This window comes from Silene latifolia, chromosome 9 (genome assembly GCF_048544455.1).
Source record: "Silene latifolia isolate original U9 population chromosome 9, ASM4854445v1, whole genome shotgun sequence".
NCBI classification, from domain to species: domain Eukaryota; kingdom Viridiplantae; phylum Streptophyta; class Magnoliopsida; order Caryophyllales; family Caryophyllaceae; genus Silene; species Silene latifolia.
In genome coordinates this window covers 61,099,173-61,171,261 of record NC_133534.1, presented here as the reverse complement: position 1 = coordinate 61,171,261, position 72,089 = coordinate 61,099,173, and the positions used below count along the sequence as shown (strand labels likewise).

The following is a 72,089-nucleotide window of genomic DNA, read 5'->3' as shown; positions in this document are numbered from 1 at the left end:
TGACTGGGTTGTACCACCTCCGTAAGCACTCCTATGCCTTTTTGACTCTTGAGTTCATGAGCTCGTTTAAATAAGAGGCGGTGGAACAAACTGTGGAGTTCTGCCTCATGAACACCAGCTTTGTCTTGACCACGGACTTGTTTGCTTCTCACCTTGGCCTTGCTAAACCCGCCAAGGGAGCTCTTCGGGACATACCATCGGAGTGTGGGGTTAGTAGTCTTATGCCTTGTCTTACTGGGAAACCAGCTCCTACTTCAAGTAACATGTTGATTAATGATCTTCAACATGTCACTTTGAAGATTTTCCTTCGTGCTTTAACATGTCTTCTTTACGAGAGAAAAGTGTAGATACCTCATTTCCGCACCTCCCGCAAACCACCCGGTGATGATTGGGCCGTATGTTTGGTACGCGGAACGATTTGTGACAGTTCATAAGTTTATCGTCAAGTGATTGCTCAAACACTGATGTCTACCTCTTAATTGTCATCTACGCGCTGATACGGTCGTTTTGACAGTAATTAGAGTACATTTGGAGTCCGGGCCTAAAACCGTCTTCATTTTCTGATAAACGCTAAAACCCGAGTCAAAATGTTCTGGAATGTTCCGGATATTTCTATTCCATATTTCACAATCTTTTAATATTTGCTAAAGGATTTCCCGTAATATTCATAAAAAATATTAAGGAAAATAAGATTAATCCGTTATTCCATAAATTAAACACGTAAATCTATCTTCCGCAGGAGGAAACCACCTAGGAACAAACGCAGCAGGTGCTGCGCCTCTTCCAAGGGACGCAGTGACTGCTACGCCTCTTCCCAAGTCCTTTTCTGCGTATTTTTCGTATCTTTTCATATCTTTTCGAGATTCACTTCCAAAGTTTCTCCGAAAACCCTAATTCCTTCAAGTGATTAGTATAAATAGGAGTCTTCGCTCCTCATTTTTCTCACGCGAGTGTCCGCCCTTCTCTTCTCTCTTTGCATTCTAGACCACGTTCTTTCTTTTTGGCGTCTACGTGCTTGAACTTTCGATCACGTAAGCTCGGATCCTTCTCAGTACCAGCCTCGTTTGCATGACCGACCAATTTGACCAATTCCACCATAATCAACTTAATTAATCTTAATCGTTTTCCTCTTACGAGGGCACTTTCGCTACATTCGAGTCGAGCATCGCTAAACATAAACTTAGTTCATCTTGTTTCGTCAAACATGTAACTCTGAGGGTGTAAATCCTTCTTTATTTATTGTTATTTACTTTTGTATCATTAATGCAAGATTTATGTCGAAAGTATTCTTAAAGCCGATTTATAAAACCATGTTTAAAACCCTTTTTACGGATTATCAGAAGACAGACGTCGAGAAAGGACGTAGCAACCGTTGTGCCTCTTCTAAGGGACGCAGCACCTGCTACGCCTCTTCGTGAGGCTGCCGCAGTTCCTGCTTTCTTTCTCCTTTCTTCGTCTTGTGTTAATTCGTTTGTTTTTATTTTGTTTTCATTCGTTCTTCGATTCTTTGATATAACGATTTAAACATAACAATTTAACATATTATTTATCATCATTAGTATTTAATTCATCATTAAATCCCGACTTAAATCCCTTATAACCAATATTTGCGGGTTTTTCGTCATTAAAATCAATCCGGGTTGTAGTGATTCGATTCTTTCATATTGAGTCTCTGGAGTTCGATCTTTGATATATTCCCATCTGTTTATCCATCATTAGTTCTTCATTAATTCGTCATATTTAACTTATTTAGTTCACCCATGTCACTAATCAATCTTTCATTCATGTAATTAATTCATCTACATTCGTTTCATCGATGTTTTATCGTTCTTATGACTCATTCGCATGTAATTAATGTATTAAATCACTTTCATCCGAGTCGAATATCATAATCAATCATTAAATTCACCCAAGAATATTAACGATTTGGAGTTCCGGCTTCACAGCCAGAACTCAGCCTTGGAACAGACGCAGCAACTGCTGCGCCTCTTCCAGAGGGCGCAGCTCTGCTGCGCCTCTTCCAGGTTGATTTCTGTCTCTGAACTTCCGTTCTGCCTTGACCTAGTTTAATTAGTTTACGTATGTAATTAACTATTAATCGTATTATCGCCTAATTCCTGTTCGTTAATTCGTTTATTCATTCTTTCTCAAATTATCCGTTTTGAAAGTATTTTCGACATAAATCATCGAATCCGATGTAATTATTGTAATTTTTTATTGCATTATTGTATTTCTTTTATTGTACCATTTGTATGCCTTCACATGTAATTGAACTTAAATTCCTACTTCGGCCTAATTGTTTGCTAAATTAATTGTTCACCGACTTAGTCTAATTCTCACATGCTAGGATTAAAACGTTGGATGTTGCATTGCATGCATATAATCGATAATATATCGAGTATAGATAACTTCCCTAATAATTAGTAGAGGCCGCTATCGAGGCGGGCGGGATTAGGTTTTCGATCAAAAGAGCTTCCTAATACGTACCCTCACCCCTTACTCCAGATCTCTGTGAACATCCGTGTTCATTGGCATCCACGAGAGTCATTCTAGACATAGAATGCTAAGGGTAACGAGTTCTTGGTGTTCATGTCATTACTTTGTGTCTTGACATGGCACGAGGTATTCGAACGGTTTCCAATTTTCCACAATAAATTGGTGGCGACTCCACAAATGCAAACGCTTTTTGTCCCTCCCAAGCGCCCCCGTGGGCCCGCGTCCATAGTTTGGCGACTCCGCTGGGGATAATACACTTACGTGTAGCCAAGGGTGAAAGTTGAACAAGGTTAGGGAATAGTTTGTACAAGACAATTGTCGGTTTTCATAACTCGGTCTTCCTAGATCGTTTCATTCGGCCTTCCTAGGCCCAACCCAATCCATCCGACCAATCGTCCCGTCTAAACGGTCCTAATTCTTATTTGGGCCTAAGGATGGATAGCGATTGACGTTATCCATACCATGGTACTTACTCTTGTTTGTATCAAGGACTTTCACTACTTGAAGAAATGGACTAGGAATCGGCCTTACTCTTGTTTGGTAGAGTCTATCCACAGACTTCGGGTTTGATCGTTCGGTATGGCAACCCACCCTTTAAACCAAAACCTTTTAAATGCACTCAGCATCCCGTTATAATGCTTGTATAAATGTTTGTACCTTACGTGATCACCATTTCTAAACGAAACCATGACGATTTTTGTAAAATCAAAATCCTTTTAAAGTGTAAATTTCGAAAAAAAGGCCAATGATTAGCGTAAAACCGAGTCAAAACTTTGCCCATTTGTCGAGTCAAATTTAGGGCCCAAGCCCATTTCAAAACCTCACTTCGAGTCCACTCCTACAACTACACTAAAGTTGACTAGGACCAACATTTTTCAAACTTTGTCATTTCTTCAAAACCTCACTGACACAAGTGGCACACACCCACTTCACGAGTCAAAACATTTCTTAGTAAGTGTGTTAGAATGGTCGATCGTGTTTTGATTCGTCGTCGATCTCTTATCCAGTTTCCAAGATGCCTGAAACAAGCGATGTGAACTTCAATCAACTCCAGGATGGTAATGATCGAATCCTAACCGCGCTAGCTCAGCTCCAAGTTACTCAAGACCAAGTGTATGATCGCCTTGACACCATCGAAGGCCGGATCTATGCCGTAGAAACGAGGTTGCCTCCTCGGGAAAGTGAAATCGTTGATGACTTCGTGAATGACTTCAGGGACGAAAACCCTCCCATGGGTATGACTGCAGCTGAGAAATGACTCCAATACTTAGAGGAGCAATTGATGTATCTTAAAGGGGATGACATTTATAGGGAGAATAATCGCAAGTATGAGGCCGTGAGTTCCAAGTTGCCAACCAACTTCAACATGACGGATATCCCTAGGTTTAAGGGGCACGAAAACCCTTTGAATCACATCCGTGCTTTCAAGGACTACATGTCTATCAAAGGCATCAAACCCGAGATGTTCTTAAGGATCTTTCCTTCATCTCTTGACACCATCCCAAAGCAATGGTTCTACTCTCTAGAACATAAGAAGATCGCTACTTGGGAAGATGCCGCGATCGAATTTGCTAAGCAATACGCGGATAATGTTGAGATCCAAGTTAACATGCGCACTTTAGAGGTTCTTACCCAAAATGACAAAGAAGGTTTCACCGACTTCCTAAGTAGGTGGAGGAAGACTAGTACCCAACTAGTTGAATGCCCGGATGAGGCTACCCTCGTGGAGAAATTCGTGGACAGCCTAAAGCCCATCTATGCTAATCATTTGAGATACCAAAACATCAAAACTTTCAAAGACTTAACCGTACTAGGAACGAGGATCGAAGATGACATCCGTAAAGGGCTCTTGTCCAAAACGGTAGGCCGAGGATATCAAGGCTCAACAATTCGTTCTTACGGCTCCACTAGCAAGACCGATGAAGTTAACCTCCTCGAGCCATCCAAGAAGAGTACCCCACCAAGGAAATTTACAAATCTATGGGACACTTATTCCAATGCTCTAAAAAGATTAATGAAACAAGGCAAACTCCAACCCATAGGCCCTACACCCGAACCGGAAAAGAAATCCAAGTTCTGGGACGAGAACTCATACTGCGAATATCATAGGGGTAAGAGGCATGACACCGAAAAATGCTACAAATTGAAGAATGTGCTTCAAGACATGATTGAGGATGGTCGACTACCAATATCGCCGGGAGGTAAGCCCATCAACACTCAGAATCCTCTTGGAATTCTAGTGATCACAAGTGAAGAATCTACCTTAGATTGTTCACACCTCATTTCTCCAATCGAAGATGAGATCCACGCGATCGAGAATGAAGGGTTCTACTCTACCATCTCCCCTACCATTACTGACTTCATCGCATGGGCAAGGAGTGTGGATAGGCAATTTTCGGAATTGGAAAATGTGGTGACAACTTTACATGACCCCAACGCGACACCTAAAGAACATGCGCCATTAATCTTTTCCCAAAATGCTACTATGCAAGAAATAGTCGTCGTGGTTGATAAACTAGTCGACCAAATCACACAATTAGAGGACGAGATCATGAGAATGAGGGAACTAGCTACAGTATGGGCCGATGATGATGAAGACGAGTATCTCATTGAACACTCCCTAGTCAAGGAAATAGTCCAAAATGGTGAAGACCAAGATGTGGACCACCTAACTCGTTCGGGGCGTCCATATCAAAGTACTACTCAAAATGGTCCAACCAACGTTATCACACCAAATGATAACACGAAGATGACTCTACTGATCATTTGCTCAAGCAATTAGAAAAGACAAAGGCTGATCTTTCAGTCTGGAAATTAGTAGCAAGCTCATTCCCACATCGCCAAGCTTTACTGCAAGCTTTGGCCAAATTAAATGTAGCACATGACTCCACACCCGACGATGTAGTCAATTTGGTCTTCCAAGAATCACCGAAGCTAAGTAATCCTATTACTTTCTCAAATGAAGATTTGCCGCCCTTTGGCGCTAGTCATAACTTGGCTCTTTACATCACTGTCATTTTCTTAAAGAAGAACGTGCCAATGACCTTGGTGGATGATGGATCCGCGGTCAACGTCATACCCCTAAAAACGGCATACAAACTAGGCATGAAAGAGTCGTATTGGACCCCTACCAATCAAGGTGTCCGTGCATATGATGGTACATGACGAAAGGTAGTAGGACTCGTTAACCTAACCATAGCCACAGGGCCGATTGAGCGAAAGGTTAACTTCCAAATAGTGGACATTGAAGCTTCCTTCAACATACTTATGGGAAGACCTTGGATTCACGCTTCCAAAGCAGTAACATCCACCCTTCACCAAAAGATCAAAATCCCACTAAATGGCAAAGTGGTGACGATCACTTCATCGCCCATCAAGGCAATAATCGAAAAGAAGTCAAATAATCAAGTCCTTACAGATCCAGTATATGAACTTGGGGGCTTTCAAAGCATAAGTGTCATAGAAAGCGAGTTGGCACCCGTATACTACGATCCCCACTCCAACTTGGTGGTCAACCACATACTCAAATCCCAGGGATACTTCCCGGGAATACCTTTGAACCCTGCCCGAAGAAACACCTTCGCACCCTACAAGGAAGGCAACTAAAAAAGAATACCACTTGGACTAGGATACAAACCCACTAAAGAGGAAGTTCTCGAGATGCTCGCTCAAGTTCAAAGCCGTAAGCACGTAGGAGTCCAAATGCGACCATATCTCCCTACCCTAAATGGATAATTTGTTAGGGAAGGAAGTCAAGAACTCTTTCACGGATTTCCCGAACCTTGGCACTACCTCGGAAGGAAGCTAGCCGGAAACGAGATCTTTCACGATTGCTACTTCATTCCTCCAAAAACGGTTCCTACCGTCAAAGCACGTCGAGCACCTTGCTTAGACGAACAAGCTGTTAGTCTACTATTTGGAGAAGATCGATTTGTTAGAGCCGCGCAGGATGAGATCATTACCATGATACTTCAAGACAACCACTTCAACCCTACCGTGTTAATCACAGAAACAAACACGAACCAGGAGAAAGGATGGAGAAAATCAATCAAGTGGACCAACAATCAAGGAAGAATCTTCAAGCTCACCACTGGAGAAGGAGAGATGTTCAAAGGAGAACCAGAAGACGATGAATTCGAGTCAGAGTCAGAGTCGGAGTCAGAGTCGGAGTCTAGAGAAGTCACTAAGGAATCTCCTTCTGTCGTCATCCCCATTCCCTTAGTATCTCCCAGCTTAGCCTCAAATAGTAACAGTAGTTCGGGAAATGTCCCAACAACTGTCCCTTTACCGCCGCTGACCACAGATCAGATGGCTTCTTTGTTTCAACTATTCTTAAACTTTAATATGAATAAATCAGGTTCTGCTTACTCTTTGTGTTATCTTGAATGCAATTCTGTTTACGATGTGACACTGTTGAGTGGGGTTTTGTGGAGCAATTATTTCAGAAAATGGAATTCCCTGAAAATTTTACTCAAAGGGTCATGGCTTGTGTGCAATCTACATCTTTCTCCCTATGTCTAAATGGTAGTTCTTTTGGATACTTCAAAGGTAAGAGAAGACTCAGACAAGGAGACCCTATATCTCCTCTTATATTCACAATGTGCATGGAGTACCTCACTAGAATGATAAACTATGCTACTGCCAGATGGCCTTTCCAATACCACCCTCTATGCAAAGGCATCAAGTTGAATCACTTAATGTTTGCAGATGACTTACTAATGTTTTGTAAGGGCAATACTCACTCTATTATGCTGATGATTAGAGCTTTTTCCTCATTCTCTAAGGCTTCTGGATTGGTCATGAATAATACTAAATCAGAAGTGTACTTCAATGGAGTTACACAAGAGCTTAAAAATGACATCCAGCAAGTTACTGGGTTTGTTGAGGGTAGCATGCCTTTCAGATATCTTGGAGTACCTATACAGGCTGGGAAACTCACCAAAAAAGAATGCAACTGACTGAGAAGATGGTCAATAGAATTCGAATTTTGGGGGCAAAAAAGTTATCCTATGCAAGGAGAATTGTGCTTATCAACTCAGTCTTGAATACTCTTTATTCATATTGGGCTGGTATATTCCTTATCCCTAAAGCTGTGATCAAAAGAATTGAAGCTATATGTAGAAATTTCCTTTGGGATAGGAGCTCTGACTACCATAGGGTACCCTTGATTGCTTGGGACACAGTTACTCTACCAAAGGAGGAGGGAGGCCTAGGGATCAAAAAGGCAGAAACCTGGAATGTAGCTATTATAGCTAAATTAGTGGACTGGATTTATGGGAAGGCTGACAGGCTCTGGATCAGATGGATCAACCAAATTTATCTGAAAAATGGGGACTGGCATAACTATAAACCATCTGCTGATGCTGCTTGGGCTTGGAAACAAATTTGCAAAGTGAAAGAATTGATGAAGAGTGCATATATAGACAGTCAATGGACGCATGACATAACTGGTTACACAGTTAGGCAGGGTTATGAATGGCTTAGACATTCACAACCTAAGAAAGACTGGTCTATTGCAGTTTGGAACAAATGGAATATAGCAAAACATGCCATTATTACCTGGCTCTATATGAATAAGGGTCTGAATGTCAGAGAAAAGCTGCATAGAATTGGATACTGTCAGGAGAAGACTTGCTGCATTTGTGAAGATGCTGATGAAACTGTGGAGCATCTGTTCTTTAACTGTAACTACAGTAGACAGCTGCTGCAGTGTATAGAAACCTGGTGCGGGTTCAAAATTGATGTCAATATGAATGTTACAGGGAGAATGGGAGTGAAATCTCAGGCTCATGCTATGATATGGTCTGCTTGCTGCTACTATATCTGGCAGCAGAGGAACAATGCACGAATGAATGGAGTGTTGATAAGGCCAGCTACCCTTGCTGAACGTATGGTAAAGGAAGCTAAGCATATAATCAGGAGCATGGTTGGTAGGAATATGCAGAGAGGAGACCGAGATTGGCTTAATAAATGGGGGTGTGTACACTCTATTGTTGGGCAGCAGTCTGGATAGGCTGAGTTTCTTTGCATACATGTTGGTTTGCTTGAGCTATTTGAGTATTAACGGCTTCTGTTAATACTTTTTATAGTTTTGCCAGTTGTAAATTTGATATTTTTTGTCCTTTGATATATATATACTCTCACATTTCACCAAAAAAAAAAATCTGTTTACGATGATACTGAGGATGACCCAGACCCAGACCCAGACTCAATTGAGATACCTCCCTACATAGCCAAGGAAATACTACAAGAGGGGGAAGGGGGATAAGTAATAGAGAACACCGAACCCATCAATGTAGGAACCGAACTAGAACCCCAAGAACTTAGGATAGGGACAACCCTGAGCCCCACCGAAAGGGCCAGTTTCATAGACCTCCTACACGAGTTCAAAGACGTTTTCGCTTGGTCCTACAAAGACATGCCAGGGATCGACAGGGATATCGCAGAACATAGAATCTCAATTAAGCCAGGTTTCAAGCCCGTGAAACAAAGGCTTCGTCGAATGAGAATAGAATGGGCTCTCAAGATTAAGGAAGAAGTCGATAAACAATTCAAAGCCGGGTTCATCAAAGTTTCCGAGTACTCTGACTGGGTAGCCAACATAGTACCCGTACCCAAAAAGGATGAGAGAATCCGTGTTTGTGTTGATTTTAGAGACTTAAACAAAGCAAGTCCTAAAGATGACTTTCCTCTACCACATATCGACATATTGGTGGACAATACCGCAGATCACGCGTTACTGTCCTCCATGGATGGGTACGCAGGTTACAACCAAATCAAGATGGCCATAGAAGACATGCATAAGACCGCCTTTGTCACTCAATGAGGAACCAAATGCTATACGGTCATGCCGTTTGGGTTAATCAACGCCGGAGCTACATGTCAAGTCCAAGGATAGAGAGGGGCATATTGCGAACCTTCGCAAATTTTTCTCAAGGCTACGAAAGTACAACATGAGGCTCAATCCTCAAAAGCGCGCATTCGGAGTAACATCTGGCAAACTCCTGGGATACGTCGTTAGCCAACGAGGTATAGAAATAGACCCTTCCAAGATCAAAGCTCTGATCGAAATGCCACAACCTCAAATGGAAAAAGAAGTCAGAGGATTCCTGGGAAAAGTGCAATATATAAGTCGATTCATATCGAAACTCACCATGATCTGTGAACCTATCTTCAAAAAGCTCAAGAAAACAGATCACACCATGTGGGATGATGACTGTCAGAAGGCATTCGACCGAATCAAGGAGATATTAGATAAACCACCCGTGCTCATGCCACCTCAACGAGATCAACCTCTTGGGCACCATGCTAGCTCAAACCGTAGGAAAGGAAGAAAGGGCTATCTACTACCTTAGTAAGAAGTTCTTGGAGTACGAGTGCAAATACTCACAACACGAAAAGACATGCCTCGCTCTTATGTGGGCAACGAAGAAGCTACGTCATTACATGCTTAGCTACTCCGTCAAAATATACTCCAAAATGGATCCTGTTAAATACCTCTTCGAGAAACCCGTCCTCAACGGACGACTAGCAAGTTGGACTTTGATGCTCTCGGAGTTCGATCTCAAATACGTGCCCCTGAAAGTTATAAAAGGGCGCGCCGTTGCCGAATTCTTTGCAGAAAATCCCATCAATGATGCACAAACAATAGATACTTGGTCATTTCCAGACGAGAATATACTCCAAACCGGTGTAGACTCCTGGGACCTTTACTTTGATGGAGCATCAAACTTAAGAGGATTTGGAATAGGAGTGTTGCTCATTTCTCCTGAAGGCGAGCATACACCAATCTCTGTCAAACTCGACTTCGAGGTGACAAATAACATTGCAGAATACGAAGCTTGTCTCATTGGACTACAAGCGGCAGTGAGCTTAGGCATTAAAAACCTCCGAGTGCATGAGAATTCGTCCCTGATCATCAATCAAGTTACGGGATCTTGGAAAATCCGAAGCGAAAGCCTAGCACCTTATCAAGCCAGAATAAGACCAAGTTGCCCAATTCTTTGATCATGTGACCTATCTACACCTACCTCGGGAAGAAAATCAATTTGCAGATGCTCTTGCAAAACTTGCATCTTTGATTAATATGCCAGATGACATGGTGGAAATGCCTTTATGTATCGAACGACGATCAGAGCCAGCTTATGTCCACCAAATCACCGATGAAGAGGAAATCACAGAGGAACCTTGGTTCCAAGCAATCCTAAACTTCAAGCTCAACGGTACCTATCCACAAGATATGGACAAAAGGGGACAATGTGCTATACGCCTACTAGCTTCCCAATACGTTCTCATGCAAGGAGAGTTATACAAAAGAACACCTCTTGGTGTAATCCTACGTTGCCTTGATCATTCACAGGCGCGGAAAGTGATGGAAGAAGTTCATGATGGAGAATGCGGTCCTCACATGAGTGGGCCCATGATGGCAAAGAAAATCACACGTTTGGGGTATTATTGGACCACAATGGAATCCGATTGCATCAAATATGTAAGACATTGCCACAACTGCCAAATCTTCGGGAATGTACAGCATGTCCCTCCTTCATTGCTCTATACGATGACATCTCCTTGGCCATTTTCTGCCTGGGGAATTGATATAATCGGGAATATAACTCCAGCCGGAACAGGAGGTCACTGTTTCATCCTCGTGGCAAATGACTATTTCACCAAATGGGTAGAAGCGGCTTCCTACACTAGTCTCACGGCTAAAAATGTAGCAAAGTTCATACAAAACAACATCATCTGTCGATACGGTTGCCCACATGAGATTATTAGTGATAATGGATCACATTTCCAAGCCGAGACTGAGCAATTGCTAGCCAAGTACAAAATTAGGCATCACCACTCTTCGCCATATAGACCACAGACTAATGGCGCGGTAGAGGCGGCAAACAAGAACGTCGTCACAATTCTCAAGAAAATGATTGACAACTATCGGGATTGTCCAAGCAAAATACCCTTTGCTTTGTGGGTATATCGCACATCTGTTAGGACGCCCACTGGGGCTACCCCTTTCTATTTGACCTATGGCATGGAAGCTGTACAGCCAGTCGAGTTAGAAATACCATCATTGTGTATCTTACTCGAAAGTCAAATCCCAGAAGCCGATTGGAAGAGAGATAGATATGAAGAACTCATCCTCCTGGATGAACGTAGGCTACGCGCATTACATAATGTCCAAACATATCAAGCACGTATCAAACGAGCCTTCAACAAAAGGGTCAAGCCAAGGAACATCAAGGAAGGAGACTTAGTACTCAAGTCGGTTAGAGCTCTTTTACTTGTCGATCCACGGGGAAAATTCAAACCTAATTGGGCCGGGCCATTTCTAGTCAAGTCCATACTTTCAGGGGGTGCGGTTAGAATCACAGACCTAGATGGGAATGAATTTTCCAACCCGACAAACCTTGACCAACTAAAGCGGTATTATGCCTAGAATAGGAACAAAAACGCGCCTCGCGTAACCTCACGTGTCGCTCTTGTGGCACTAAAATAAACGGCCCCTGGCCAAGCTGAAATAAGCTAATGTCACTCTGCTCTTGCATTTTGACAATTTTTCATCCTCATATCGTCAAATAAACTAAATTGCACCTTAAGAGTAAGTAAAAAGCTCATGCTTATCTTCTAAGTTCATTACAAGCTCTTGCTTAGAACAATTATTCTTTTACATTTACTCGAACTACGCGCAAGGGTTTGATTTCATTTTTTTTAATGAATACGTAGGCAATCCTTCACAGGATACAACCCATTAACTTCAAAATGTAAATAGAAGGACATTTGCAGTTGCATTTGGAATTCGACAAGCATAATAAATAGAAAATCACAACGGTTTCATAACCAATTAACCTCCTTTATTTCATTCATTTCTAATAATATTATCAATACGTTACATAATAATAATAATGATAAACAAAAAATAACAATAAAAAAAATAGGCTAGGATTCTAAAACCCCACTTTCTTATTACAATAATAATAATAAATAATAATAAGGACTAGGGCTATTCCTTCATTTTCCCTTTGCCCTTGTCATTTTTGTCATATTTCTTGTCTCGACCTCGAGCCGGATGCTCTTGCGCCACTTCGGACCTAATTACCAACGGTCTTTCTCGAGGCCTAGCCTTCCCATCTTGTCAATCACTTTGTCCATGACATGAGAGGTCTTCGGTTTCTTCAAAGGATGAACAACTCGAAACCCGGCTTCCTCCTCTCCCTCAGTCAGATGCTTCTCTTTCTCCTTTTCCACCTCGCGCACCTTGTAGTCAACGGGCTCGCGCTTCCTCAATATCTCACGCTCCTCCGGAGTAGTAGCTTTCCTCCACCGCAGATAGGAGTCCGACACCCATAAGACACTAACAGAAGAGTTCAAGAACCACACGTTTCTTTGAGCCCATTTAATGGCCCACTCCCTTCGGCTCTCAGTAGTAAGCGCCACGACAGTCTGCGGGACAGTGTCAAGCTTCGGGATTGTCTGCTTCAGTCCAACCTGTCTCATCAGCCTCTCCGGGAAGATGCATACCATGAATTCCAAGCCAGGAATGCACACAGATCGGGTAGGATCCAAGGAAGATACTCCAGTGACAGATTTGAGATGCCACCATGGTACAACCCATCTAATCAAGGGGCCATCATCACTCTTCAATTTGTTTTCCCAGTAATTGCCCACTCGAGTGAAGTCCACCATGTAAAGCCTGGTCCTCATTGCAATTGAGCGAGCATGATAAGAAGGAACATGAACTGGGAGCTCGATCAATCGAAGACGTTCAATAAGCCAGACCTACCAAAAGCGGGTATTAAAAAAAACGAAACAAAAAAGAAACGAAAAAAAAAAAAAAGAAGAAACGAAAAAAAAAAGAAAGAGAAAAGTGTTCTTTTACTTGCAAAATAACGGGACTTCCCAAATAAGGTAGGTCACGATTGGCTTTCCTGTTATCCAAACCCAATAGGATCTCTCCTAAACATAAACAGTGAGCTCTGCGCAGCCCATTTGCTCAACTAGGCCCAGGAGACGGGGATCACCTCTCAAATCCTCATCAACATGCCCTTGAAGGACATATACATGTAACAAGCAAAATCCGAATGCCCTTCACCTAGCAACATAAGAGATGGTGGGGTCGTCCTTGTTAATGAATCGGTCAATAAAGTCCAACATTCACACTCCTTTCGAGGTCACTAAACGGTCCACCTCAATTCTTGTCAACCCAAGCAAGTCCCTAAATTTGTTCTTATACCCTTGTGAAGTAGAAGGAATAGCAGGCAAGTGTTTTGGATCCCACCCACCAATCGCAGCAATTTCTTCAGGAAATGGGCAAATGTCACCTCCAGGGAAGGCAAAAACGTGATAATTCGGGTCCCAATTATCAAGACAAGCATCTAGGAATGGTTTGACCACCTTGATAAGCTTCAAACTCAACAATGATCCAAGATTATAAGCACCCATGTCGTGTTCCTCCACGTTGGAAAACTCGTTGGTCCACTCTTTTAGACGAATCTCTAAAGTATTCATGATGAATGATTATTTTGAGAATTTTATGTAATAAGACGAAGGAAGAGACGGAAGAATTGTGTGAATAAAACCTCTATCGACGTTTCTATTTATACTAAAATCTGTTTCCTAAAATCCGCCAGGACGGATACACAGGGGGAACAGGCGCAGCACCTGCTGCGCCTCTTCAAAGGGACGCAGCTCCTGCTGCGCCTCTTCCTCAGCAATGTCTCTGTGATTTTCCGCGTTGGATCTTTCCTAAATTCCTTGGCATATAATTTCCTATTCATACGGGTTATTATTTTGGTAAACACGTCAATTACCGTAGTCCATGTTTCCTAATTCCGCGGGCACGCATTTCGAGGCAATATCAGCATTTTCGTCATTTTAGCACACTTATATATTTCTTTCTATTTTTCTTTTTTCGGGGAATCATTTCTCCAATTTAATGCAATTTATTTCAAACTTATATATTTCTTTTATTTATTTCTTTTTTGGGGAATCACTCCACCCCCGTCCTACATTACATTTCTAACTTATAGATTTCTATTTTTTCATTTTTTTGGGGGGTAACCCTCCCTACCGTCCGGTCATTTCCGGCAATTTAGGCCGTATATACAAATGTGTGTTTTACGTGAATTTCTATGTAAATTTCGGCAGCATGACGGCGTAAACCGTCATCTACCAAACCTGTTCAAAGCTAACCTGCAGGTACAAGCAACACAACCCAAAGAAAGAAGGCACTCAGCCCATCATATACAACCAAAAGAGGGACATGTACAACAAACTGGGGGCTCGAGCCCCAAGCAAAATCCAAAATGTCCAAAATGTGGGTCCTAAAATGTACAAATGTGCAAGATACAGACAACAACAAAACAAAACTACTGCCGCTCGCCGCCTAACTCCACAACTCTCGCCTCGAGAGCAGCAACCTCGGCGTCACGAACCTCGAGCTCCCTCAGCAAACGAGCTGTTTCCTCCCGAGACTGGGTCAGCTCTCGCTCCAGCTCACGCTCCCTCTGCAAACAACAAAATTGGCTCATGTCAATCACTTCAAGCAATCATAAGAAAAGTTAGAAAATTAGAAAATGAAGTAGACGAAAGGTTCATACCTGACGACCTCGACCGCTGACAAGTGCCTCGACGGCAGTAGCTCGCAGCCGGTTGGCTACCCTCCATAATGCCACAAACCGGGACGGCGCAACCTGCATTTTCAAAAAGAAGTTCTCAATAATTGGATAAGTTCAATAAAATGTGTTCTTACACAAAAATCATACAAATTAGAGGCTCACCCTCCGAATCAGATGCTGCCAATCGTCCAAGCCAGCATCCGTCACAGCCACGTCAAAGTCACGCAGCTCGGAGATCGTCGTCCTCCCGGTCGCGTCAGTGTACTCGAGGGTCTCTGGGTATTCTGGGGGCTCAATGCCCGCCGCCTCAACCTCCTGCAAAGACAAGGGATTTCCATTAATCGATGATCATTCATCATGCTTTCGAAATGGTCATAAGGAGAGTAAATACTTACCACAACCGGCCAATACGCCAACCTCCCGTAGAGGAACGCCGAGTAGTCCTCACCAAGAAGAAGGAGGGCGTCGCCATCGACGCCAAACAAGTCAGTCTCCCTCTCAGCCTTAGAAGGCTCCCTAAACATCGTCCTATGAGGATCGATGGGAACAGTCAAGACATCCTGAAAGCACTGACGAGCCAAGCGCTCGCCCAGATACCACACAGGACCCATCGACGTCCTCAGCAGCAACCGGCTCGAGCTCCTAGGTCGAAGGACCTCAGCCACAAAAGGAGGAGTGCCAGCGTACTCCGCCCAAGGCCTGGGCACCCACTGGGAAAAGACGAGCAAGAAATCATTCCTATGATCGGTTAAAAAGTAATAAAGAAGCAAAACGAATATAAGTGAGATGCTCACGCTGTCCAGCTGAAGAGCGTTCATGTCCTGCCGGTAGACACCGTGAGAGGAACGCTTGCTCCTCGTGCGACACATCACCCAATCCCTCACAACGGGATAGGCCTTCTCCAGCGGCTCCGTCCTCTTGGGCGAGAGGCTCGGAAAGTAGGAGTACACCCACGCCTATGAAGCAAGATGGTCAATAACGATCTTTCGTGATTCGATAAAGAAAAGAAGTGATGAGGTTCATACCTCCAACTGTAGTCCAGGGCCGACAGCACCAGGAGAAGTCCCCTACTCCATCAACTCCGGACGAACCATGGCCCTCATGAAGCGGATGAGGACCACAAAACCAGCGGTGACCCAGTCCCAACGTCCCAGGGAGCTCAGGTCAGAAAGGAAGGGAAGAAGCTTCGTCGACAGCCTCTCTCCCTTGTCTCCGAGGTAGATCGAAGACAGAAACCACCAAAGCCAAAAGCGGGCCCTCTGCTCAGCTGTACAGGGAGGAGGAGCCGTCTCCCTCCCGTCAATCACCACCCGCGCCGGGGTCTTCCCCGTAAAGTAGTCTCGGACATAAGAACTTGGCACCAAACCAGGCACTGTAACATCCTTCGGCGCCAAGTTCCAGCCGATCAACCTCCTAGCCTCGGCCGAGTCCACCCTCATGGTAGTCTCCGGCCACTCCACCACCTCAGTCCCACACGGCAGACCAGAGATCATGCCGTTGTCCTCCAACGTGACTCCCACCTCACCAAAAGGCATGTGAAAAGTGGAAGTCGTATCCCAGAATCGGTCCAAGAAAGCGCGGACCAGGCTGAGGTTAGCCCGCAGCTTCCTCTTCGCGATATCCCTCCAAGCCTGCACCAGGGCGCCGAATGCCCCCCGCTCGATCATGGCTCGCTCCTCCGCCGACAGCCTCTCGTAGCACTCCATCGCTGTCGTGTAGCCCGAGAACGATCTGATGTTCCCGGCCTCCTTTTGTGATTTGAAACAAAAGCTATCTTTAGTTTGTATGAAATTGGAAAAGAGATGAGCAAATGAAATGAAAGAAGGTAAGTGATGGGTAATGAATTCAAGATTAACAAGCTCTTCACCGTCCTATAGGACAGGTGACCCTCCGCAGCCCAAAGCAAGTGCCTGCTGTCCCAGGTCTCAGCCCACGCAGGTGATCCCCTCAGCTGACGACCGCCTCGCCCAACATTGGCCCGTCTCGGGGCCTCCTCCTCCTCCTCCTCAGGAACCTCCTCCTCATCAACCTCAGCAGCTGCCCTAACAGCACTGAAAGCCTCCTCGAGAGCACGAGAAGCGTCAACGGCTGTGTCTATGTCCATGGGAGCTCTCCCAAAAGTAGAAGCCTCGTCACCTGCAACGTTAAAGTAATTTTAGGACGCGTCAAGTGACGACGAACCTTGATTAGGGGATTTTCGAGTTTTAGAAGCCCCGAAGTCGCTCTTTTCTCGCCATCTTTGGCCATATTCCCACAAACCCGATCACTCATGTGGTAATTTGGGTTAAGTCAAGCCTAAGTTGAAGCCTAGTCATGGGTTCGAGTCGAAATTTCGACAACATTTCGTTATAAACGGCGATTATGCCCTAGAAAAGTGTCCTGAAAAAGCCGTCACAAACCAAAATTCTGAGATGGTAGTAAATTTACCCATCATCCAAGGATTCCAAATATCAAGTTTCATCGCAAATGGGCAATCCTAAGGCCATTTTCGAAGCAATTTACGGTCTAGCTGTGAAACCGTCTCAATTTCACTCAAATGCCCAAAACTCAGCGAAAATTCGAAACAAATACATGGTTATGATCCTTATACTACCAATTAACCTTTTACAAGGCAAGATCATTTGGGGGGAAAGCCCCAAATTTTCGACATTTTAGGGTTGAAAACCCTAAATTTTGTCGATCCAGTTCGTCCATTATAGAAGATTAATGCAAGAATGATATACATACCTCGATTAGTCATGGCGGATGCAAGGTTTTGGATCAAATTTTGGCGGAAATGGTCGAAATTTGAGAGAGAAATTGATGATTTTGTGTTTCGAAATAATGAAATGAAACCCCTGTTTCATCGCGTTTTTACGCAGGAAAGACACCTCCAGGAATAGACGCAGTAGGTGTTGCGCCTCTTCAAAGAGACGCAGCTCTTTCTGCGCCTCTTCCTCAGCTTTCCTTCATACGAATTTTCAAAAATTCGTTATGAGTTCGTTATTAATGGGCCCATATTTGGTGCGCCTCTTCCCCGATGCCATTTTATCTTTTTTGGTCCGTTTGACGATTATTCTTCGTTCAGACCCGCGTTTCTAAGCCAACTATAGACTATCATACATTATTTATCGCTTCCAAGCCTTTGCTTGTCACAACGAGCAGGTATTCCCCGACAGGTGTTTCGATACGCCTTCATTTTATTCCCCCAGCGAGAGTAAGCGGATAGACAATCCCTCTCGAGACATGGAGATAAGTTCCTGATAAGGTTTCCCCAACGAGAGTTAACGACATAGAATCGTCCTTCTCAAGTTCTTCTGAAGTTTGTTTGAAGACGACCCAAGCAGATTTCTCCCAGCAGTTCCCGCCTGTGTCCTGCTACTCACGATATTTCTTGTTTCCCCACGGAGTGCGATAAAGGTGTCGTTCTCCAGAAGTTCCCAGACCGGTAGAGTTCTTACACTCAAGCCTTAGTTACCCCTCAGGTTGAAATTATATCTGGGCCTCCTTCCCATTGATGCTTTCCTTTGGGATCCCACACCCTAGCACAATCCTTACTTATCTTTTAGGTCTTATCCTTTAGCTCTTAAGCTTATCCCTTAGCTCCTACGCTTACCCTTAGCTCCTATGCACCTCTGGAAACATCTCGAGAAAGAAGTCTCAGGTATGGTCTCTTCTTATGGCTGGCGAGCCTCCTTACATAGTCTAATAGACTTTAAACGACCCTCCCCGATAGTCGACAGACTCTAAAATGTTCCCGACGACAGGTCCTTGGTTCAGACCCCTTGAACCGCCTCGCGTCGCCATAGTCGTCAGGTTGTAATCTTCGATTGACCTGATGGCTATACTTTGACTTTCGCCTTGTCCAAACCTCAGCCAAAGTGGGGGCTCTGTAGATACCTCATTTCTGCACCTCCCACAAACCACCCGGTGATGATTGGGCCGCATGTTTGGTACGCGGAACGATTTGTGACAGTTCATAAATTTATCGTTAAGTGATTGCTCAAACACTGATGTCTACCTCTTAATTGTCATCTACGCGCCGATACGGTCGTTTTGACAGTAATTAGAGTACATTTGGAGTCCGGGCCTAAAACCGTCTTCATTTTCTGATAACCGCTAAAACCCGAGTCAGAATGTTCTGGAATGTTCCGGATATTTCTATTCCATATTTCACAATCTTTTAATCTTTGGTAAAGGATTTCCCGTAATATTCATACAAAATATTAAGTAAAATAAAATTAATCCGTTATTCCATAAATTAAACACGGAAATCTTTCTTCCGCAGGAGGAAACCACCTGGGAACAGACGCAGCAGGTGTTGCGCCTCTTCCAAGGGACGCAGTGACTGCTGCGCCTCTTCCCAAGTCCTTTTCTGCGTATTTTTCGTATCTTTTCATATCTTTTTGAGATTCACTTCCAAAGTTTCTCCGAAAACCCTAATTCCTTCACGTGATTAGTATAAATAGGAGTCTTCGCTCCTCATATTTCTCACGCGAGTGTCCGCCCTTCTCTTCTCCCTTTGCATTCTAGACCACGTTCTTACTTTTTGGCGTCTACATGCTTGAACTTTCGACCACGTAAGCTCGGATCCTTCTGAGTACCAGCCTCGTTTGCATGACCGACCAATGTGACCAACTCCACCATAATCAACTTAATTAATCTTAATTGTTTTCCTCTTACGAGGGCATTTTCGCTACATTCGAGTCGAGCATCGCTAAACATAAACTTAGTTCATCTTGTTTCTTCAAACATGTAAGTCTAAGGGTGTAAATCCTTCTTTATTTATTGTTATTTACTTTTGTATCATTAATGTAAGATTTATATCGAAAGTATTCTTAAAGCCGATTTATAAAACCATGTTTAAAACCCTTTTTACGGATTATCAGAAGACAGACGTCGAGAAAGGACGCAGCAACCGCTGCGCCTCTTCTAAGGGACGCAGCACCTGCTGCGCCTCTTCGTGAGGCTGCCGCAGTTCCTGCTTCCTTTCTTCTTCCTTCGTCTTGTGTTAATTCGTTTGTTTTTATTTTGTTTTCATTCGTTCTTCGATTCTTTGATATAACGATTTAAACATAACAATTTAACATATTATTTATCATCATTAGTATTTAATTCATCATTAAATCCCGACTTAAATCCCTTATAACCAATATTTGCGGGTTTTTCGTCATTAAAATCAATCCGGGTTGTAGTGATTCGATTCTTTCATATTGAGTCTCTGGAATTCGATCTTTGATAAATTCCCATCTATTTATCCGTCATTAGTTCTTCATTAATTCGTCATATTTAACCTATTTAGTTCACCCATGTCACTAATCATCTTTCATTCATGTAATTAATTCATCTACATTCGTTTCATCGATGTTTTATCGTTCTTATGACTCATTCGCATGTAATTAATGTATTAAATCACTTTCATCCGAGTCGAATATCATAATCAATCATTAAATTCACCCAAGAATATTAACGATTTGCAGTTCCGGCTTCACAGCCAGAACTCAGCCTTGGAACAGACGCAGCAACTGCTGTGCCTCTTCCAGAGGGCGCAGCTCTACTGCGCCTGTTCCAAATTGATTTCTGTCTCTGAACTTCCGTTCTGCCTTGACCTAGTTTAATTAGTTTACGTATGTAATTAACTATTAATCGTATTATCGCATAATTCCTGTTCGTTAATTCGTTTATTCATTCTTTCTCAAATTATCCGTTTTAAAAGTATTTTCGACATAAATCATTGATTCTGATGTAATTATTGTAATTTTGTATTGCATTATTGTATTTCTTTTATTGTACCATTTGTATGCCTTCACATGTAATTGAACTTAAATTCCTACTTCGGCCTAATTGTTTGCTAAATTAATTGTTCACCGACTTAGTCTAATTCTCACATGCTAGGATTAAAACGTTGGATGTTGCATTGCATGCATATAATCGACAATATATCGAGTATAGTTAACTTCCCTAATCATTAGTAGAGGCCGCTATCGAGGCGGGCGGGATTAGGTGTTCGATCAAAAGAGCTTCCTAATACGTACCCTCACCCCTTACTCCAGATCTCTGTGAACATCCGTGTTCATTGGCATCCACGAGAGTCATTCTAGACATAGAATGCTAAGGGTAACGAGTTCTTGGTGCTCATGTCACTACTTTGTGTCTTGACATGGCACGAGGTATTCGAACGGTTTCCAATTTTCCACAATAAATTGGTGGCGACTCCACAAATGCAAACGCTTGTTCTCCCTCCCAAGCGCCCCCGTGGGCCCGCGTCCACAAAAGGATGTGAGTAAGTTGAACTCACATGAGTTGATGTTGTTGATGGCGTACCTTAACCCCGAGCGGTCTCAGAGAGTGATCTTTAGTGCCCCTGCCATGGTGTGTGCCAGTCTAGCTTTGATGGCCTCGTCTGACACTAGATTCCTGAGTTGTGGTGCCATTACCACACGTTTAGCAGAGAGGTTGACATCCTCCGTGGCTTCCTCGGCCTATACTCCCTTGACCACCACAGTACCTACCTTAGACCGTCATTACTTTCTCGACCAGAAATGGTTGAGAACTTTGGCGGATGGGAGTTTAGCATGAAGGGTGTTGGGTATGGGTTGGATGCGGATACCAGTCCCGGAGCATCTTCCAGTGATAGAGCCTTTACCCGCGGCAGTGGTGTCTGTCGACTATGACGAGGATGAGGAGGAGGAGGGGCGCCCTGTGAGGCAGACGTACCTCATTGACCCGGACATCCTACAGGTTATTCCCGAGCCGAGGAAGGGGGAGAACGAGAGAGCTGAGGAGGAACAACCTAGGTTGGGAAGGGGACCACGCAGAGTGAGGGAGAGAGTGGCTGAGACACAGCCACAGCAGCCAGTACCACCACAGTACCCGTTCCCTGGTTACCCTTCGTTTGATACCCCGAAGATGCATGAGAGCTACCTGGCCGAGAGAGTGTCTTCTATCTTGACAATCCAGAACTTGCATGAGATGGCGTATGTTCAGGGTATTGGGACCTCAGGACCTCATCCGGTTTGGTGGAGGGGAGTCGGGGATAGCAGCGGGGTTTTCCACTCTTATGGGGTGGACATGTCTACTTGGGGAGAGCCTCAGGCGTACCCCTACGGTGGTCTGACCCCTTGGTACGTGAGACCAGATATTGGAGTCGGTGGTGATGCGGGTCTTGGTGCATCAAGAGCAGGCACTTCGGGTGGTGGTGGTGATGAGGATGGTGTGATGGTTGAGCAGCAGCAGCATGAGTGATGATACTCCATTTCCTTGTTTTATGTTCGTAGTTTATGATGGATATTAGTTTGTTTTCGGCTGGTACTTTTGGACTTGGTTTGTATCGACGGCCATAAGGCCGTACTTGCATATTTCTGGACTTGTTTTACAGGATTTGTGGGTCGGGTTAGCATCCCGACCCGTATTTATGTGATTATATATCTCATGTTTGGAGCTTAGGGAATTTTGGGACTTGTGGCAACTCGATCGAGTGCCCCTCACTCGATCGAGTAGCTGCAAGTGTGGCAATTGGAGGGGTATTCTGATCTCGGGCTACTCGATCGAGTAGCTAAGAGACTCGATCGAGTAGGGCCAGCTCGATTGAGTGCCTCACCAACTCGATCGAGTGTCACTGTTACAGGCACATTTCGATGTTTAAATTGTTTGAATCCTTCTATTTTTGATTGCCTTTATATTATTCATGATTGTTGGTGCTTAGTGACATGTTTCGGCTTCACCGATCGTCTTATTTTAACTTGTGGTTGGGCATGAGTAAAATTCTATGCGAGGTAGGTGCGTCGGGACAATAAAACATATTGTTACGGGGACTTGGCATGCAAGTGATGTTGTTTAAGTTCATATTTGCATATATATGTCTATGACTTGCGAGTATTGGTTAAGTAATGTCAATAAAGTGTTGTTCTGTCATGAGTCGGGTATCGATGTTGATCACTGCACGCAGTTTTAACGGTATTTGTATTACCTTGTAACCTTCATGCGGGTACCATCTGTCGTGGTTTAATCAAATGCTATAATTATGATATTGCCAATTGTTCAGAAAGGTAGTTTTACAATAATTGTTGAATTTACTATTAATTGTACCAATATATCCGCGCTATGTTACGTGATATCTGTGGTTTATGTGGTATGAATTGTACGTAAGTAATGTCAAGGAGTAGGTCTTATGAGCGTGAATCAATGTTGTTTGGTGGTTTATGAGTAATGTCAAAGTAATGTCGTCTGTATCGGGTGAGGAATAGAGAAGTGGTTGGATGGTGAACTTCGGGGACGAAGTTCCTTTTTAGAGGGGAAGAGTAATGTCGCAAAAGAAAAATGATGTAACTATAACAATTTTGCGGTATTTTGTGGCAATTTTTAAGTATGTGAATAATTGCTTCAATAGTTTCATATGTGTGTTTTATAGTGTCATATGTATGTTTTGGTAGCTCCATAGTGGTTGTAGTACATTTGAGTAAGGATTTATAACAATTGTCGAATGGTATAGCAGGTTGTATACTTTGTTTCGGTGATATTTTAAAAGTGATGACTTGAAACTTTAATGATTTTAGCGGAATCGTGTTGTAAGGTCAGGGTAATTGAGTATAATGACACATGTGTCGTGGTGAACTTGTGACAAATCAGTCGGGTTGTGTGTTTTGGTAAGTGGTAGTTGTTGACCGGTGATGAATGAAAGTACAGTCTCGCAATCGTGTTGGTACATGTCTGAGTAATTCGATGTAGTAGTATAAGTGATAATCGAGTTGATTGTATTGGTGTATGATATGTGTTTAGTAGCTTAAAAAGGAAGTTAGTAGTTGTTGAGGTTGAGTGTGTGATGTGTGTTAAGTGGTTGACGATGATGATGTTTGATAGACATACGTAGTGGGATAATATTTCTAAACAGTATTTTTGACTTGGGTCGAGTAAACGGTGGTGTTGACTTTAGTTCTTTGTCGTGTGGTTCAGGAGAGGATGAGCCGAACTTCGGGGACAAAGTTCTTTTTAAGGGGGGAAGACTGTAATACCCGTCCTTTTAGGGACCCGTTGACCGACGTTGACCGACCTTGGTGTTATGTCTTAGTCCTCGGGAAACCGTACAGGAGATGTCTTGTGTCAGGATGAGCTTTGGTAAAGTGGTACTCGATCTAGTCGAGGCTACTCGATCGAGTAGCTGGAGCACTCGATCGAGTAGAGGTCACTCGATCGAGTAAGTTAGTTACTTGATCGAGTAGCGTCTTTACAACGAGGGTTTATAATCGTGTTTTGATAGAATCGCAAATCATTTCCGCCTCCTTCCTTCAGACCTAGATGTTGCCTTTTCTCATTTCCTTCACCATAATTCCTTCCATGGGAGCCTTTGAGGATGCTTGTGCCTTGGGGATAGGTTGCTTGAGTCGGGTAGCGGTCTTGACGCCGTTATGCTATGCGTAGGTATGTCATCATCGTCATCTTTGTCGTTGTTGTTTCTTGTAGGGTTGTGGTGATAGTAATAGGCGTTTGTACTGTTTGTATAGAGGTATTGCTTGCTTGGTTGACGTCATGTGATTGAACGAGGAATCGCTGCGGTTGGCTAAAGGTAGGTTCGCTTACTCAGTTTATGTCGGTTGTCTAGTGTGTCGTTTGTTGTGTTGTGTGTGGCGTCGGTATGATTGGATTGATTGTGATATTGGTTGCTGGTGATTGTGACGGTTGTTGGTTTATATTGTTGATTGTTGTTGTATAACTTTCTGTGATATTCGGGGCGCGTCCCTGGCTGAGTGGAGTCACTTGCGGGAGTGGCTTCACGCCCTAGTTTCGCCCTCCGTGGAACCCGTCACGGGAGGGGATGTGCATATTAATGGGACAGGGTTATCGCTCGGTATGATGAGCGGGGATTTAGTGGGTACGGCTGCGGTCCCCCACTGGCAGGGCTGGTCCAGTGGACAGTCGGTGATGGTGATTGGTTGGAGTGGTTGTGGCTTGTGTGTATGCTTGGTTGTGTCTGTAGTGTGTTGGCTGTTGTTGTTGTGTCTTTCTTCAGTTACTGACCCTGTGTGGTTTGTCTTCTTGTTTGTTTCTGTTGTGTCTGCCGTGATCCCTTATGGTGAGCAGTCAGTCTTACAGGTGATGTCTTGGAAGTTAGCTAGAGTCTTGGCAGAGATGGGTCTTTCACGAGTTACGTCAAGGATAGTTCACATAAGGATGTTGAGTTGTATATTTTGTATAAGTAGTTTTGGTTTAATCACTTGTAATAAACTATAAATGTTCTTTTATCGACTTTTGATGATTGCTTTCCTCGGGCAACCGAGATGGTAACGCCTTTATATGCTAAGGAAGGTCTTGTTAAGGCTCCCTGGTATATGGGGGTGTTACAGTGCTAGTTCGGATCGGATATCCATATTAAAAATCTTGAAATTAGATATCCAATATCCAAACCAAATGTTTCGGATATACAATGTTAAGCTATCCAAAATATCGGATTGGATGCGGATATCCACCGGATATCCATAATTTTGAATTTACTTTAAAATTAAGTTTGAAACACGATTATATTCATAGTCTTATATGATGATTTTCTTTAGTATTCTTACTCCAATGTTCTCGACATAAAATTTAAGTACCACTTAGATATTTCTCTAATATTTAAAACATTAATTAAGTTGTTGTATCAAATAAAATTTTATTTTCTCGAAATTATACTAGAAAAATATAGTTTCGGATCAGATCGGATATCCAAATGTTTTAATTCTAATATCCATATCCAAACCAAAACCAAAGATTCCGGATCAAATATCCAAATCAAACTTAACTTTCGGATCGGATATCCAAAAATTCGGATCAAATTCAGATCGAATATCGGATCAATTTGGATAATCGGATTTTTTGCTCAACCCTAATTACAATAAGGGTAAATGATGGAAAATTTATGGCAAAATGTCTGTCAAAGTGTAAAACGTCAACAAAAGAGCAATTACGATATTTTATACATTACATAATTAATTAATTTGGATCGATAACTTCATAGTAAAACAATTTATATATATATATGTGCATTTATGAGTCAAGTTTAGTCACAACGGGTGTAATATTTGCAAATTTCGTCAATTAAAAAAGGTAAAGCATGATATTATTAGTAATTAGGAATTTATCTTCTTGAATCGTTAAGATAAACGAAAAACCTATTGACGATAGATACGTTGGGCAAAAAAATCATGTCCATAAAAGAAAATAACCCTATTGACAATAGATACGTTGGGCAAAAAAATCATGTCCATAAAAGAAAATAACCCTAAAACATATGTTGATAACATGTCTAGTAGTGAATTAGACGAATTCAAACCGACTTATAACTTGTCACCTCATAATGACCTAACCCCACGATAACTCGATATAAACTGCAATAGACCCAAACCCGTTAATTAGCTGACACTATCCGAAGTTGATACGTACCAACCTGTTTAAACCACGCTCATCATTACCCCCTCTTAGAGGAGTTAATGGATTATACAACCGGTTGTATATACAACTTATTCAGTTTTGTGGAGCTTTGTTGCAAAGTTGTCGAGCTCTATTAACAAAATTATCGAGTTATGATATAAAGTTGTTGAGTTTAACAGAATAATTATTAAGCTCAATAACTTCGTAAAATAGCTCAATAACTTGTAAAATAACTCAACAACTTTTTGTGAGAACTCGATAACTTTGACGCGGTTGTACGTAGCTCTTATACAACCGGTTGTAGGATAATATTTGTGCTCTTAGAGACCGTCTATCGGACTTGGGTCTGGGCTTCTAAAGTAAGCCTCAACGGAGTTTCTCTTTCCATCTCTTCTGCAGTGGTAGTAGTAATTACTCTTACATCTTCTGCTCAACTGTTGTCATTCATCAAATTCTCCAGATTTTATTGCCTTTTACTTCAGTTCTTGAGTTATTCTGGTATGTTAATCTTTCTTTCTTTTGTCTGCTTTTTTGTTTCTTATGTTAAATTAATACTATTTTTGTTAGGTTAATTATAATCAAATTAAGCATTTTGTGATGGGTAGGTAGTGTAGAAATTTAGCCTTAAAATTCAACAGCTCTGGATATGCAATCCTGGAGGAAGTCAATTCAATTGCCCAAAATGGGAAGATAATTTGGTTAAATAAGTTTCTAGCCTGATAATCCCGCTGCGAATAGCCGGGGCAGTTGATTTAATTGAATTAATTGCGTCTTAGTTGTTTTCAGTTGATTTCCTGGTGGTCTTCATCGCTGATACTCACAGTAACCTATTTTTTCTTGTCAAGGGTGCTGCTATTGTGTGCTTTATTTTTCTTTAAAGTTCTGGAAAAGCATGCCGAAAAACTTCAGGAAAAGAAAGATTGATGATGAAGAAACATCTGGCGACAATGCGTCAGATGATGAGGAAACAAGGTTTGACCTCTTAGTTTTTAGTCTATCTTTGCAGTTTACTATTGGTAGACAGGGATCTGATGTTAACTTCTGACCTTGTATTTGAGCAGGTTGGTGTTAGAGGAAGTGAAATTGCTTCAAAAGCAAAGGGGAAGGAAATCTGGAATCCCTGCAACTAACCCCGTAAGTCAGTCTTCAAGTGTCATTGCTAAGATTGGCGATAAAGGTGTGGTGGATGGGGACAAAGAAGAGTTGGTGTTGCAGGACACATTTGCACAAGAAACTGCAGTCATGGTTGAAGATCCAAATATGTAACTAGCTTCCTCTCTTTTCTAGTTTCTCCGACTCTTTTATATTACTCTCATTTCTGATCCATACTTGCTCGCCTAAGATCTTTTGGCCTCTTTAGTTTATGCTTTCTGAGTTTAACCCTCAATTTGACAGGTTGAAGTTTATTGAACAGGAGCTTGCGAAGAAACGAGGCAAGAATGATAATACTACGGAACAAGCAGAGAGTAAATTTACAGATGCCGAAGATGAGTTATATAAAATACCTGAACATCTGAAAGTAAGTCTGCTTCCTTTCTGCATCTATATCTATTAGCTAAGTGTAGAACATCTTGTTACGTGCATATTCGTCATTCATATGTCCCCTCTTTGAATAAGGCTTTTCACTTCTCTTGTTGGGATAATTTCATCACTGTTTCTATTCTATGCTGTAAAGGTTGCATTCATTGCTTTCTATGAAAATATTGAAATTGCACATCCTTACGGAGTGTGGAGGAGGGAGGAGCCTTTGCAAGTCCTATGTGATAAGTGATTTAGGAAAATAGGAGCCGGCGATGCTCATTAATACTTCTGGTGGATTGGATAGCTTATCCTTTTAGTGATTGATGAAGTTTCAACTTTGGCATTGTTGCTTTCCTGCATAAAGGCCTTGACAAAGACTATTGGTCTTGATAACTGCCTACATTAGGAATGAGTGGGTTGGTAGCTTGATATATGCTAACGCCTGATTAGTTATTAGGTCATTGTTATTAGTGATTTCCCTTGACCATGGTCACTATTAGAAAAATAGTTTCTCTTTTCTCAATACAAGTAACCTCGAAAGGCATGCCGAGCTCTATATTTTCTAGTTTATTAGTGATACTTGTGTTTTCCTATTTTTACTGTACTACTACTATACCATCTTTCTTTTTCCCACCACACTTGGGCCTGCTCTCTCTCCAAGGCTTTGGGTCTTGACTTTATGTCGGCTGACAGCCCCATGTCCCAACCCTATTGCTTTGTTATGAATTTTTCACTATCACTCTCATACTTGAGCTGTTTATCTTTTATTATGACCCAACCACAGTTTCAACAACAACTTTAGCGTTAGTCATTACTAGTGAGTAGTGACATTGTAGTGTGTTGCTTGTCAGATGTATGACTCCGGCAATTACTCTACAGTCTACACCCTAGTGCTATTCAGGGCTGAAAGTCCCTGCAAAACCCTCTTCAGAGTGGGTGTCTCCTTAAGTGGGATCTATTTATTGCCAGTCATCGTGGTTCATTTTCTAGAAATAATTCTCTTACATCATTGTGAGTTATGGAAGAATCAACTTCTCCTTGTTTTCTTGATGATTTGAAGCACAGAAACTCTTCTTAGGCTCATATATCCGTGTCATGTCCATGTCAGCACACACTGGCCATAGCTGACGGACAATCTTGGTCATTCTTTGGACATATGTCAGATACTTAAAATCTCAAAGACATAAAACATTAGGTTGGTTGATGCAGGAATACTTGATAGACCCATCTGGCCATGATAATGGAAGAAGACCCTCTACGAGCGCACTCCTAAGAGATTACAGACCTATGTCGTTTCGCTCATGTCACTTCAACTAAATCCTCTGATATTCAGGCTAAAGCGATCTTCAAAAAGTTAGGAAGGAGGGAGGGAGGGAAGAGCAGAGAGAGTTAGGGTATGGTTGATGTTGTGAAGCTCTATGTTGTTGGTGGTACATAAAAAGGACTGCTGCCACAGATTCCTACTCTCTCATGTGTTACGTTGGTGTGCCATGTCCATTTCCATCCTTTTACGCCACATAGGCTAATACATTTGCTGATTCTAGTCTTGTTCACATGATTTTAAATAGTTCCAATTGTATGCAAATGATGCTCATTTTGTCGCTTTCTGAATCTTTAGATTATTGAAAGATATTTTGCCACTTGCTAATGACATTGTGAATAAGCCTGGTTGCCGTTCTTTAGAATTATTTATCTGAGAGGATTGCTTCCCACAAACCACAAAGACTATAACCTGCATAATATTTCAATATTGCTTTTGATGCAGAGTTTTCAGACTACGATAATATGTCTTGTTGTTGAGACTGAACCATGAGCTGTATCCATGTGTCCATGCTATGACCCTGAATAAATGGTCTACTTTCCAGTTGATAAAATTGTGTTGTACCTGTATGTTCACGTTGACAACTTAGTGGAGCTGATTAAAGTACTTGTTGTTCTTATTAATTTCTTGATGCTGAATTGCTAAATTTAGGTAACGAAAAAAAACTCAGAAGAAAGCTCTACACAATGGACCACAGGGATTGCTGAAATTCAACTCCCAATCGAGTATGAGAACACAGTTTTTTATTTACTATTTTGTTCTTCTGCACAAGAATGGCTGATTATTTTCATTTTACATTATGCGTTCTTTATCTGGTTTGCAGATACAAGTTAAAAAATATTGAGGAAACAGAAGCGGCCAAGAAGCTTCTACAGGAAAAGAGATTGACAGGACGGTCAAAGACCGAATCCGGCAGTTCATATAGTCATAATGCTGACTACTTCCAACGCGGAAAAGATTATGCTGAAAAACTTCGGAGAGGTTTGTTTACTTGCTGACTCTATTTTGTCATTACCGTTTCAATTTTCAAACTGTCAATTTCTAGAATTTAGGGTCTGTTTGGATAGGAGGATTTGGAGGGAAGGAGAGGGGAGGGAAAGGAAGGGATGATAAATCTTTTGTTTGGTTAGCAAAATGGAGGTGGAGGGATTTTGAGGGGAGGGAAAATGAATCCCTCCACTTCCCCCCTCCAAGCCAAATTATTTCCTCTCCAACAAAGGCAAGATTTGGAGGGAAAATGACCTCCTCCATTCTCCCTCCCCTTCCCTTACATCCCTTTCTCTTCCCTCCTTCTCCCTCCCCTCCCTTTCCCTCCACTTTTGCTATCCAAACACACCCTTAATGTTCAATATATGTCTGGGAATACTTGGGAGATGGAATGAGAGAAAGGGTTATGGTTAATTATTGCATTTTACCCTTCTTGTTAATACTTCTATCTAGATTCTTGTCATTTGTCAATTGCATCAGTCAGTGCAAAAAGTTGGTTTTTTTTGGAGGAGAATTAGTGCTAAAATGTTGACGGGCGGCTCGGGCGCATGTCAACTATTTCATTTTTATTTTATTTTCCCTAACATGCTAAAATACTGACCATAATGAAATTTGAACATATGCCCATAATACAAAAGAGTAGACTTCGAATCTGAGTACTATTTATGCTAAAGAATGCCTTTTGATTTTCAATCACTTCCCCATTATTAACGTTAATATTTGCGGTGCATAAACCTTTTTCCGTGGCAAAACCTCACACTTAAGATCAACCCATTCAATGTACAATCCCCTATCTACTAAATGAATAGGTGAACTCACAAATTTTCCCTCCAAAAAGCATCTTTTTAAATAAGGAAACCATTGATAATTTATTTGTATTTAGTATTTACTAGTAAATAAGAAAATTAATAATTATAATATATTTCATTATATAATTATTTTCATTAAAATTAATCTTTTCATCAAATTATATAATTTTTACTAAACGCTAAACTATAATATTTAAATTAAAATATAAATAATATAAAAATATTAAATATTAAATTTTTTACTGATGTTATTATTTGAGAATTACTTGACTCATACTATGTAATATGTATAAACAAAACTATAAATCGTTTTGATTACTTTCATGATAAAAAAAATTGAGAGAATTTATAAATTGGATTCATTAGTTTTTGGTATAAAAAAATACATTTAAGCACATTACTCAATTTTCTTGAATTAATTTTCAGTTTAATTTTTTTTTTCTCGAAACAAAATACAATAACGAGGAAAATGGACAATTACATTAATGAGATACCACTATTATTTTACAGTTCAATTTTACTCAATTTTCTTGGAATAATTTTACAGTTCATTTTTTTTTTCTCATATCAAAATATAATGACATAAAATATGAAAAACTAATGACGTGTTAATTTAGCATGATTAAGTAACACAAAAATAAAACTCTATAAATACCGGCATACCGCGCATTTATTGCGCGGGATCTAAACTAGTTAAACCATTAACGCACTAACTCAAAAATAACCTCTTTTTATTCTCATATGACTACAGTCTTGTATGAGTATTTGTGACTTAATTTAAGGATATGAGTTGGTCTCACCAACATTCACATGTTGGACCATGTCGTTCAAGACTTTCTCTGTTTGGTGTTCTTTCAGAGCATCCTGAACTATTCAAGGATGGAGGTGTGGAGGATAATGGAGTGGGATCAAGACCTGGTGACAATCCCGGAGATCCTTCTGGGAGAAGACTAGCTGCAACCGATGAACTGATGCTTGATCGTTTCCGTAAACGAGAACGCCAGCGTGTAATGCGGAGATGAATGAACCAAGGTGTTGGTATAGTGTCTCATATTCCATGCACGAGAGCTTCTGAAATGTGAATGCCACTGGCTGATGAGATGAATCAACCAAGGTAGTGGGACTCTGGATGATAGCGAACTGAAAGAACAGTGTAACAACTAATTTTTTGTTTAGAAGATTGTATGATTATATTTCTACTCTTCTCTATATCTTCAAGGAGAAATCATTATATCACTTGTGGAATTTCGGATGGACCATACACGTCCAAACCTGTATGTTTCACGTCCAAAGTTTTCTTGACCATCGCATTTTCGTAAAATGGCCATATCTCCCTCGTTTTTTTTTTTTTTTTTTTGTTTTACGCGTATGACCTACCATTAGAATTATAAAAGGATAAGCTATCACCTCCACTTGTAATTACTTCCATATCAAGTCTTGAACGTAAGTTATGACCGTTTAAAGCTGAGAGTTACTTAATATCGATATGTTTGACGTTGATTTCGTTTTACGTCGATTAGTTACATTGTAATGATTAATAATTCGACGTTTGATTTATTTAAAATCGATTTATTTTACGTCAATTAGTTTAACGTTGTTTCAGTGAGTAAATCATTGTTTTGATATTAGGAAAATAGCGATTCATTCTCCGTCGATTAGTTTAACGTTTTTCGATTCTGTGGATCAAATCTAAGATTTTTCAATTGTTTATTATTCAATCGATTTGTTTTTTAAATTGTTTGTCAATAAAAATTATTGAAATGTTTGGGTTAGGACTTAAGAGGGGCAAATTAGGAAGTTTATTACATACCGTCACCGTTATTTAGTAATTTGTTGACGTTGACGTTGTGGATGTTGAAATTCGTGTCCAATCTATCGTATCAACATACTTTTGAGTTTTGATGCATGACAAAGTAATCCGTTAGTAATAGCATATTTTTACGTCTGGCAAAACAAAAAATCAGTAACTACTAAAATTTTCCGTATATTATATTTTATTATCATCAAATTTAAAATATAGAGTACAAATTAAAAAAACATTGATTTTGATAGATATGGAATTTCCAACAAGTGGAGAATAACAAGCTATTAGGAAACTAGTATAGACCCCGTGCAATGTCACGTGCAATTATTGAATGTCAGTACAAATTATTGAATGTCATGTGCAATGTATGCACGGTATATATAGAGTTTCATTTATTTTTCTGGTTTATAGCTTTTTATTATATTTTCATTAGAGAAATAAAAATTAAAATTGTAAGTAATGAAATGAGTATTTTTCTGAAAGCTTTTTTTTGTTTTTTTTTTTACTGAGAAATTAATGATGTTAATTTACAAATATTTACTAATAACATATTTTTTAGCCGTAACTTTTTATCATAAAAAAAGTCAATGAATTTTTAACAAATATTTACTAATAACATTTTTTTAACAGCAACTTTTTATCATAAAAAGTCAACGAATTTTTATCATAAAGTTCTTTAAAAAAATGAATTTTTTTTTATCAGAGATAAATTAGTGCATAATGTGAAATATTGAATGTGATAAATATTTAAATATAAAAGATTATATCCATTTATAACCTATTATATTCATACCTATAGTATATGCTAAAAATATCACGCACTATTTTAGGAAATACTTTGTATATTTTAAGCGAAAAAAGTTGGAGTTTCGACTATTTATTTAGTAAATAGAAGATGAGCATGAAATGATGAAAAAACCCCTGCGTCCCACTCCCACATTAGAGATATACTCCGTATTTATCATGAAATTTATGGTCCACATAAACAGTTTTCCGCAAGTTGACATCCTCAATCTCCCTCCAACATAAAGAAATAGAAATGGCAATGTTAAGCTCCGTAACAGCAACAATGAAACAAATAAAAATGAATTCACAAGATCCATCAAGGCAGCCGATGATGCCTACAAAGATAATCCTACCAGATAAAAAGCCAATGAAATGGTCGACGGGTGTGGCTCCGGGTGAATACGGGGGCCCACCTACAAGCACGAAACTCCGTAAGTATTGGGGTGGTGAAAAAGAGGATCCCGTTACGTCTTCTGAACTTATTTGGAATAATGATTTTATGCCGCGCTTACAGAAGTTGGTTCAAGATATGGAGGATACTACTACTACTGCTGCTGCTACTGCTACTGCTACTGCTGAAGTTGTCTCTCCACCTGTCCAGGTAAACTATCACCTTTTACTGCTTCATCTTTCTTAACTAATAATCAGCCATTAATTCTACTTTAGATATATTTAATTTAATTTAATTCTCTCAGATTCCCCCACCCATGTTCATTTGCATCATCTGGCCTTAAACCATTGCAGCAACTAATTCGAGCCGCACCACTTGCCCAATTACCACACCGCCACCACTGCGACACAATCATAATAACAACCTACATACCACTATGTAGTGGTGGTTCCTTCTTTAATATGGGAGCAATGGACGAGGACATTGCGGCTCAAGAAGGAAGGACATAATGATCTCCGCGTGGAACAACTACAAGTCCAAATTGATCATGGACGATCACCAACTTCGATTACGAGTTCTTCCTATCCATGGCTATCACACTCTCTATAATTCCATCTATTAATTACAAGTACCACGACACTACCACTTCTCTTCTACTTCCAACCCTAAGTTTCATTCTTATTTCAATTTGTATCCCCGAATAAAATACTCCAATGTCACTCCTTGTTTCTAACTTCTCAATACCATTCTTCATCTTCCCCATTCATTTATCAATTAACTAATCAAAATTTGGGCGTTTTCTAACCAATCATGATGAACAGTGGTTTTTCTTACCTCTTCAGTTCCATTCAAGTCTTGAATATCCTTTTGTTGGGCCTTTACTGCATTTGTGTCCACTGTTCATAATAATACGATATTGTCAGCTTTGGGCCAAGTCCTCACCGATTTATTCTTTGGCTCCTTCCCAAAAGGCTTGTACTATACTATTATCTTCTCTGGACACTTAGAAAGATGATCTTCCATCTTTATTCTACCGATGTGGGACATGAGTTTGCAGCCTAACAAATCATCCCCTCAAACCAAGATGGTGACCTCCATAGAAAACTTCAACTTCAACTTCACACACCCTACAGCTCCAACTTTCTAGACACCGTTAGCATCACCAAGACTTAACCTTCCCTGAACCGATACACCACGTGTCTCCTCAGGGGCCTAGTGTCCTTCATGGGACTCTGCTACACTTTCGTACCAAACTCCTCTATATCCAATATAACACTCGACTAAGTCCGAATCCACTGCCTCTGTGCGCCACACACCGGACCGCTTTCGAACTTACCATGGACCGCGCGCTTTTTGTTGCCTCCATTAAGCCTCAGCCCACCACATCAGATCGCAGGTCGCTGACGGTCTTCTCCTGGATGACCTGCCGTCTCACCACCGTGAGACCAATGTTGCCTCCACTAAGCCTCAGTCTGCCTCTGCCTCCCTCCCGTGGTCGCTGACGATCTTTTCTTAGATGGTCTGCCCTCTCACCACTATGAGACCAATGTTGCCTCCACTAAGCCTCAGCCCACCTCGCCGGGTCGCTGACAATCTTCTCGTGGACAGCCTATCGTCTAACCATTGTGAGACCCATGTCGCTTCTCGCGAACATATTAGCTCTCCTTGAGGTATATGAGTTCCACGCCTTATAGTGTACGCCACCTTGAAATCTTGGCTCTATGCTTCCCGAACGTACCTCCCATGGACCGGAGCTTTGCAAACAGGCTGATCGAGCCCATGCGTCCATGACTCGCAAATGCTATCCGTCCCGCTCTCCAAGCTCCACCATTTGACGGGGCCTAAGCCCAAGTTTAACCTTGGGCTCTGATACCACTTGTTATGTGGAAGAGTGAATTTTCTTCTATTGGGCCTCTGTTGCATCTGTGTCCACGGCTCATAATAGTACAATATTGTCCGCTTTGGGCCAAGTCCTCACGGATTTACTCTTGGGTTCCTTCCCAAAAGGCCTCATACTATTATCTTCTCTGTATACTTATAAAGATAATCTTCTATCTTTATTCTACCGATGTGAGACATGAGTTTGCACCCTAACAGATTCTTTACGTTTATATTTTTAGTCACTTACAATTATTCTATATGACTATGATACCCTTCCTACCCCACTTATGTTGGGGGTAATAAAGTCTTTTCATTACCAAATGGCTCCCTACTTCACTTGTTTTGACCGCTCTTTAATATTTGTACAAAAATTAAACGTAAAGAAATTAATGGAATAGAAGAAGTATCTATTAATGTTATGAATAACTTTCAAGTTTATAGGATTGTGTTGTTAGCTAAATCACTTACTGAGTTCATACTTATTATTAATTTAACGGATATTTCCCATGGTACCCTCGAACTTTGGCAGATTACACATGGTACCCTTCATTTTAAGTTTCTACATATGGTACCCCTGTGTTTACCTTTTTCTTTCCCAAAATACCCTTTCCCAAATTTCCGTCATCACTCCGTTACTCTTTTTACTAATGACCCCATTTTTTTGTTATTTAATTCATTAATCCTATTTCACCGACCACCATACCCTCTATTATCAATTCATCATCATTCATATGCTCTCCATCATCGAAACCCACCATAATCGCCATCATCCATGTTTCTCAATCAACGGAACCCACCGCCACTGCATAGGGTCGGCGTACGGTCAACCCAGATGCGCCCCTGCTCTTATTGCTTCTTAAGGTTGGCGGTCGCGCCTATTAACTTTGGTGTTGCGGTCTTTTGGTGGTTGAGGGTCAGTGAGGGGAGAGGTTGCGATTGTGATGGTGGGGTGACGAGGGTTATGGTGGTTTAGTGAGGGGTAGAAGGGGGTGGCGGCTGATCGGAGGATTTTGGGGATTTTTGAGGTAGTGCGGGATTCTGGTAATGGCGGGTTCCAGAGATGGTGGTTATGTGGAGGCGGTGGAACAGTTCGTTATCGTCGTTGTTGCCATGTCATTTTTCGTCGACGGCGGTGTCGGAGGTGTGAGGTAGGTGGCATTCAATTAATAAATTTGAGTGCGGAAATCGATGGTGAGTTTAATTTCTCCCTAACAACGCCAATCCGTCATCGTTGAATAATGATGGCGGCGGTTGGTCTGGTGATGGGTGTAAGAGGAGACTTTTTGGGGTGATGGTGAAGAAGATGAGATAAATGATAATGGGTGGGTTGAGAATTTAGATATTAAAGTTAGTTTATGGTATAAAATTAGGATTAATGTATTAGATGATGGAAATTAGTGTATTAAATAACAAAAAATGGGGTCATTAGACAAAGGAGTAACGAAGTGATGACGGAAGTTTGGTGAAGGGTATTTTGGGAAAGAAAAAGGTAAACACAGGGGTACCATATGTAGAAACTTAAAATGAGGGGTACCATGTGTAATCTGCCAAAGTTCGAGGGTACCATGGGAAAAAACCGTTAATTTAATTGTGTTTTTATGTGGTGGCGGTTTTGATGTCGGTGGAGAGGGGGATATTAGAGGTGGTTGTGGTGGTGACAGACTACATATGGTTGGCTTGGCGACAGTGGATGGTGAGGTGAGAAGGGTGGTGGTGGAGGAATGGACATTGGTATGATGGTGGGGTTGAAAAATGAAATAAAGAGTACAAGGACTTGGTCTTGGTTTGGGATCGTTCAATTCTAATTGGAGCCCAATTTGACAATTACGTTACATCCATATAAAAAATGCTAATATTTTTTCTTTTCAAAATTATTGTTAGAAAAAGACTCTAAACCTATTAATAAAATAAAATAAATATTTATTTATTTGTATTTTTTTTCATTATCTACAAATCGAGATACATCTAATCTAAGGGTGAGCATATGTCCAAGACCAGACCGGCGCAAACCGGTTCGAATCGAAGACCGAGACTAAAAATTTGGTGGATCGAAGACGACCGAAACTAAAACTTTATTTGGACCGGACCGAACCCGAAATAATCGGTTCGGTTGGTCTTAGACCGAAATGGACCTAAAACTATTATTTGGGTGTAATTTGCAAGGGTCTTAGGTTCAAGTCTCTTCAAGAGCAATTTTGTGGAATATTTATGGTATGGTCTATGACTCTATGCCTTTTAGCTAAACTCGAATCTATCATTCTCGGGTGGCTTACCTGGTATGTGTGGTTTGAAGGTTATCACCTGTGTGCACCAAAGACTGCGGCCGCTGCCTGCGGGTTCCCTTGTTAAAAAAAAAAAAAAAAAAAAAAAAAAAAAAAAAAAAGTTAGGGTGATTTTGGGGCCGATATTTTTGGCTGTAAAGTAGTTTGGTGAGTGCATGATATTATGTGACCCAAAAGGCCAAAAGTCCCTTTATTCCCTTATAACATCGTCGTTGTTGGACATTTTAATTGGGCTTTGTCATATGTAGTGTTAGCCATATTAGCTGGTCCCATTAAAATAAAATAAAAATTCCAAAATAATAATTGGAGCGTATGTAGAGAGTAGCCGTTCTTGATCCAACGGCCAATACTTTCCCAAGGAGCGTGCTTATTTAACGTTTTTATTTCTCCTTCCAACGGTTACATATTCTTCCTTCATTATACTCTTCTTCACTTCCCACAATCACAAACTCAATTCAATTCAAAAAAATACAATCAAACACAACAATCTCTCTTTTTTACTTCATTTCAATTCTAATTCAATTCCGATTACTACCCAGAAATTCAAAATTAAAAATGAATTTCAGAGATATACAAGTTTGGGATAATGCTGCTTTTGATAATGCCGGAATTTCCGATACTTCAACCACGCTCAACTCTTCTTGGTCTCATATCAATAATAATAATAATAATAATAATAATCGATCTTTTGAGTCGGATTGTTCCAAAGAAAACTTAACCCCTTCTTTGGTTGATTCAGCAGTTTCCCCCAATTCTAAACCCCTCAAGATGATTACTAATGTTGCCAACAAAACTGGGGTTCTTGAGGAAAGGAATTTGGATTTCGAGATTCAGGAGATCGAGAAGGAGATTACTAGGTTGTCTACTAGATTAGAGTCCTTACGTCTCGAAAAGGCCAAGAGGAATGCTGAACTGATAAAGAAGAAGCCCAAGATTATGGAACCGACTAAGAGAGGGGTTAGAGGGTCGGATGAAGAACTAAAGAATGTGAAGACTCCGAATCGGAGGGGGGTGAGTCTAGGACCGGCTGAGATTATGAGAGGAATGAGAAGGGGTATTAGTCTTGGACCTGCTGAGATTACTCCGGTGCACTCATCTGCGAGTAGGAGAAAGTCTTGTTATTGGAAACTTCAGGATATTGATGAGTTGCGAGTCACTAAAGAGAGGGGTAAAACAATGAGTCTTAGTCCTAAATCGCGGTCTAAGACAATTACCAAGCCTCAGAATCAGAATCTGATCCCCAATAAGGCTGCTACTGCAATAGGGATTAATAGGTCTGTTAAGAAACAAGATGGAGTCTTGTCGTCTATTCAACCCAAGAAACTTTTTGTTAAAGATGGGGATAAATCCGGGGCTGTTAAGAAACCGTTCAAGTCTGGTAGAGTGGTTCCTAGTAGGTATAATCAGATTACTAGTGGGGGGAGTTCGGCATTGAAAGAGCTTAGGAAAAGATCATGGCCTGAGAATGAGGATGAGGGTAAGAGGTCTGAGAAGAAACGCGTTTCTTTGGTTTCTAAATCTGATGGTGCTGACCAACAACCAGGGACTGATGATAGTAAGGTCAAAAAGCGGTGGGATGTTCTTGAAGCTGTTCCGAGGATAAAGACTAATCGTTGTGTAATGGAGAGTCCTAGAGATTCAGGTCCAGCTAAAAGGGTGTCCCAATTGGTTGGGAAGAAATCATTCTTTAGTATGGATGATGGAGGTGAAAACCCGGATACTGAAGTTGTTTGTCAGGCTCTGAATTTTGAGCAAGAGCAGCAGGCTGGTAAAGAGTATCTTAAGATAAGGGTATTGCGGGCAATCAATGAAAGTCCACGTGACTCGGGGGCAGCAAAACGAGTCTCACAGTTGGTTGGACGGAAGCCCTTCTTTGCTGTTGATCATGATGATCATCTGCCAGTTTTTAGTTTCGAGGAAGATGATGAAAATTGAGTCATAATAACCAAGGATGTATTCCTCTGATCATTCTTGTTTAGCTTTAGAATGTTAATAAGTAAGCAAAGAGAGTTTTATTGGGTCGGAACTCGGAAGCGTGCCGCCTGTGTTTGCTCCTAGTATAATCTGATTTTCTACTTTCCATATAGGAGTTTTATCAAAGTAATGCTGTTTGGCATTCGTTGACGATTGCATAGCATAATCATATAAATGATTTTAGGTTTTGGGGTTAGATGTAAGCTTGCTTTTGCTTCCTCTAAGCCATTTGTAATTTGTTTTTGAGCTACTTTGACTTGAATATGGTGTTTTTTCGCTATTGTTACTTTGGATATTGGTGGTTGTATTTGTGGCTGATATCTGAAAGCGAATTTAGAGATCAATTAATAGTATATATGTATTTTCTTGAGGCTGGGATGTCAATGGGGCCTTGGGGAGGGGCCAGAAGGATATCATCTCTTATGAACAAAGACGGAAAAGGCTACAAATGACCTCTTCGTGCCCGTTCCTCATGACAGATGAATGTAAGCAAGATGACCAAAGACCAAAGACCAAAGACCAAAGACGTACAAGGCTACAAATGACCTCTCCACATTTTTTGCAACTTTGTTAACGCTATTTTGATTTTTCAAATCGTGATTTCCTTTTTTTCTTATTCATGTAGTAGGTTGCATATTCCTCAATGATCTAACATAAAATCAAATGATCAATCTGTACTCGTCCTCTCATATCCATTTCATTATATGCTGAGACTAAATAAGGATTCTCAATTTTTTTTTTCCTTTCTATGTTTGATATATGTGTAGCTATTATTGATCTTCTTCTGCTCTTGTCATTGCTGCTTTACATAGTTCTTTTGCTGCGTTTTATTGGTACAATACTAACACCCCAACTGACATTTAGCAGGAGCCTTCTGGATTCCTTAACCTGAATAGAGCCATGAGTCTTGACAGGTATAGTCTTATCGCATGTCAACCTTTAGTTTAATATCCATCTTTATTCTGTTAGTGTAGTCAGCAATGATATTTTTGTCAATAATGCTAGTTTGGAAGTCGATCTGAGCGCTTCACTAAAACCCACTCCTAAACCAGCAGAACAGCTTAATGCTAAAGCAGTAGAGGTACGCCAATTGATCTTTATCATTATATCCGATAATTTGTTTTTCTTTTTGCTGTAAAGCGAGGCACAAGGGAAGTTTTGATGCTGATGGAGTTTCGAACACAGGCCATGAGGACCTTTCTTTTTCTCTTTTCCGAATATTTCCTTACTCAATGATCTTACTAGATAAACTAGGTGACATTTGCATTTTTCATTTATTTGTTGAGCATACTGCTTCAAAATCCGTTACAGAAAAAAGAAATTCCTAGGCGAAGATGGAAACTGGCTCCTACAAAACGCGAACAAGAGAAATGGGATAGAGCTACCAAGGCCGCAACTGGAGGCAGTGTAAGTCTGATATTTTTGTTCCATACAAACTGGTAAAAGTTATGAGTTATGACATGGATTACATGAAGATCCATTTATAAATATATTTTTGTTCGGAAAGTTTCTTAGTTTGTTCGTACATAGGTAAAATAATGGGATTTTCAGTTAGTCTTGCTCAAGACGGGTCGGAGCAAGTGACGGGTCATGCCACCTGTGTTACTCAGACACGCCGACACGTGTCGGTGTCCGACACGTGTCGGCGTGTCGGACACGGCTATTTGGGGTGAATTTTCCTGTTTTGTGGTCTAAATTGAAGTGTCGAAGTGTCATGTCGTGTCGGACACCGACACGTGTCTGACACGCAACACGACAATTAAGTGAAGTGTCGGAGTAACATAGCATGCCACTCACAAAACGAATAGGGGGGACAAGGTGGGGGCACCCCCATGTACTTCCCTCTCTCCTCTATTTGGGTCATTTGTGAGAGAAAATGGTATCCGTCACTCCAAAATGACGGATACGTGCCGTCACAAATGAGATTTTGTGATTTTGCAAGGGCATTGCTATGTGGTGGAACTATTTTTTTTTTTTTGTTTTTTTTTTTGTCTGAAATGTTGGCTGTAGATGGTATATTGGTATGGAATTATTTTCTTTTAATAAATTAAAATTTTTTGACGTAGGATGTTATGCTCCGTGAGACAAAGAAGCCTCGTGGAGATCCAGAAGTTTTAGCTGCTCAGTCAAGGGAGCAATATTATAAGGTGAAAAAGATTACCACTGATGGGAAGTCTTAAATCTTAAAATGTTCTTTCTCTTCCATTTTTATTGAGAAAACAACTATACAAAATTGAGCTATTAATTGAAAATATTTATTTTCATCTGCAGCTTAAGAACAAATTGCAGTTGTTAACTGTGGGGATAGGCAGCGTTGGTTTTGTTTCAGCTTATATTTCATATACTCCTGAAATTGCGCTCAGGTAGCATGTTCTATGATTTGTTCTTTATTTTCTGTGTCACTTGGCATCGACTTTATGGGTTTTCTGGAATTATTGGCGGCGTCTTCAGAATCAAAGATATAGCTATTCCGTGTATCACGTTTTCCCTATCTTCTTTTAGTATCAAACTTACCTCAGATGCATAGAGGATTAATTAACAAGGATTCCGATACTTAAAAAAGTGGCCAGAGTAACCTTTGGTTGAGGACAAGATACTCTAGTGCTATCATTCACTGACAAGTCGAAGATAGTTCCTATTTTCGACTTTTATATTGCGCTACAACATTCCAAAGCCATTTCTGCTCCTGCCGTAGCATACAAATACTTTCCTTTGTCAACCAGTGAATGAGTAATACTCTAGAAGCTTAGCAGATATTTTGGCATTATGTCAATATGAATTCTGGTATATGTGTTTATTGTTTGTTTACTGTGCAAAATGCCTCAAACGTGTCATGTTGTTGTCTTATTACATTCATTTAATTCTATTTCATATAGGTGATATTTTAGCTTGAAGGTTTGTTTACATTTCCTACTGGGCTAAAAAGACGTCGTGGAGTAAAGAAAAATGACTCTTAAACCATATGCTTCATGTTTCATGATGTCGCAAAGTGTAGATACATTTTACTATGCAACCTTCTTGGGTCATTTGGAAACAACCTTTTTGCATTTTAAACATATTGGTAAGATTGCGTACATCTTTCCCCCTTACATGGCGGGAACCTTTGAGGCACTAAGGTCATGTTGTTGTCTTATATATAATTTTCCTTCAACTTCTCCAAGGTCAATGATATGCTCTTTGTTGCATTCAGTTTTGGTGCTGGGTTTCTCGGATCACTAGCTTACATACGAATGCTAGGCAACAGCATCGACTCTATGGCATCAACTGGAGCTACGAGAGTAATGAAGTGCGTGCCATTCTTCTGATTTCATGATTTATTATATTTTCGTTCTAATTTCTGTTTCACCTATTGTTCATGCACGGTCTAATGGCTCATCACAGCTTTTATGTGTGGGAAAATCTGTCGTAACTTTTGAAAACTTTAAATGTGTATATATTGAGCATAATGGTGAGGGGATTGATAATGTCTTGCTTACACTTGTATCGGAGGTGTGAAATGTTGTGGATGTAAAATAATCAGAGCAAGAGCAAATATACACTGTAGTATTTAATAAGTTTTTGTGGTGAGAAAGTTGAAAAAGTAGATAGTATGACTCTTAAACTTGGTCTCACTTCTTCACCTCCTATTTCCAAATTGTGTATTCATTTCGGTGATGGTGTCATTGATAATGCAGGGGGGCAGCTAACCAGCCAAGGTTATTGGTTCCAGTGGCGTTGGTCATGATTTATAATCGGTGGAATGAGTAAGTATTTAATCAACCAGATGTTTACAAAAGCACACTTGTAAATTTCTTGATAAACTTGAATAGGTTCAGGAGTGGGCTGGGCAGTGGCCGCAGGGAGTAAGTTGGTGGCCTGTTGTTGAGGTTAGGGCTAGTGGCTGATGGTACGAGATGGTGAAGAATCAAGGAGGGACATAGATGAGGGTGTGATATGGTGAGGGGAGCACACTTGTAATTTTCTTGATAAATTCTCGTAGGCAGTAGAGATGGAAGTGGGTAAGTGGGCCGTTGGGTTAGCATGGCCCATGACCCATTTTAGCACGACACGGGATTGTCACGGCCTACCACGGTATGGCATGGCGTGCCTTGCCAATGCCTTTATATAGGAAAATCACTGTGCCTAAGCCCAACATGGCACGGCCACTGACAGCATGGTGGGCTGGACCATTAGGCACGAAACAAAAACATTAAAAAAAGCTTGGCACACCCAGAAATCCAAAATCCACAAAAAAATGCACAATGGAAACAGAAACCAAACTTTATTATTTACCAAGTAGTTGGCACGCCAAGGCTTGTTGATGGCTAAGCATGTCCCCGTCCCAGCCCACCGTGCCTTGTGCAGTGCCAAGGCCATGAAATTGAAACTTCAGGCACAGCACGACCTACTAAACAGCCCAATGTACCCGTGCTGTGCCTGTTTTGGGGAAAAGCACGGTGCCTCAGCCGGCCCACTTCCATCTCTAATGGGAAGTGGCAGAAGGGAGTGGAGCTGGTGTTCGATTATCAAGGGTAGTGGCTATTGTGAATTTTTGGGATTTAAAGGTGTTTTGATATGTAGTTTATATAGGGTAGGTATTCTTTTTCTCGATATTTGCTACCAACTGTCAACTCAAATCAGCATAAAAAATCGTGTATTTACAGATTTTCTGTTTCATTTAAACAAAATCGTATTAATCATTTTTGGTATTTATGCATGGATGACCACATTCTCCCTTGTTGGTGCAGAATCGGAGTTCCTCAATACGGACTGATGCACCTGGAATTGATTCCAATGCTTGTAGGATTCTTCAGCTACAAAATTGCTACATTTGCCCAAGCAATAGAGGAAGCATTACCTGATGTGGGAAAGAACTCAGAAATCTGACCGTCTTATCACTCTTCAACTTTGTTAGCAAACTGCATTCTGATTTTGTACAGGTTCTTGTTGATTTCATAGTTTTGTTTATTGGCACAGCTGCACCCCTGCAGGGTTTTATTTCATAAAAAATATCTGGATACAAAAATGATTTTCAGTTTCTTTCATGAATCTAATTGAAATATGAGTAGCATCCTGCGCCTAATGTACTAGATCAGAAATAATGCAATAGATTCAAGGAAAACAGTAAACACCATTACTACCTAATAAACAAAATGAACCATCTTTATTTCACATAGTTTCGCCTGACAGGCAATAAGTCTAAGAAGATTATCCAAAACCTGTAAAACCATTTACAAAATGCACATCCAACTAGAGGTGGCAATCATCGGGTCAGTCGGGTCGGGTTGGGTCATATCGAATTCAAGTCATATCGGGTCAGCCTACTCTTTAGGAATGAGTCGGTGCGGGTCGGGTTGTTATCGGGTGGATCATTTTGGGTCAAATGATGTATCGGGCTGGGTCATTGCCGGATCTAGTTATTTTATTGCATTACTTAAATTTTTAACCTTTAAAATTGTTTTTTCAACCATTATATGGTATATGTACTTCATTATTAAGTAAAATGTATCAAACTACGCATTAAATCGCTCTCATTTTGGTCATATTGAGTTTTATTAATCGTCGGGTCATCAATTTAATATGGTCAACATAGAGTCAGGTTCATATCGAGTCGTATCGGGTTATTAGTCGTCATTAGGTCCGGCCAATTTTGGTTAACAATATTTTCGGGTTCTATCAAGTCGGATCAGACTTACCCACTCTACATTTAACCCCTCCAACTATGTTGGTTATAGAAAATGGTTCAAAAGGGTATTCAGTAACTTGTTTGCAAAGGAATTGTTACTCCCTTTGTCTGCAAATAAGAGTCACTCCTTAAATAACACAAGAATTAAGATTTGTCAAATTATGGGAACCACAAAAACAGACAAAAAAGGAATAAAGTAAATGATGAACCTTATTGTAAGACAACCTAAAATAAAAAAAAAGTAAACCTTATTTAGAGACAGAGGGAGTATAAGATAGGTGTAACTAGAGTTAGATCTGGCAAAACGGGTCACTCGGGTCGGATACGGGCCGAGTTAGTTTGGGTCGGGTCATTTTGGGTCTGTCACACATTTCGGGTCGGGTCGGTTAACTTTCTGGTTTCGGGTCAATTTCGGGTGACTTGTTGTCGGGTTATTTTGGGTCGGTCATTTTCGGGTATGAGTCATTTTGGGTCGGGTTGCTTTTGAGTTAATGGCTAAGCACCTAAGTTAGTATTATTTTGATTAAGAAATACTCCATTTGTCCCGGTCAATTGTTCTTTGGTTTTGGCACAAAGACCAAGAAAAAAAAAGGAGTCAATTACTAAATGACAAATGGAACAAATTGAGTGTGAATGATGGAATTGCTCATCAAGTTCATTCTTAAAATAGAAAGGATAACAAATGGTTGAGACACCCCAATATGGAAAAGGACAACAAATGACCGGGACATAGGAAGTATTATTTTGCAAATTTAACTATTTATTAGGTACAGTTGTAACTAATGAAACTTTATTTTGATATATATAATATTAATATGACTTAGTACTAGTCATTTCGGGTCACTTCAAGTCATTTGAGATCGGGTCAATTATGAGTCGGGTATTTTCGGGTTGGGTCACCTTGGGTCGGGTCAACATTGGGTCAGACAATGTTCGGGTCGGGTGTCGGTTGGGTCAATACGGATTTCGGGTCGTATTCGAGTCAAGCAAGTCCGGGTCATTTTCGGGTATCGGGTCAGCCTTTTCGAGTCGGGTCATTCGGGTCTGACCCATTTTGCCAGGTCTAGGTGTAAGAGGGGTAGACATGGCAAAATAAAATCGATTCAAAAAACTCATCGAATATACCTAAACCGATATGAGTTGCAGGAGTTATAGTCGAAACCCGATTCAATCCAAATCAAACCGAAATCAAAACTAAATTCAATATAACTGAATGATACCTAAATTTGAATACATTTGAATGGAACTAAACCGATTGGGTATTAAAAATATTTATTTTCTCATTTAAAACCACCCATTTTAGTAATTTTTTTAATTAGTTCTTTATTTATTAATAATATTTCGAATTATTACATTCAAACTGAAAAGTATAACGAACATTAAGACAACCAACTTTTGACTCTCGACTAAAGAATAAACTGATATTGACCTAACCAGAACTGTACCCGGCTCGTAATAGCGCTAATCGTTTGAAGCGGCAAGCTGAATGAACTCCATGGAAATCAAACTGAAATCGAAACTAAGTTCAACCCTATTAAAATCAGATCCAAAACCAAATCGAATGACCCGTTTACCAAGTCTAAAGGGGGGATTAAGAGCTTTCCCTTGAATCCTTTTAAATACTTCCTCGGTTCAAATCATTGTTCCCATTTAATTAAACAAACGATTGAAACGGAGGGAATACTATTAAAAAAATTATCATCAACGGACATGGATCACATCGTTGGCATTTCTGAAACCAGGAGCAAGAGCAATCTTTCAGGTTGGTCTAGCCTGCACAGTATAGGTAGCCAGTCGACCAAATTATGAACAGTTTAGACCATCAATCATACACTGAGCTTCTAAGGCACTAGGGTATCATTGAAATATCAAACACATTGCATCCACCGAGCTGCAAGACATTGAATATACGTCACAGACACGAGATTTAGAATTACCCTTCCATTGTAAAAGGTAGTAAATATAAGAACCAGAATGATCTTCTATGCATCATTCAAAAATGAAACTGTACATGGTCCACAATAGCCAGTTGAGGCCATCCTTGAAGTAAAAGCTAAAAACAGAAATTTGCTTGTTATCAACTTTGAACTACAGAAAGCCAAGCGCCAACCTAAAGATGCTGACGGAGTTGTATAGGACTGAGTAATAAATTAAGTGGTCTTTGAAACCAAAAGAACTAGTACTAAGAACAAAAGATTTCCAACATGATTCACAGGTTGCATAACCTAGGATTTCGTCCTAAAATTTGACTGATATTTGGGGTTGACCGCCAAAGACAGTGATGATGCATGGAAATGCAGCGGCTGGGTCTGACATGAAATATTAACAAACCAACAAATTCGTCTCCTTCTCCTTGTAAAGTTAGAAGACACCAGCTACAAGTAACCGTCTGCAACAAGTAAGAAAATGTGTTAAAACCTGAAATGAAAATATTACATCTGATGGCAACTTTCAAATACCATCCCACTCGTGAAATACTCCATAATATATAACTTAGTGAGTAATTAGTTACTTGTATGGCCGTTTTACACTAATAGTGTGTAAAACTCTATTTTACATAAACTCGTATGTAGCTAGGACTGCCTTGCAAGAAAAGATGTGATTTGTGATTTGTGATCTGTGAGAGGGTGGCATGCCGCATGGGTGATGTTGAAAATGGTTCCAGGGAAAATTATGTGTCTCTACAAGCAGGCAAGACACTATATCATCCCCGAATGAGGTTGACCGCCTATAGTTATGGCAACCTAATATCCCCTAGAGACACAATAGCTACTTACCATATCAAAAAGAATACACAATTACTGAATAACATACACACAGTCTGCTATTACTACTAGTGGTAAATCAGTAAGAACATGTGGTCTGACAAACTAGCCTAAAAATTAGTTAGTAAGCACCTAAAATCATTATATTCCACGGTAATCATCAAAACAATAAAAGATACATAAAAAAAAAAAAAAAAAAAAAAAAAAAAAAGAGATAAAAGGAGAAGTCCTAACCGAGACGAGAAGAAGGAGAATGATGAAGCTTAGAGCGTTTAAAGCGAGAAAGAAGCTGAAGATGAGTATCCATCAATAAACGGATCCTCTGATACTCCAAATCCTTAGTAAATTGCATCCTATGCATCTCTAATTCAATCACTTTCTCTTGTTTCATCGACTCTACTCTCTCGTAAACCTCACCCAACCTCCTTATCGCACCGGCCAACGTTCTCCACCCTCCCTCACCATCATCATCATCATCATCATCATCATCATCATCATCATCGCTCTTGCTTCTCTCCCTCCGCCCGCCGCTACTAACAGACGCTCCCTCTTCCGACTCCTTATCCTCCGTCAACCATCTCGCCGGCCGCTTCGGCAGGGCCGACCGTCTCCTCACCGGGAACCTACTCAACACCGCCGACGGAGTTTCCACCACCGGCGTCTCCCTCACAGGTTCCTCGCCGCCGATGAGGTAGTCGAGCCGCGAGAAGAACGCCCATGCCGAGACGTAATCGCTGTCGCTGCTGGCTTTCGCCTTCTCCACTTTGAACCTCTTCTTAAGGGTGTCGATGCGGTTCTTACACTGGGCGTCGGTGCGTTGTCGGCGGTGATGCTGCTGGTTTGATTCGTTGACGGCGGCCGATACATAAGACCACTGGTGTTGACGGAGGCTGCCGCGGTTGAGGGAGAGGTGGAGGGACCCCCATGCCTCCATCAGCGCATGTGTTTCTTCCGCCGACCAGCAGTCTTCACGGTATGATTGCGGTGCTTGATTTTGTTGTTTTGCGCTTTCGCCCAAGGTTATTCGCGGTGTTGCCGGCGACATGGCTGCGTCTTCCCAATTTGATGATTAGAGAGAGAGAGAGAGAGTGTCAGAGAGGAAGACACCAAACGATTATTTCTTTTTATAACTTTTTTTTTTTTTTTTTTTTTGGTCAACTTTTTTAAACGGTGAATTTATTTGGATTCGGGTTGTATGGTGTAGAAGCCCAATTATTGAATATAGTTGACAAATTACTACCTTCAAATTTACACCAAATTACCAATTCACGTTCTATGCAAAAGGAAAAATTATAAATATAAATATTATTTCTCTTTCTAGCATAATAGGTATGAAAGACAAACAATACTTATACTTACAACACAAATTCTCATTGAAGACATGACATATCCGTCACAAGCTGAAGACGGATACCATTTTACCTCACAATGTACCCACTTTTTCTCTCTCTGCAACACTATTCATGTGGTCCCCTTTCTCCACTAACCCATTTTGTTACCATTTTATCTCACAAAATATCCGTCACAAATGGTAACCCATCACAAGGGAGACCAATTGTACTTACAAAAGTTTACAAAAAAATTACAATATCCTGCACTGTAGTTATGAATAGTCCCTTCCAAACCTCCACCCTTATCTCTCAATCTCAATTAGACCTGACAAAAGCAACTCAACCCGATTGACTCGACCCGAAAAGGCTGGCCCGAGACCCGAGGTTGACCCAAACTACATCACCCAAATGTGACCCGAAAACCCGAACATGACTCGAGCTTCCTTAACCTGTAACTGACCCGACCCGAAAATGACACGATCCGAAACCATCAAACCCGAAAAAATATCTCTAATTGAACCGAAAAGACTTGGAATGGCTATTTCTCTTTTATGACCTGACCCGAAATAACCCGACCCGCTTAACCCGAAACGGACCCGAGCAAGAAACCCGAAACAAACTCGAAACCCGAAATGACCCGTCCCGATCCGAATCAACCCGAAATCAATGAGAGACCCGCGCCCAACTCGACTCGAACTGGCCTGACCCGACCCGACCCGACCCGACCTGTTGACCTGTTTTGCCAGGTCTAGGTATGAAAGACAAACAATACTTATACTTACAAAAGTATAACCTACTCTCAATCCCATCCTTACATTCTTACTTTACATCTTTCTAACCTACTTCATGCCTTCACTTTTGATACGAATTTAAAATGCGGAAGCGATATTTGACAAGTTAGACCTATAACTTATCAATGGTGAACGAACTCAAGACCTATTGAGATCGAACAAGTTAATATTCAAAGACGCACTTGAATAAAAACGAGATAAATTTGCTAGCAAGCAAGTTTGTGATTTTCTTATGACTTTTGATTACTGATTAATATTTTGAAGCCAAAAGTTGGCCTTATATAGCCAAACAAATAAACGTTTGAGGCTTACAAGCAAGTCAAGAGACGGACTTAACTTAGCTAATAAAACCCATAAAACTAGGTAATTACTAACACATAAATTACCCAATTAAAGCTACAGCTAGATAGGATTAAAATCCATTTATTAACCAAATTAAGATAAGCTAGAAATAACTTATTCGGATTACGCAAACCCGACTCCAGTAACCATGCAAATGCAACGCGCCATCGACTTTAATCGCATCATCCCCTTCCCCTTGGAAAGGAATTGTCCTCAATTCATGTAATCGAACTCCTCCGGGATCAAATATGAACACTCCATGCACACAAACAAAAAGAATACCAAACACCATTTTGTGCCTTCCACTCCTCCTCCCTCCATGCACAAGTCTTGATAGCTTACTATAAATCTCATCCTTGAACAAATAATGCAAACAAGAGGAATCCTTCATAGTTGCAGCATCCTTTTCTATTTCAAAATCAACCAAATAAGAATCAGATTGATCTTGAAATTTAATAGACCCAATTGTGCTCTTGTAGACAAGGGGATTTAGATCGAACTCATACCCACAACTAAACGAATCACACGGTGCTTTGAAACCAGAAATCACTGCTTCCTCATCACCATACTCGTCAAAGATAGGAGGTAATCTTGGATCAAACTCAACATGTTGTTCATAGATGCCTTTAAACGAGAATACACCTAACATTTTTTCCTCGGATGAATAGTACCCCGTGAACAGTAATAATTTTTTTTTTTAATTTTTTTTTTTGGGGTAACACCTTGAATAAAACATACTCGAATCGTGCTCCTGAGATACAAAACCGATTAACCCTCGAACTACCTGTTCAAGTTTAACTTTTGAACTCCAATCGCAATCGGAAATTCAACTAAAAAGTTGACTTTGACACGCCTAGGACCGTCTCGATTATGGAAAATCAAGAGCCGAAGCTCTGATACCACTTATGATACGAATTTAAAATGCGGAAGCGATATTTGACAAGTTAGACCTATAACTTATCAATGGTGAACGAACTCAAGACCTATTGAGATCGAACAAGTTAATATTCAAAGACGCACTTGAATAAAAACGAGATAAATTTGCTAGCAAGCAAGTTTGTGATTTTCTTATGATTTTTGATTACTGATTAATATTTTGAATCCAAAAGTTGGCCTTATATAGCCAAACAAACAAACGTTTGAGGCTTACAAGCAAGCCAAGAGACTGACTTAACTTAGCTAATAAAACCCATAAAACTAGGTAATTACTAACACATAAATTATCCAATTAAAGCTACGGCTAGATAGGATTAAAATCCATTTATTAACCAAATTAAGATAAGCTAGAAATAACTTATTCGGATTACGCAAACCCGAATCCAGTAACCATGCAAATGCAATGAGCCATCGACTTTAATCGCATCAACTTTCAGTCGCAGCTTTGTCTTCCGTTTTCCCTTTCATTCTCTGCCTGCTGCTCTCCCCCTCTTATACAACTGCTCTGCTCTATTATTCACCGCCATCACCTCAAAATTGTTCGTCATTTCTTTCTACGCTCCAGCCCAGGTTATATACTTTTATTTGTCCCTCAATCCTTACACTTATAAAAGTTTACAATGCCCTGCACTGTAGCTATGAATAGTCCCTTTCAAACCTCCACCCTTGATCTCTCACTCTTAATCTTATCCTTATATTCTTACTTTACATCTTTCCAACCTACTTCATGCCTTCACTTTCAGTCGCGGCTTTGTCTTCCGTTTCCCCCTCTCTCTCTCTCTCTCTCTCTCTCTCTCTCTCTCTCTCTCTCTCTCTCTCTCTCTCTCTCTCTCTCTCTTACAACTGCATTGGCTTGCTCCGCTCTTCACCACCATCACCTTAAAATTGATCGCAATTTCTTTCTACGCTTCAGCGCTAGGTTATATACTTTTATCTGGCCCTTAATTTAGAAATTATGATATTGATGATGATTGAACTGTATCTACGGTTTGATTGAAGTGGACCTATGATGGTGATTATGATTAAAACGAGATTTTTTTGGTGTTTGATTGTGATGTGCAGGTTGTGATTCGTGTCTACCCGCAAACATAATCTGTTGAACTTGAAGAGGCCACATCTAAAACCCCATAACACTCTCCTATTGTCAGGTAATTCAGTTTGTCTTACTCAATTTAAGGGGTTTTTGTTCGTTTAGTGCAAATTCTAGGTTTTTTTATTTCAACTTTAGTTTTATTTGGATGTTCTTTGTGCAATTCAGTTTTTTTTTTTTTTTTTTTTTTTTTTTTTTTTTTTTTTTTTTTTGTGGTGGTTGGGTTGTGTTCCAGGTTTGTTACCATAGATTGATTGGCGAGCCCGTCAGCTGCGCCAAGGCACATGTGCTAATTCCATTGCATTAATTACTGCTGACTTAGTAGGCGAATTTGATTGAGCGAGTGCCCTGCAGTTTTTACAACGTAGTACCCTGCAATTTTGATTCGCTTTTCATTAGAATCTCGGTTTCTAGGAATCTAACTTGATTTTGTTTTGCTCAGTGTGATGTTATAGACCTTGGAGATGTAAATGCAATAGTGGCAAGGGTAAATAGGGCAGTAGCAAGCTATGGAACTCCTGCTTTCAAACTGATAATATTGAATTGCACGAGTCAAAAATTCTCATGGAAGGTCGGTTTTTACTTGATCTTCAAAGCATGCCTTTTACTGTTTTACACTTAGCTCACTGCTCATTGTACCTGGTTGTCTCATTGAGTACGGAGTAACCGTTGTTTAGCCTCTTCAGCCTCAGTAATCATTATGTAAGTTAATAATGAGTTTAGTTAGATTTTATGTTGCTTGTTGTTTATTATTTTGAGCTTTGATTTCTGGGTTTGTTACGTTATTTCCTGGGTAAGGTGTTGTGGACATAAGCCTGAGGCTGTAGTCGGCATTGGTTGTTTGGAGCTATGACTGATACTTAAATGTTTTAATTCAAATGCTAATCTTTCCCAAATTGTATTTTGCAGTGTTGAAAATATTTGATTCGTCCTCGTTTGATTCGATTTTGATTCACCTATTTAACATTGCCCTTGCGTGAGATTTATTTTCATTTTTTTGTCCTTACTGCGCATGTTGATTTTTATAGATTTTCCGTACAATCCCTATGCATATTTAGCTTTTGTTAACTAGGAACGATCAACATCACCGGCCAATATCATATTTTCGTAGATTTATGTAATTCATGAATTACGTTTGGGTTGAGTTTATCTCATCCCTTATGTCTAACTCCGGGCACTTTATTATTAAGTAAATTACCATTATGATAAACATGACTTGTTATTAACTGTTTTCTTTGAGATTGATCCTAGATTTAAGTTTTATTATTACTATTATCATTATCTCTCTAACTTGTCCTGGTCCTTTTATATTTACTTCATCTTTTCCCAAGTCATTGATGATCAATCCTATTTTATAACCCATAATTTTATCGAAGTTTTAGTCTTTCTGCTTTTTTCCTAAATCCAAGTTTAGATTTTTCAGGGTGCAATTAATATAATTTTGGAAATTTTTCTGTAAGGTGAACTTAATTATGTAAGAGGTACATTTGGGGCACATTAGTTTTAACTATTATGTTGAAAATTTTGCTCTTTGAGGTGATTTAATGTTGGGTTTGGACTCGTTGGAGTATTGAGTGAGGTTTATCTGAATAAATACAATTTGTGTCGAGTACCATTTATCTGATGAGCATGGTTAGCAGTGCTTAATTTTTTTCCGACTGTATAACTTTATGCTTACCCTTCCCGCGATGTTGTAAGTTTCTTTCAAAGAACTTGGAATAACACGTAGTTCCGTTTTAGGAGGATCCCAAAGATTGTATCATCTTATTTCTGGAGCCTTCGGTTTTTGCCATCTTTCAAATTCCTTAACTTTAGATTATCTTTGTTATGTAAAGTCGCTTTAAATTTGGTCATGGTATTTAAAGTTTTAAAAATTGAGATAACATGTAGTATGATTTACTTTAACAGATTCAAAGATCCGGTCAAGCCGAGTTTTAACAGCATGACTAACTTGTAGTTCCAAGGGCGCCATAGAAAAGGAAGGAGGAGGGGGACGATTACCAATGGTGGGTGATTAATAGGTAGTAATCTCGCTTAGCTGTTTTTTACTGAGTAGTTGACTGTATTTTTCAAGAACATATGTCTTGAGCTTGCCGAGAATTCATCATAATTTCCTTGAATTATCACTTTTGGTACTCCAGATCTGCTGTTTTCATCTTTCCTAGAGCTAATTTGATTCAATTATCCCCTGTTTGGTGTGGACACAGGGGGCCCACGGGGGCGCTTGGGAAAACAAGCGTTTGCATTTGTGGAGTCGCCACCAATTTATTGTGGAAAATTGGAAACCGTTCGAATACTTCGTGTCATGTCAAGACACAAAGTAATGACATAGACACTAAGAACTCGTTACCCTTAGTATTCTATGTCTAGAATGACTCTCGTGGATGCCAATGAACACGGATTTTCAAAGAGATCTGGAGTAAGGGGTGAGGGTACGTATTAAGAAGCTCTTTTGATCGAACACCTAATCCTGCCCGCCTCGATAGCGGACTCTACTAATGATTAGGGAAATCATCTATACTTGATATGTTGTCGATTATATGCATGCAATGCAACATCCAATAGATTAATCCTAGCATGTGAGAATTAACTAAGTCGGTGAACATATAATTTATCACTTATTAGGTCGAAGTAGGGATTTAAGGTTGATTACATGTGAGAGCAAACAAACGATAATAAAGAGTACAATAAATAAAAATAAAAAAAACAATAATAAAAAATTACAATAATTACAATGGTTCAATGATTTACGTCGAAAATACATTTAAAACGGATAATTTTAGAAAAGAAAAGGAAAATAATTAAGGTTAGAAAACAGACAGATTAGTGGTGATATTACGATTAATACACAAAACTAACAAACTAGGTCAAAGTAGAAACGGAAGTTCCGGGACAGAAATCACCCCGGAACAGGCGCAGCAGTGCTGCGTCTCTTGGAAGAGGAGCGCAGTGGTCACTGCGTCTGTTCCTGAGGTGAGTTCTGGCTGTGAAGCCGGAACTGCATATTGTTAATATTCGTTTGTGAATTTAATGATCGATATTTAATGTTCGACTCGAGTAGAAGTGATTTAACGGATTAGTTACATGTGAATTGGTCATAAAAGCGATAAAGAACGATCTTAAATTAATTAGAACGAATTAAAGTGAATTATAGACTAATCACAAATTAAGTTTATTAATACAAATTAATTAGGTTTGCTATGTTAAACAGATAAAAGATATACAAAAGGCGAATTCCAGAGACTTGATATGAACAAATCGAATCTCTAAAACCCGAGTTTGATTTTAATGACGAAACCCCGCAAATATTGATTAGTGGGATTGAAGTCGGATATTTAAAGGGTGACAAACTATTATGAATTAAAAATTATAATTATGCGAGTGGAAATATGAAGAAAATAAGAAAAAAAGAAACAAAAGAGACGAATCAACAAAGAACAAAGAAAGAAGAAGAGAGGCAGTAACTGCGGCAGCCTCAGGAAGAGGCGCAGCAGTTGCTGCGTTTCTTTTCGACGTCTATCTTACATTAGTTAGTACAAAAATAAAATACAATAATGAAAGATGGGATTTACACCCTCAGACTTACATGTTTGAGGAAACGAGATTAACTAAGTTAACGACTAGTGATTGCTCAACTCGAATGTATGATGAAAGTGCCCTTGTAAGAGGAATTAAATTAAATTGATTTGATTAATTGAGTGGAGTTTGTCAAATTGGTCGGTCATGCAAAACGAGACTGGTACTCAGAAGGATCCGAGCTTACGTGGTCGAAAGTTCAAGCACGTAGACGTCAATAAGCAAAGAGCGCGGTCTTAGAGTGCAAATGGAGAAGAGAAGGGCGGACACTCGCGTGAGAAATATGAGGAACGAAGGTCCCTATTTATACTTATCACACGGAGGAATTAGGGTTACGGTAAAACTTTGGAAACAAATCTCGAAAAGATCTTAAAATACGCAGAAAAGAGCTGGGGAAGAGGCGCATCAACCACTGCGACCCTTGGAAGAGGCGCAACAGTCTTTGCGTCCTTTCCCCCCTGTAGGTTTCCTTCTGCGGAAGAAAGATTTTCCGCGTTTCTGTTATGGAATTGCGGTAGATCTCAACTTCCTTATTGTTTAAAATATGATTTCGGGATATATTTTGCCAAATGATGAAAAGATTAAAATTATGGAATAGAAATATCCGGAATATTCCAGAACATTCCGACTCGACATTTTAAACGGCTTATTAGAAAATGAAGACGGTTTTTGACCCGGACTCCAAATGAACTCTAATTACTGTCAGAACGACCGTAATGGCACGTAGATGACGACCAAGGGGTAGACACAAGTATTTGAGCTATCACTTGACGATAAACTTACGAACTGTCATAAATCGTTCCGTGTACCAAACATGCGGCTCAATCATCACCGGGTGATTTGCGGGAGGTGCATAAATGAGGTATCTACATTTGGCAGAATGTTTCTTCTATGACATCAACCTCTACCTCCATACCAATCTGCATAATGTCGGCATGTGCAATGAAGATGTCTGTGCTGAAGGGGAATGTTTTGGCACCATACCAGATCTGGTATGCTTGTAGTTTTGGTTTACTAACTCATAGCTTAAGTCACATTGCTTGTATTAGCTTTAAAGGTGTCTCTTTAAATGAAGATGTGTAGGAAATATCGGTATATTTCATCAAGAAAATTTCGGATTATAACGAAATTATGAAATATGAAATTGCTAGTCATAAACGAATTGTATAAACAAAAGAATAGAGATTAGAATTAACCTTCAGTCCTAACAATTTGGCCTAAGAACAAATATCAAGATCGATATTCTCTTAATCATTGCACCCAAAATGCTCCGAGAAATGCCCCCTTTTTGCTAGAAAAGGAACCCTAATTCCTAAATAATATTTAGGGTTTTGTGATGATAGTTTTTTTTGGGAAAAATCAAGTAAGTAAAATAATCCCTCTCTCTCTCCTTATAACCGTGTAACAAGAGGAGAAAAGAGAGGAAGATTTTTTCTTATTATTCTCCTTTGTTTGAACCGTGTAACAACCCAAAAAAATAAGAAGAAAATCTTCTTATTTTAGGTTGTTATCATATTTGTATAAAATGTGTATAATTATCAATTGTCATTTATGTCGTCACGTATTAATAAGTCCACACACTTAATACCGGTCCGTCATCATTTATTATGACAATATCGTATAATATATACATTAACTATAAATATCTCATATTTATAATTTGTTAATTAAATATAATCGTTTATGTTTAATTACGAATTAACATCTTAATTCGTTTAAGCTAACATTATATACAATAATTAAATATAACTGTTTATATTCAATTTACAAATTAACAATTAATTCGTCTCAGCTGATATTATTTAATTGTATTAAATAATCGACTCATCATCACATTGACTAACCTTTTAGTCAAATACATGGACTAACCTTTTATTCATATAAGGCATCAATGTGATTATAGTTTCGTATAATCACATCTCTCAAACACATCCTTTAGGTGTGACTTTTAGGGACCAGTTGATCACCGCCATCAGTATGATAATAACGTCAAACTTCTAGCAAGCCAACCGTTATTAGTAAACGTTAATCAACTGATAAAATACTAAGTATATCCTGTGAACCTATAAGAGATTTATACACGTTATCACACTAACTGTGGAGGACACTAGCTCCAACAATCTCCCACTTGTCCTCACAAGTGTATGTGCGATAACCGATTCTCATATCCTTAATTTCTCCCACTCAATGTAAAACAATTTGCAAAATCTGTATTCACAAAGGTCGTATTTTACAAGTGATCAATATCAAGAGTGGTTTTCCCGACTATAGAGTAACTTAACTGATAAACGAATCATCATTCGAGCATGGCCATGCATTTCAGTTACAACTCCTCGAGTGGCCCTGAGAAATGACTAAACCTGATAAAGGTTGGATATTTTCTTCAACTCGAATCCTGCAGATACAAGCACAAGTATGAAATGAGCCAAAGTGAAAATCGCTTAGCCTCTCCTTACGATCGACCATGAGAAAGAAACCAAAGTCACCCAAAAACTGCCTTAATATCAAGAGACAGTCGATAGTCAAAAGAATCGACTCTAGGAACACAATGGACGTCCAATCCACGACCTGGCACCGAATGTTTTTAAACATTTAGGACTCCATTACGTTGTCACAATGTCCTACGAGGTATCGTTATAACTCGCATCTGTGATCGATCAGCCAACCGTTTGACTTATGGCTCGTTGAACCCACCATCAATCATCTTCACAATATAATAGCCAGAGTTATCAGCTCATGTAGGCGATTACGAACCAAAACAAATATAATGTAACTCAGTTCACTTTGTGGCGTTCAATGTTTTCGTACAATCCACATGAAAAACAAAATGTGAAATAATACGATGAAATTATAAATAGCATATGAAAAGGAAAATGTATCGAATCCATAATCAACTACTACAACTCAGGAACACGTTTAATTCCCATGGAAATAACGTGCCCTTCATGCTTATCATATTTCAATGGTTTAGTGAGAGGATCCGCGATATTGTCATCCGAAGCAATCTTGTCAATCACTATCTCCTCTTGCTCCACGTAATCACGGATCAGGTGAGCCTTCTGATGTAGATGTCTAGACTTGTTGCTAGACTTAGGCTCCTTGGCCTGAAAGATGGCACCTCTATTGTCATAATAGATGGTGATTGGGTCATTCGAACTAGGAACTATGGCTAGTCCTTGTAAGAATTGACGCATCCATATAACTTCCTTTCACGCTTCGAGCGGCATAGTACTCAGTTCGATAATAGAATCTGCTACAACTTCCTGTTTGGAACTTTTCCAAACCGACCGCAAAGACCATTAAGAGTAAAAACGAATCCAGACTGAGATTTCGAATCATCTCGATCCGTTTGAAAGCTAGCATCTGCGTAACCGATTGCACATAGCTTAGTATCTCCTCCATAAGTCAATGCCCAATCCTTAGTTCTCCGTAGGTACTTAAGGATGTTTTTAACAGCCATCCAGTGTGTTTCACCTGGATTGTTTTGGTACCGACTTGTCATACTCAATGCATATGCCACGTCTGGACGTGTGCATATCATGGCATACATGATTGATCCTATGGCTGATGCATAAGGAACGAGACTTATGCGTTCAACCCCTTCCGGTGTCGTGGGTGACTGAGACTTGCTCAAATGCATCCCAGAAGTCATTGGAAGGTTCCCCTTCTTGGAGTTGGTCATGCTGAACCTTTCAAGAATCTAATCTAAATAAGACTCCTGACTCAGTGATAACATCCGTCGTGATCTATCTCGATAGATACGGATTCCCAATATGCGTTGTGCCTCACCCAGATCTTTCATCTGGAAATGGTTCTTCAACCATCCTTTTACCGAAGATAAGAGAGGAATGTCATTCCCAATCAAGAGTATGTCATCGACATACAATATCAAGAAAACAATCTTGCTCCCACTCGACTTGATATATAAACATGGTTCCTCGACCGATCGAGTGAAACCATACTCTTTTATCACCTGGTCGAAACGATGATTCCAACTCTGAGAAGCTTACTTAAGTCCATAAATGGAACGTTTAAGCTTGCACATTTTCTTAGGATTTTCAGGATCTTTGAAACCTTCGGGTTGTACCATATACAATTCCTCCTCCAAATAACCGTTTAAGAAGGCGATTTTCACATCCATCTGCCAAATTTCATTGTCATGAAAAGCGGCAATCGCTAAGATTATCCGAATGGAACGCAACATAACTACGGGTGCAAAAATTTCATCATAATGCAATCCGTGCACTTGAGTGAAACCTTTTGCCACTAGTCGTGCCTTATAGGTATCTGGTTGCCCGTCTACAGAATGCTTTATTTTGTAAAGCCATTTGCACTGAAGAGGTCGTACCTTGTTAGGTAAATCAACAAGATGCCATACGTCATTCTCATACATGGAGTCCATCTCGGATTTCATGGCTTCAAGCCATAGCTTAGAGTTGGAACAGGTCATGGCACCTTTATAGATAGCGGGTTCATTACTCTCTGGGAGCAAAACGTCATTTTCCTCGACCATACCAAAGTATCTGTCTGGAGGATTAGAGACTCTACCCGACCTCCTAGGTTCCTGAGGAATGTTAACCGTATCATTAGTTGAAGGAACATGTTCCTCCATCTGTTCCTCGGTTGTTGGTTCTTGAATCTCCGACAGCTCGAAAGTTCTCTTACTTGACTTGTTCTCGAGAAATTCTTTTTCTAAGAACTTTGCACTAGCCGCAACAAAAACTCGATGTTCGGTAGGCGAATAGAAGTAATGACCAAACATTCCTTTTGGATAACCAATAAAGTATGTCTTGGCCGATCGCGGGCCAAGCTTATCCTCGTGTCTCCACTTGACATAAGCCTCGCAGCCCCAAACCCGAATAAAGGACAAGTTAGGGACCGTTCCCTTCCATATCTCATACGGAGTCTTGTCGACAGCTTTAGACGGACTTCGGTTAAGTATAAGAGCAGCTGACAAAAGAGAAAAACCCCATAATGAATCAGGTACTACTGTGTGACTCATCATGGATCGAACCATATAAAGTAGTGTTCGATTTCTCCGTTCGGACACACCATTTAATTGAGGTGTTCCAGGTGGAGTCAACTGTAAAACTATTCCACAGTCTTTAAGGTGTTGATCAAACTCATTTGAAAGATATTCGCCACCACGATCTGAACGAAGTGCTTTAACCTTTCTTCCCAGTTGGTTCTCAACCTTATTCTGGTACTCCTTGAATTTTTCAAAAGACTCACTTTTATGCTTCATTAAGTAGACATATCCGTATCTACTCAAATCATCCGTGAAAGTGATAAAATATCTATAGCCGTCTCTTGCGGTGATTGACATAGGTCCACATACATCAATATGTATGAGTCCTAATAGGTCATTAGCACGCATTCCAATACCTTTGAAGGAAATTCGAGTCATTTTGCCGATAAGACATGATTCACACGTGCCAAATGATGAGAAATCAAATGTGGGGATAATCCCATTCTCAATGAGTTTCTTTACACGTTTTTCATTTATGTGTCCCATTCGACAATGCCATAGATAAGTTTAATCTTTGTCACCAACCTTTAATTTCTTATTATTCACATGTAATATATATGTGGTTTGATCTAAGATATAAATTCCATTCATGGAATCTGCTTTGCCATAATACATTTCATTAAAAGAGAAAATACAGCTATTGTCCTTTATTGAAAATGAAAAACCGTCTTTATCAAGTACGGAAACAGAAATAATATTCTTAGATAAACTAGGTACATAGTAACAGTTATATAAATATAACTCAAAACCACTCGGGAGCTGGATTACGTATGTTCCCATTGAAACTGCAGCAACTCTTGCTCCATTCCCCACTCGTAGGTCCACATCATCCTTTGCGAGAGGTGTGATGTTTTTTAGGCCCTGCAAATGATTACACAGATGAGAACCACAACCAGTATCAAGTACCCAAGTTCCGAAACTTGCATGGTTAATCTCAATCATATGAATATAAGATGACATACCAACAGGAGTGACGCGGCCTGCTTTTATGTCTTCACGGTACACGGGACAGTTCCTCCTCCAATGCCTAGTCTTGTGACAATGGTGGCACTCAACGTCACCGCCCTTGCTCTTTGCCTTGCCTTGTGAGCCACTAGTCTCACCAGGCCCACTCTTACCATTTCCTGACTTCTTAAACTTTGGCTTTCCTACAGTTAGGTCGCCGTGAGCTTTGCCCTTACCCTTATTCTTGTTGGAAATCATGAGAACATCTTGCTTCATGCTCCCACTCAATTTCATATCCTTCTCGGTCTGTACGAGAAGCGAGTGTAGCTCATGAGGACTTTTCTTCATGTCATTCATGTAATAATTTGCCCTGAAAAGGGCAAAACCATCATGAAGTGAATGAAGCATACGGTCAATGACTATGCTCTCACTTATTTTGCAATCAAGTGCCTCTAGTTTCTCGACATTCTCAATCATGTCAATAATGTGTGGGCTAACCGGTTGGCCCTTCTGGAGTTTCGCCTCAAAGAAGCGACAGGCATGCTCATAAGTAACGATTCTCGGTGCTTTTGAGAACTCATTAGTGAGCGTGGTGAAAATCTTGTTTGCACCTTGGGCAATGAAGCGTCTTTGTAAATTGGTTTCCATTGCAAAAATGAGTACGTTCTTTATCGCACCAGCTTCCATGACGAAGTCACTATAAGCAAGTGACTCGTTAGCTCTTGCATTGGGGCCTGGGTTTGGCGGTATTGGCTCAGTCAAGTACTTGATCTTACCGTCAGCTATAGCAGCATTCCGTAATGATGCCCCCCCAGTCCGCAAAGTTGGACTCGTCATTCTTCAATCGTGTGGACTGATTCATGTGGTCCATGAAAGTTTTGAGCCAGGGCTTGCGTGCAAGTGTGGCACTTGGCATAGGGATATCATTATTTCCAGCCATTTGTTGTAAGCAGTATTATCAATATAAAACGAATTCTACACTGCGAAAAGAAGAAGAAAAATATAATAAGCATACTCATCGTTATGATTTAAGTCTAATGCAAAACTGATATAATGCGAAGACTCAAGCATTTATACAATTGAACTCCCTCAAGAATTATATAAATGATCCCAAGACTCAATTATCTGTAAATTGATAAGCCAACCTCTTGGCTAATTCTACTATTAGAATTCTTGGTTGATAAATTTCTGTAAATTCTATCTATAGTCCATCATAATCATGAGAAACTCTTCGGATTTATAATGTTGAGGTAAAATAAGTCAACACAAACTACTTACCCAACGTAGAAGGGGTCATATGGAGAGTAAGGTCCTATATGCCTACCGACGAAGAAGGGATTCATAGTTGTTAGGCCTATAAAGACTAGTCTCAATTTTAGTTTTAGAGGAAGATCCCATCAACTTTATTTTAATTCATTTTAAGTGAACTAATATCTAGCATGCGAGAATGAATAAACTAAGATGATGGCTTAAAATAGTGTGACATCTTTATGTCCATGATAACTAACATTCAAACTATATGAGTCAATTTTCATGCATATAAGTAGGTGGTTTGGTTTAGGCGGAATATGATGCACTAACTATCATGCGAAGAAAAGCAGTAAGAATGGAAAAACGTAAAACAAAAATAAAGTCCTAGTGTGGCCTATCTACCAAAATGAACATAAATACAACTTTGGAATCCTTCCTAGGACCCGAGAAGCTTGTCTTGATGTTCCATCTTGGTCCATGTAGCGGGAGTGAGCAATCCAATCTCCATCTTTAGTCTTCTCAAAATTACAATAAAAATTACAAAATAAACCTATTTACATTCTAATTTCCAAAAACATAATACTAAAGAAAACCAAAGGAGATTCGAGATCTCAAAATTACATCAAGACTATGTTTCCATCATTACGAAAACATAATCAACTAATGCCACACTAGGTAATACAAAATTACAACCGATTGCAAAAATACGTAAATAAACCATTCAACAATTCATTCAAATAAATAAAATGCATCAACTATAAATTAACCATTCAAGACATAATTCCTTAATTATGTAGAGTAATTTATCCAAATCACCTATTTTAAAATGATCAAAATTATGTGACAATTCCTCAATTACTCACAATAATTCCAATCTTAATACACATTAACTTGTAATATGAATTAATCTAACATTATTTTAAAACACTTTAAAATAATTGGGTATCTAAAATTTGTGAACCTTTTTCACAACAAACAATCATACATTATAGATTTTATGTATAATAATTATTGGCCAAAATAAACAAAAACCGAATTTTTTTTTCTTCTCGACATTTAGCCCTAAAAACCCGAAAAACAGTTTTTTTTTTTTTTTTCTTAATTGCTCTCGGCATTCATGCCCTAAGAAAAGGAAAAACAGGTTTTTTTTTTCTTAATCTCTTTTTCGAGAAAAACAACCCCTTTTATTAGAACAATTTGTTTAAAGTTGCTAGTATAACAAGATTGGCGTAATCATCAATGTTTAATTTAAATATAGATCCAAACTAGATGATTCAATTTAACCTCTTAAAATGAATATCTAAATTATGATTAAATCGATTATCTGAAAATTTGATTCATCACAATTGATTTCAACATTATTAAATTTAATGAATCATGATTCTTAAACAACAATTTAAGATCATGTATGCCAAAACTATATAGCAAAAGAAATGAACATCATAAAGCAAAACAATTTCCATTTACATTTCAATTTAATTCTTATTAAATCAAAATATCTACAAATTTATCATATTATCATCTTAACATATTAAAACAACAATATCAATAAATCAAAATGGAAACAAAACAAAACAAAAAAACTCTCGGCAAAAACAAAAATGCTACGGCCGAAAAAAAAAAATTTCGTTTTTTTTTTCGTTTCAATCCATTTATGAAAATCATATAAAATAATTTCGTGGCCTATGCTCTGATACCACTTGTAGGAAATCTCGGTATATTTCATCAAGAAAATTTCGGATTATAACAAAATTATGAAATATGAAATTGCTAGTCATAAACGAATTGTATAAACAAAAGAATAGAGATTAGAATTAACCTTCAGTCCTAGCAATTTGGCCTAAGAACAAATATCGAGATCGATATTCTCCTAATCGTTGCACCCAAAATGCTCCGAGAAATGCCCCTTTTTTGCTAGAAAAGGAACCCTAATTCCTAAATAATATTTAGGGTTTTGTGATGAGAATTTTTTTTGGGAAAAATTAAGTAAGTAAAATAATCCCCCGCTCTCTCCTTATAACCGTGTAACAAGAGGAGAAAAGAGAGGAAGATTTTTTCTTATTTTTCTCCTTTCTTTGAACCGTGTAACAACCCAAAAAAATAAGAAGAAAATCTTCTTATTTTAGGTTGTTATCATATTTGTATAAAATGTGTATAATTATCAATTGTCATTTATGTCGTCACGTATTAATAAGTCCACACACTTAATACCGGTCCGTCATCATTTATTATGACAATATCGTATAATATATACATTAACTATAAATATCTCACATTTATAATTTGCTAATTAAATATAACCGTTTATGTTTAATTACGAATTAACATCTTAATTCGTTTAAGCTAACATTATATACAATAATTAAATATAACTGTTTATATTCAATTTACGAATTAACAATTAATTGCGTCTCAAATTGATATTATTTAATTGTATTAAATAATCGACTCATCATCACATTGACTAACCTTTTAGTCAAATACATGGACTAACCTTTTAGTCATATAAGACATCAATGTGATTATAGTTTCATATAATCACATCTCTCAAACACATCCTTTAGGTGTGACTTTTAGGGACCAGTTGATCACCGCCATCAGTATGATAATAACGTCAAACTTCTAGCAAGCCAACCGTTATTAGTAAACGTTAATCAACTGATAAAATACTAAGTATATCCTGTGAACCTATAAGAGATTTATACACGTTATCACACTAACTGTGGAGGACACTAGCTCCAACAAGATGAACTTTGAAACATGAGCTATAATATTATACGTCTCGGACCACAGAGGGCTTGTATAAAAGAGTTGCATCAAGCACAGGCAATTCTTGGTTTGTGTAGTCTTATCATTGATAGTGTTATTTTTTTCCTATTCAATATTTTAGTGTGTATTTGATGAACTGAAAGGGAAGAGGGGAACAAAGGCAATGGTGGTGCTAGGGAAAATTTAAATATCACCCACCTCTTCTTATGGAACTTTGGAATAGGTCTATTCACACCTTTTACTCCTTACAATACGCGGAGCCCCTTTTCTTGGTCGAGTAGTGAAGATGAAAGTCATTGACTTTACAGGACAAAGGTCTCTTCATATACTTAAATTTCTAAAGGCATCTGATAACATTACATTTCAAACAAATAGCTGTTTCTCATATTTTATAATCTCCAGTTCTAATAGCCCGTCATTAGTTTTTCGACTTTAGGTCAAAATGACTGAACCCAAATGTTTCGAAATTTTAATATAGTTATTTTTGTAAATATCGCTGCTTTACTAGAGAGAAGTTGTGTGGTACGTTACATAAACTACTGCTTTATGCCTTACCTCCTACTATATACCATGTATACCTTGGTATATGAATCTACTTTTTGATCAATAGCTTAGCTTAGATCTCAACGGAGAACATTGTTATCCGACTTTATGTCATACTGGTTATTTTGCTACTGAATTGATGCTCTGGTTCAAAGTAGCTTAATTCAGTTTTATGCTACAAATGTATCTAGGAACATGTTGTGGCTGAGATGAATCGACAGGAATTCAAAGTTAAGCAGGAGAAGGGAGAATAACATGTAGGTATCTATTGACCATCCGAGAAGTGTGAAAGTTGAATGCGTAGTCTTTTAATCTTGTTGCCTCACTGTGCTTTTATTTGCTGATGTTTTACATGCCATGGACGGGGAGATGAAGAGACGGGCCGCTGGAAAAGAAGGAAATTTATGAGCGCTATTATCATCTTTGCCAAATACAGTGTAAGCACTATATCTCCCCTGGCCCCTCTTTCATCCGTCCTTTTCATTTACAGTTTCTTTCTCATACAGTAAATCTCGTTCATTTCCTCTCTAGCACCCATTTTTCCCATTACCATCTTCCATTTTCCCCTTTATCAATCCCCCATATCCTACTATTGATCCCTCATTTCATCTCTTTTTTTTGGTGAAATGTTAATTCATATATTAAAAATAATCATTGAAGTACATCTCCTAGCTTTTACAACTCATAATTTCTGACTGACCACTAAAATTGAAAACACACAAACTAAGCTGAAGTATTGAGACTAATGCCAATCCTAGTACTCCACGCCTCATTCACACGATGTTTAGTAGTCCAAAGTTTCCTGCTTCCTGCATTCCTGACAAACTGTTGAACCAAAGCCACAACTACCCGAGGTTGGCCTACCACCATGTCCACTCTGCACACATTACGGCTCCACCAGACCTGGTACATCAAAGCCAATACAGCTGCCATTATCACCTGCTTTTGCATTAGAGATCTGACTCGAAGTTTTCTGCACCATTCAATAGTATCCTGAGCTGGAAACCTAAATTCAAGCCAATCCCCAAGTAACTGGAGACATTTGTAGCTGAAAGGGAAAACAAAGGAAAGATGATCCCTTGTTTCAGCATTGCTCCCACACAGATCACACACCCCATCGTGAACAACTCCAAATTTCAGAAGCATGTCCTTAGTCATTAACCTCCCCCTAGCATATAGCCACGCAATGAAATTATGTTTAGGTAATGCAATTCTATTCCAGATCACTACATGTCATGTCACTGTACCTTGCTCCCCCACCAGCCAATTATACCCTGAAGCAGTTGTGTAAATGATTATTAGTACCCCATGCTCCATTCACATACCCCTCCTTCAGTCTCTCTCTCACCTTACAGATCTGTCTCCAAGTCCAACTGGTGTTATCAGTAGGCTGATATTCAAACCAGTCTCTCTGCTTGATATAGATGTGGTTAACCCATCAAATCCATAAGTGGTTAGCCTTACAAGCAACCCACCAAGTATATTTCCCTATTAAGGCCATGTTCCAAACCTGGCTATTGACAATTCCCAGGCCACCTGCTTTTTTATCCATACAAATGCTCTCCCAAGACACTGGTGGAGCTTTATGGTAACCATCACTACCCTCCCACAGGTAATTCCTAAAAATGTTCATATTTTTTTGGATGATCCCCTTGGGAATCACAAATATTCTAGCCCAGTAGGAGTGTAATTGAGACAGAACAGACTTCACTAGAACCATCCTCCCTGCATAATTGAGCTTCCTAGTCCCCAACCTTTAATAGCAGACACCATTTTCTCAACAAGCTTGGAACAGTTCCCTATTGAGATCCTCTTATAGCCGATAGGGATCCCTAGATATCTAAAAGGGAAATGGCTTATCTGAAACCCAGTCATCAACACTATAGCCTGTACCACCTTAAATGTCATGCCATTGCAATATATCTCAGATTTATCATTATTCATTTTTAACCCAGACGCTTGAGAGAAAGTAGCAAAGGCTCTAAGAATAACAGAGATAGAATCAATGTCCCCTCTACTAATAAGAATCAAGTCATCAGCAAAGCATAAATGACAAAGCTTAAGAGATCTGCATAATGGGTGGAAGCTGAAGTCACTTCTCTGGGTTACTACGTTAAGAATGCATGTAAAGTATTCCATACATATCACAAAAAAGCAAAGGTGACATTGGATCACCCTGCCTTATCCCCCTTTTTCCTTCAAAGTATCCAAAGCTACTCCCATTGATTGACAAGGTGAAAGTAGGGGTAGAGACACACTCCATGATAAGACCTATGAAATGTATAGGAAATTTCAAAGCTCTTAACATATCCTCAATGAAAGCCCACTCAATGGAGTCATAGGCTTTCCTAAGGTCTACCTTCATCATACTTCTAGGTGAGCAGGCCCTTCTATTATACAATCTCACTAGGTCTTGACAAATGAGTATGTTGTCCACAATATCCCTCCCTTTGATGAAAGCACTTTGGTTATCACTTATAATATCAGGCAACACACCAACCAATCTATTGTATAGAAGCTTTGTAATGCACTTATAAAGTACGTTACAGCATGCTATAGGTTTAAAATCACCCACACTGGTAGGTCTATTTTTCTTGGGTATCAAAGTAATAACCGTAGAGTTAATCTGCTTCAGAATCTTACCAGTAGCAAAAACCTCCTTCACAGCATGACAAATATCAGGCCCAATTACCTCAAATGCATCCCTGAAAACTGACTAGTGTAGCCATCAGGCCCTGGGGATTTATTTGTAGGTATAGAAAAGAGGGCTTCCTTAATCTCACTGTCAGTAATAGGAAGTAGTAATCTCTCAGCATGCTCAGCAGTAATAGTTCTCCCTTGTCTGACAGTTGGGAAGTGAACCCTAGTTACAGAAGTTCTAGTACCAAGCAACTCCTTGTAATAAGCTAGAAAAGCACCCTCAATCTCAGGAGCATTAGTGTGATTAATCCTAAAAGCATCTTGGATAGCAAGCACCTTATTCTTCACCCTCATTTCATCTCTACTTTACACTACCATGTCAATTCTTAAGTTTGGAGCTCTAAACTACATTCATCTTTGTTGCTTGGTTTATTGATTTACTATTTACGGTTGTAACAACCCGAATTATAAAACAAAGGAAAAACGTATAATAAACGATTTATCAGAGCATAACAATGATAAAAGGGTCAGGGTGGCGGAGCGGAAATACCTGACCAATCCGGTTCGCTACTAAATCCCAAAACCAAACTAATACATTATTAAGTGTATCTCACTTGAACTAGAAACAAAATCCTAGTTTATTATTCGCCTCGCTTCTCGATGCATCCCAACATTATCATTTAAACAGCAACGAGCATTCAACCTGATCAACCCGTGAATGAGGGGGTTGACAATCAGTCGGGAGTAACTAGATGCTCTCCCAATCATGTTCAAAAAAATTGAATATAACTAACAATCATTAACAATTGAAATGCAAAACAAGTAAACAAGTGAGATAATCTATACTCATAAAAACGCCACACAACCCGTCATAACTTTACCAACCTTAGACGGACGAAATCATGCAAACCTAGACCATATGCAACCACTAGACCATGTACACTTACAACCAAAGTAGCACACGTCCCATAACAACTTAAGGCACAATGCTAGCATCAAAGCATAGTGAATATGGTTACACATGATCCACAGCAACAGAAGGCACAAAGCTAGCAACAAAGCATAGCGAATAGAACGAACTCCCGTTAGATCGTATAACCACTGCCTCTAACTTATTAGAGTGTATAACCACTGCCTCTAGCTGACGGAGCGTATAACCACTGCCTCCATCGGTGCGGAGCGTATAACTACTGCCTCCAAGGTACTATGTTTATCGTATAATCACTGCCTATATGTCTAAGACATGGCCAGACCCTCGATGCAATAACTGTACACTGAACGACAATCGGGGAACATAGCGTATAATCACTGCCTTTTCCCAATCCCGAACATAGACCAAATAAATCCCCGAAGGGTGGCTTTGGTTAATTCTGATAGCACATAGCCAAAACTATAGTAATCTATTCAAACTAGACAACAAACAAATGCATAGTATAACCGACTGTACCAACATGCGTGAACAACATCACGACTCAACTCATAGGATGGTATAACTGACTGTCCTAGTTATCATATGAACAAAGGTAACCAACGACATATGCAAACATAGCGTTATATAATATCAACTGAACATCACATAACATATGAAACAAGTATCACCGATCAAAGTTATAGTAACCTCAACCATAACCTTGACTCAAAACTCAAATTTATACCAATTTCAACCATAACCTTGAGCCATAATCTCAAGGTTACGTTAGTTTCATCTATAACCTGAACTCGTAATCCAAAGTTATAGTAGCTTCAACTATAACCTTGATTCATATTCCCAAGGTTATACCTCAAACAACCATAACATGAGTCATAACGTAAACTTGTACTAACTTCAGCTATAACTTTGAGTCATATTATCAAGGTTATACTAACTTCAAATCTAACCCTACGTACCACTCTTGGCCGCACGGTGAAACCGCCTCTAGGGTTTCACTCGTGAACCCTAGCCGCGTACAAGACACCCATTTTAACGCATAAATATTACACGACAAGCAATTAAGGCATTAAAACATATATAAACATATGAAGCATAATTAATCATGATAATAAACAATCTAACAAGTACCATTTATACAAATCAATCATTAAATCATGCAAATCACATCAATTGGCATACACATAATTAAAAGAGAAACACCTAGTTACCTTTTTAAGCAAATAATCCTAAAGATCTT

The 72,089-nt window shown here is 39.7% G+C and overlaps 5 protein-coding genes across 5 annotated transcripts; 4 read left to right on the top strand and 1 right to left on the bottom strand.

Annotated features, from left to right (window-relative positions):
* Positions 1-7,462: 7,462 nt before the first annotated feature.
* On the top strand, positions 7,463-8,509 carry LOC141601104 (uncharacterized). Its single transcript, XM_074421371.1, has one exon. It carries the CDS (start codon positions 7,463-7,465, stop codon positions 8,507-8,509), a length of 1,047 nt encoding a protein of 348 aa, XP_074277472.1.
* An 18,312-nt stretch (positions 8,510-26,821) lies between these two features.
* Positions 26,822-32,451, top strand: LOC141599837 (protein COP1 SUPPRESSOR 2). The gene is made up of 7 exons (XM_074419965.1): positions 26,822-26,990; positions 27,338-27,464; positions 27,554-27,754; positions 27,888-28,011; positions 29,986-30,059; positions 30,158-30,315; positions 31,989-32,451. The coding sequence occupies exons 2-7, from the start codon at positions 27,385-27,387 to the stop codon at positions 32,150-32,152; spliced, it is 801 nt and encodes a 266-aa protein (XP_074276066.1). The 5' UTR covers positions 26,822-26,990; positions 27,338-27,384; the 3' UTR covers positions 32,153-32,451.
* Positions 32,452-33,888: 1,437 nt separating this feature from the next.
* Positions 33,889-45,298, top strand: LOC141599835 (protein CONSERVED ONLY IN THE GREEN LINEAGE 160, chloroplastic). Its single transcript, XM_074419963.1, has 9 exons — positions 33,889-34,321; positions 41,116-41,162; positions 41,254-41,329; positions 41,560-41,655; positions 42,315-42,395; positions 42,520-42,611; positions 43,439-43,534; positions 43,923-43,991; positions 44,976-45,298. Exons 1-9 carry the CDS (start codon positions 33,974-33,976, stop codon positions 45,112-45,114), a joined length of 1,044 nt encoding a protein of 347 aa, XP_074276064.1. The 5' UTR covers positions 33,889-33,973; the 3' UTR covers positions 45,115-45,298.
* Positions 38,670-40,528, top strand: LOC141599836 (uncharacterized). Its single transcript, XM_074419964.1, has one exon. The coding sequence runs from the start codon at positions 38,830-38,832 to the stop codon at positions 40,207-40,209; it is 1,380 nt and encodes a 459-aa protein (XP_074276065.1). The 5' UTR covers positions 38,670-38,829; the 3' UTR covers positions 40,210-40,528.
* Positions 45,299-47,824: 2,526 nt separating the features above from the next.
* Positions 47,825-49,809, bottom strand: LOC141599834 (trihelix transcription factor ENAP1-like). Its single transcript, XM_074419962.1, has 2 exons — positions 48,913-49,809; positions 47,825-48,302 (listed from the first exon to the last, which is right to left on the bottom strand). Exons 1-2 carry the CDS (start codon positions 49,721-49,723, stop codon positions 48,289-48,291), a joined length of 825 nt encoding a protein of 274 aa, XP_074276063.1. The 5' UTR covers positions 49,724-49,809; the 3' UTR covers positions 47,825-48,288.
* Between the last annotated feature and the right edge of the window lie 22,280 nt (positions 49,810-72,089).

What these genes read in the sequence shown, in the direction of transcription:
- LOC141601104 (XM_074421371.1), top strand. Translation starts at nt 7,463, where the DNA reads ATGGTCAATAGAATTCGAATTTTGGGGGCAAAAAAGTTATCCTATGCA.
- LOC141599837 (XM_074419965.1), top strand. Translation starts at nt 27,385, where the DNA reads ATGCCGAAAAACTTCAGGAAAAGAAAGATTGATGATGAAGAAACATCT. An exon ending in TCAGATGATGAGGAAACAAG is followed by an intron (nt 27,465 to 27,553) that starts GTTTGACCTCTT and finishes GTATTTGAGCAG; the next exon opens with GTTGGTGTTAGAGGAAGTGA. An exon ending in TGCTGAAAAACTTCGGAGAG is followed by an intron (nt 30,316 to 31,988) that starts GTTTGTTTACTT and finishes GTGTTCTTTCAG; the next exon opens with AGCATCCTGAACTATTCAAG.
- LOC141599835 (XM_074419963.1), top strand. Translation starts at nt 33,974, where the DNA reads ATGGCAATGTTAAGCTCCGTAACAGCAACAATGAAACAAATAAAAATG. An exon ending in AGAGCCATGAGTCTTGACAG is followed by an intron (nt 41,163 to 41,253) that starts GTATAGTCTTAT and finishes CAATAATGCTAG; the next exon opens with TTTGGAAGTCGATCTGAGCG. An exon ending in ATTTATAATCGGTGGAATGA is followed by an intron (nt 43,992 to 44,975) that starts GTAAGTATTTAA and finishes TTGTTGGTGCAG; the next exon opens with AATCGGAGTTCCTCAATACG.
- LOC141599836 (XM_074419964.1), top strand. Translation starts at nt 38,830, where the DNA reads ATGAATTTCAGAGATATACAAGTTTGGGATAATGCTGCTTTTGATAAT.
- LOC141599834 (XM_074419962.1), bottom strand. Translation starts at nt 49,723, where the DNA reads ATGTCGCCGGCAACACCGCGAATAACCTTGGGCGAAAGCGCAAAACAA.